Genomic DNA, 72,089 nt, shown 5'->3' with positions numbered 1-72,089 from the left:
CGATTAAATTCTGGCGACTCATCTAGGGTCGACTGATTTCTTTGCAGCCCCTCCCAATGTCATTGAGCTTCCAGATGATGACGAGGACGTGCCGCCGAGGCCCAGGAAGAAGAAGGCAACAGCTGGCAAGACATCCCAGTCGGAGCCGGCCGCGGAGCCGGTAGATCAACAACTCGAAGATGCGAGTAAGGTTTCTGTAACCTTTGCTGACCCCGTGTCGGGTGTGCGCCCCGCATCGTCGACTGCCCAAGTGCACCCACTTGGTGTAGTCATCGAGACCGCAGTCGACTGCTGGTAGTCGGTTGGGGTCTGAGCACTACTTTCTCTATTTTTTTACTCGGTCTGTGCGGACCAGCCGAGTGGAGCCCAAACTAGTGGGGGCACGCTAAGTGCAACCATTGGGTGTAGTCCCCGAGACCATGGTCGACTGCTGGAAGTTGGTTGGGGTCTGAGTACTTCTTCTTCTCTTTTTTTACTCGGTCTGGGCGGACCAGCCAAGTGGAACCCAAATCAGTGGGGGCACGCTAAGTGCACCCACTGGGTGTAGTCTCCGAGACCGCGGTCGACTGCTGGCAGTCGGTTGGGGTCTGAGTATTTCTTCTTTTCTTTTTTACTCGGTCTGGGCGGACCAGCCGAGTGGAACCCCAACCAGTGGGGGCACGATAAGTGCACCCACTGGGTGTAGTCCCCGACACCGCGATCGACTTCTGGCAGTCAGTTGGGGTCTGAGTAGTCTTGAAGTTCTATTCACTCGGAAGTAAATAATCTTTTACTCGCTCTAGAAATCTTGTACGCTTATCTCCAAGTTCGCCGAATTTGAGGAAAAGCAAAGGCAACTCAACCTTGACCTGGAGCTAGCCCAGCATAACTTAAAGAAGGCTCAAGATGAAGTCGTCGGTACGGAAGGTAACGGCATGTCAACTGCTTATCTTGACCATCCTTCAAGTTATCCCTTCATTCTTCTGTTTGATCTAAATGTGTATTTTGCAGAGAAAATGAGGTTGGCCCTGGAGAAGAAGGACTTGGACCTTGCAACTGCGCTGAACGAGCCTCGGGAGAAGACTGCCCTTGCTGACCAGAAACTGGCTTCGGTCGAAGCACTAGAGTAGGAAATCAACAAGTTGAAGTCGTCTCTCACTGAATCCAACCAAGAGGTGACTCGTCTGAAAAAATATTAAGTGGCTTTGAATGATCAGCTAGAAAGCATGACTCGTAGGAGGAACGATTTGGAGGCTTATCTGAAAGCCCTCGCCAAGAAAATCTTTCTTATGCTCGAAGGTACCCCTTTTTACCCGACTGTTTTACTATTTGCAAGTTAGTCCTGACCAGTCGACTCATGAACACCTTGACTCTGCAGAATTCTACCAAAACTTTGAAGAGGAGACTGGACGGGTCGAGACGGGCTTGGATCCTATCCTTTCTCCAGTCGGCGACGAGGCTGCCATGAATGTGCTTCGACTGGAATCTCGTGTCACCAGTGTTACCGGTTATCTTGCTCGTCTGAAGGTGGCGGTGTCACGCATTGACTCATCACTCTGGCCAAGGGCAACGCTTCAGAATGATCTCGAGTCTCTGATGACTAGGCTCAATGAGGTCCCCGGTCGAGTGCAGGAATGGAAGAAGTCCTCTGCCCAATGCGGCGCTGACGTGGCTCTGTCGCTGGTTAGGGTCCACTACAAAGAAGCTCAAGAAGAGAATCTGGCGGCGATCAAGGTCGCCAACACCAAAAGGCACGATTTCCAATCCTTCATGGAGACTTTCATTGCTGCTGCCACTCGGATCGCGGACGGGATCAATTTGGATGAGTTCATCGAGCCTGCAAGCCCTCCTCCTGCTGAGTGAATGAACGTGATACGTAAACTTCCTTCAAATTTTCCTCGAAATGCCGAGTGATTTTTGTAACCATTAAACTCCTTCGTGCCTGATGCCCGAGTACTTTTATCTTCATCCTGAAACTTTTGAGGTTTTATCCGATCTTGGTTTATCTTTTGCATGTGCCTTTGAGTGGAGCTTATCCTTCAATCAGAATATTTCTTGAAATGCAGCTCTGAGGGAGATACCTCAGTCGACCTGCGCCTCTCCATCCTTGCAGACAGGGATGGAGCGCATGTTGTGCTCGTGGCATAACTCTGAGGAGAGAGTTGGAGTCGACCTGCACCTCGTCGTCTTTGCGGATAGGGATGGAGCGCGTGTTGTACTTGTGGCGTAGCTCCAAGGTGAAGGTTGCATTCGACCTGCACCTCATCATCCTTGCAGATAGGGATGGAGCGCACGTTGTACTTGTGGCGTAGCTCTAAGGTGAAGGTTGCATTCGGCCTGCACCTCGTCATACTTGCGGATAGGGATGGAGCGCACGTTGTACTTGTGGCGTAGCTCCGAGGTGAAAGTTGCATTGGGCCTGCATCTCGTCGTCTTAGTAGAGTACTGGACTGCAGCTAAGCCTCCGAGTGTGAGGTTTGCTCATCACTCGGTAGGATTTTTACAACTTAGGCGAGTACTGGACTGCAGCTAAGCCCCCGAGTGTGAGGTTTGCTCATCACTCGGTAGGATTTTTAGTACTTAGGCTAGTACTGGACTACAGCTAAGCCCCCGAGTGCGAGGTTTGCTCATCACTCGATAGGATTTTTAATACTTAGGCTAGTATTGGACTACAGCTAAGCCCCCGAGTGTGAGGTTTGCTCATCACTCGGTAGGATTTTTACAACTTAGGCGAGTACTGGACTGCAGCTAAGCCCTCGAGTGTGAGGTTTGCTCAGCACCCGGTAGGATTTTTACAACTTAGGCAAGTACTGGACTGCAGCTAAGCCCCCGGGTGTGAGGTTTGCTCATCACTCGGTAGGATTTTGAATACTTAGGCTAGTACTGGACTGTAGCTAAGCCCCCGAGTGTGAGGTTTGCTCATAACTCAGTAGGATTATTAATACTTAGGCTAGTACTAGACTGCAGCTAAGCCCTCGAGTGTGAGGTTTGCTCATCACTCGATTGGATTTTTACAACTTAGGCGAGTACTGGACTGCAACTAAGCCCCCGAGTGAGAGACTTGCTCGTCACTCGGTAGGATTTTTAATACTTAGGCGAGTACTGGACTGTAGCTAAGCCTTCGAGTGAGAGACTTGCTCACCACTCGGTAGGATTTCCAATACTTAGGCGAGTACTGGGCTGCAGCTAAGCCCCCGAGTGAGAGACTTGCTCACCACTCGGTAGGATTTTCAATATTAGGCGAGTACTGGACTGCAGCTAAGCCCCCGAGTGAAAGACTTGCTCGCCACTCGGTAGGATTTTTGAACTTAGGCGAACGGATTCGCAGCTAAGCCTCTGAGTGGGAGGCTTGCTCACCACTCGGTAGGATTTTTTTAAAACTTAGGCGAATGGATTCGCAACTAAGCCACCCACTAGGGAATTTTAGACACAAACGTAAGTAATCGACAATCATTTTAGAAGACTGTAAAACTCTTGTCTTTGATAAACAAACTACAAATGTGCTTCTTATTACATCTCAACAGACTGAGTGCTTAAGTATAAAAGGGGCGGAGTAGCTCCACATTCCAAGCGCGCGGCTCGTCTTTCTTGTGGTCGATGTTATAGAGGTTGTACGCTCCTTTGTGGAGCACTCTGGAGACAATGAAGGGGCCTTCCCAGGAAGGCGCAAGCTTGTGTGGTTCCTGCTGATCCACTCGAAGAACCAAGTCTCCCTCTTGAAATGCTCGACCCCTTACATTTCTGGCGTGGAATCAACGCAAATCTTGCTGATAAATGGTCGATCGGATCAAGGCCATCTCCCTTTCTTCCTCCAAGAGATCAACCGCATCCTGTCATGCCTTCTCTGCTTCTTCTTCTGAGAAAAGTTCGACTCGGGGCGCATTGTGGAGCAAGTCACTCGGAAGTACAGCTTCAGCTCCATAAACCAAGAAAAAGGGAGTTCTGCTAGTCGACCGATTGGGAGTTGTCCTTAGTCCCCACAATACTGACGGAAGTTCATCGACCCAGGCTCCTGCTGTGTGTTTGAGATCACGCATCAGTCAGGGTTTCAGTCCTTTGAGAATCAATCCATTTGCTCTTTAAGCTTGCCCATTCGACTGGGGGTGGGCGACTGAGGCATAGTCAACTCGAGTACCTTGAGAAGCACAGAAAGTCCTAAACTCATCAGAATCGAAGATTGACCCATTGTCAGTGATGATGCTGTGTGGAACACCATATCTGAATGTTAGCTCTCTGATGAAGCTGACACCAGTGCTGGCTTCAAGGTTCTTGATAGGCTTGGCTTCAATCCATTTGGTGAACTTGTCGACTGCTACAAGCACATGAGTGAATCCGCTCCTACTAGTCCTTAGAGGTCCAACCATATCCAATCCCCAAACAGCAAAAGGCCAGACGAGTGGAATGGTCTTCAGGGCCGACGCAGGCCTGTGAGACATGTTGGAGTAAAACTGGCAACCTTCACATTTTTCGACTATTTCTTTTGCCATCTCATTTGCTCGTGGCCAGTAAAATCCCGCTCGGTATGCTTTGGCCACAATGGTCCGAGAAGACGCATGGTGACCACAGGTCCCCGAGTGGATGTCATTGAGGATCACTCGACCTTCTTCAGGTGTTATGCATTTCTGGCAGACTCCAGTCGCACTTTCTCTGAACAACTGTCCTCTTATCACTGTAAAGGCTTTAGATCGACAGACGATCTATCAAGCCTATTCTTCGTCCTTTAGGAGTTCTTTTCTAAGAATGTACGTGATATATGGTATTGTCCAGTCGGGAGTGATGACCAAAACCTCCATGATCAAATCGACCACGGCTGGGAACCTCGATGTTAGTCGGATCAGTGGCACTCTTTGGTTGCGGGGGCTCTTCAATGAAAGGATCTGATTGAACTGAAGGTGTATGAATATGTTCCAGGAACACATTGCTCAGAACGGCTTCCCTCTTGGAACCTATCTTTGCTAGATCATCAGCTACTTGATTTTTCAGTCGGGGTATGTGATGGAGCTCCAACCCCTCAAACCTCTTTTCGAACATTCTCACTGCATTGCAATAACCAGTCATAGCTAGGCTTCTGACGTCCCACTCCTTCATCACCTGATTGACCACTAAATCCGAGTCGCCATAGACCATGAGGTGATGGACGCCGAGTGAAATGGCCATACACAACCCATACAGAAGTGCCTCATATTCATCTTCGTTGTTGGAAGAGTCAAAGTGAATCTGGAGAACATAGCTGAGTTTGTCACCGCGGGGGGATACCAGCACCACCCCAGCACCGGATCCATTCAGCATCTTGGAGCCATCGAAGAACATGGTCCAATGCTCCGAGTGAATTTGGGCCGGAAGTTGCTGTTCGATCGACTTGACGAGGAAATCTGCTATTTCTTGGGACTTGATAGCTTTCTTTGCCTCAAACTTGATGTCCTGGCGAAGGAGTTCAATCGCCCAATTCGCCACTCGACCAGTTGCATCTCTGTTGTTCAGAATCTCTGTAGTGGAGCGTAGCTAACGACTGTAATTGTCACACCTTGCATTTTGTAACATGTCATTTGCATTAATAAAGCATGAAAATTTGGACCAACAAAACTTTTGCATTATTTGGCTTTTTATTTGGAGTTCGTTTTCTCTCTGTGATTTCCAAGTGCTCTTTAAAGTCAACTACTCCACTTTATATACTTCATCTCCCTGCCCCGAACTTCTGCCCAATGATCATGCCATGTGTATAGTGCAATATAGTATTTTCTACAAAAATAATTTGGCCAAAAAGTATTTTCAAAAATAAGTTCTCCAAAAACTCCTGAATTGAGGGTTGCACTACAAGTACTTGATTTGGGGTATGAAAAATATTTCAAAGAGTATAATTGAAACCTATTATATATAGGATTCCCATAAACCACAAAAATATATTTTTAAAAGTTATTTTTCCTATTTTATTTAAAAGCTTTTCTTAAGGCCAGAAATGGTCTTTAATAGGGAAAATTATTTTATTATTTCAAAAATATTTGACAAAAATCAGGGAAACTCAGTGGACATATATTTTCCATATATAAGAGTTTCAACACATGGTCTTGTTAAAAATATTGGGCAAAACCCTCCAAAACCATTTATGTACATTTCAAGTATTTGAGGTATTTCTATAAGAAATATTTTCAAATAAATCCAACAAAATTCTAGCAAGTAACATATACTTAATATGGTGACATTGCAAAGTTTCAGCTCAATCGAAACTGTTTTGGTTCACAAAAGTGCCCCAAAACCATCTCTGGCCAGATTCAAATTTGAACAACTTTGTACTACAAACTTTCTCTCCTTGACCCCAACTTTTGTGAGAATGTTCACATGACGAAATGAGGCCAGTACACCAAGTGGTGAATCAAGAGGAAGTGATTTTCTCAACTAGATCTACACAAGTTCATTTCTGCTAATTTCTAGGGTTTACAAAAGTTGCATTGGCAACTTTGCCAAAATGAGCTCAAAATTGGTGGAAGGCCCTAATTATATGTGCCATTTCACCCTGTAGAGTCCCATGCCAAATGGAGTTCATTTTCTCATCGAAACAAGCATCAAACACCTTCTGCCACTTTACTAAAGTTCCAGTTTTGACCTCTTCCACTAATCTCCATGGGCTCAACTTTGTACCACATCTACTCCTGACCATCTTCTACCTCCAGTAACTTTCCCCTGGCCATTTCTCAATGATTAAGGGGAGAAACACCCCCATTTACCTCCCTGGACAACAATTTCTCTCTCTCCCTCAAGCTCCCTCCTCATTCCAGTGGCTCCCCAGGGCATCCAAGGCCATAGCCCACTTCTTTACTCCCCTAGAGCTACCAGACACCTTTGGCCGTGCTCACACTGCTTAGAATATGGCATGCCAAGCCATCTAGCCGCTCTGGAGCGCGCTATAGTGCATCCAGGCACTGTAGCCGCCCCCTGCCAACCACCCCCAGCCACCTCGAGCCTCCCCAGCATGCCCGACGATGTGCCTCGACGTCTGCGACACGCCACGCCTCTGTCTCCCTCCTCCTTCTCCCTCCTCTCGCCCCAGCTCGCACGCGCGACGACCTCTCGAGCGCACCAGTGAGCGCGCTCACATGCGCGGTGCCTTTGGCCCCCTCCTCCTTCTCCCTCCTCTACCCCCTCGCTCTGGACCGAACCCACGAGCAACCCAGACACGCCCCCGCGCGTCCCGTGACCCATAGCAATGGCAAAGACCTCGCCGAGCCTCTCCCGAGCCTCTCCCTCACCACCACTCGCTCCTACCCACTCCAAATCGCCCCCCTGTGCCCTCAGCTCTCCTCCAGGAGCACCCGAGCTCGCGATCGACCTCGAGCTCCACCGCTTCAGCTTGCCGTAGTTCGCGAGGTATAGGCCTCCCCCGCTCCTCCTCTGCCTCTATCTGGAACCCCCGAGCACCATTGATCATTTACCCCCTCTTTCTCGCTCGTTTTGCAGTCGGAAATGGCCGGAGCCATCGACGCCCGACGCACCTCCTTCGCGAACCTCGTCGGCGGCGAACTAGGCTACCCCGGCGACTGCAACCACCTCCACCCGAACGGCGACTCTGCGCTGAGTCCAAACATGTCCTCCTCTCACCTCTCCGTGCCCTACATCGTCGCCGGTGAGCTCGCCGGCCCTCTGGCGCAGGGTTAGGGATGACAGGCGGGCCCCGCCTGTCAACCTCTCCTCTCCATCACCCCTCTCTCTCGCTGACGCCTGGGCCCCGCCCATCAGGTTTAACTCTGGCGCGCGCGCATCGGCTCGACTGGACCGTCTTGCTGGCTGGGCCGCTACCCTATGGCCGTTTTGGCCCAGCAGGCACAATGCCCCTTCTCCTTTTTTTCTTTTTTCTGTCAAACTTGTAAAAATTCCACAGGATTAAATATTAATCCAAATGCAATAATTCCAGTTCCTAAGATCTTAAAAAATCCCATCTATTTAATGGTATAACTTTCATTCATTTCCAACCAACTTTTATGTATTGTTCATACTCAAATTCAAATTTGAATATATTTAAACCCCTCTAAAAATCCATTTCATCTATTCTGCTACTCCAAGTCCAAAACTAGGAATTTTCCCCTTCTTATCTTTCACCCTAGTATTTAATAAAAAGGAGCTGACATTTTTCCTGAGCACTTTGGTTTTTCTGATTTATTATTGCCTTATTTTTCTCATTATTATTTTGCGATGATAGATTGCGTTGCTGACGAAGGAGTTGGACCAGAAGACTTCGAAGACCTTGAAGACCTTGCTGAGCCGGGCAAGCAGCCCTTTGACCATTTCTAAGAAACCCTTTTTATGCATGTCATATGGCACTTTCATTGCTTGCATCGAGGTCATGATAAAATGGTGACCACTTGAGGTGGTTTGACACCGTTACTTCCTCATTGATACTTGCATGGTGCATGACCCTACCTCTTGATGAGGGTTATGCCGGTGGGAGTAGGTAGGATGCTAGAGTAGTTTCTACGCAAAAAGGGACGGGAATATGCATGGTGATGGAGACAAAGTATTTTCAGAAGACTTTTTTTGAAAACCTCGTTGGGTGCCACTTATGCCCGAGGGAGATAATGAGATGGGTAACCACTTGATGACGAAGTGGTGTACCGAGGCAAGTGTGTGTGTTGTTTTCAAAAATGGATAAGATTTAAGATTTGTCGACTGTCCCAACCTTACATGCTTAACCACTCTACCCTTGTATGGTAAAGGGCATTATTGATTACCTAGGCCGATACTAGCTTGGAGCCCGCATTACTAGTGACAGGGGAGAGTTGGTGCTCTCTCTCGGGACGGGGTCGTGCCAGGTAGGGCGGCCATGACTGTTTTTACAAGGCACCGGACACACCATTGGTACCCTGTGCTTGTGGTATGTGAGAAATATGGGAGCGAGGCTCCACAAATTTTAAGATGTGAAATGATGGGCACGGGGGTTACTACCAATCAAGTGGACTCTATGTTAGTGTCGTCAAGGGAAAGATGGTGATCGGGTGCTTACCCCCGCGGGTCGTGGAAGACATGAAAGTTCCCCGGATCTTGTGGGTAAAGTGTGCAACCTCTGCTGAGTGTAAAATTATTCGAATAGCCATGTCCACGGTCAAGGACCGTTGGGCGGTGCTGCTTAAACTACGTCCAGAATTTTACAAACCACGTGTATGTGTTGATGAAGCTAAATGGGTCAAGTCAGATGACTTGACACAACGATCAAGTTGGATTGGTGTCCAACTCTTCTTATGTTGATATCTTTAACTTGTTCATACGGTATCTGTACTCTCAATATGCATACTTTTCAGATTGACAGATCATGTCATTGCACTGAAAACTAGCTTACTGCAAACTACCTACTTAGTGCTATATCATTGCATTGTTGTGCCTTGTTCCAATCATGGGTTGCTTCCGAGTACATTCAAAGTACTCATTGGCTTGCCACTGGTTATTTAATATTCCAGGAATGGAAGAACAGGAGTTCGAAGAAGAGTACTTTGGAGACGAACATACGAACTAGGACGTTTCCTAGTCAGAATGCCTGTAGGGTTAAGGCAGATGGCATGGGTTCTACTTATCGACGAAGATTTCTGTTGCTTAAGTTTATTTGGTATTCATCCCTTGTGGCTTTATCTATGTAAGACTTGACCATAATGGTCATAATTTGTGTAAGACGGTATGTATGGATGTAAGACTCTTGTTATTCAGCTTCTGTGTGTTCAGTGAGCATTTATCTCCGGGATCACTGTACACGTGCATTCGGTAATCACGACTCGAGTCGGGGTCGCCACGGAGCTGGTATCAGAGCCATCCTGACTGGAGGAAGCCTTAGTTAGCATGGTTGTTAGTTAGGGTAAAACTATTTCCAACCTATTACTAGTTTTCAAAACTATCTATACTCCTCTTCCCCTCTGAATTTTTTAAAAAAACTAAGGTACATTTTCCCTATCGATCTCTTCCCCATCAAAACTATTGCAAAAGGTCGCTATCACCCTCAAGCCTGAGACCACGGGATTCCTTGTAATCCTCGAAGGAGTACACCTTGCCAAACACTCACCCACCTCTTCTGAACACAAGATTGGCGACACCACAACAAGACGATGCCAACAGAAGATACATCTTCGAGGAATGAGGACATGAAGACCCAGAGGATGGTGATACCTTTGAATTTACCCTAGGATGATGCAACCTTGTCCTATGGCGATCAGGGTGTAATATATGCAAGATCACGATATACATCGCTAATAGAGCAACCATGTCCTTCCCATTGTTGTATCGGCAACCACCGGTGGATGAGAACCTCGCCATTTGGTCCGCCTCACTATAGTGAGCAGGAAAACGGTTCTCTTCATCCCCCTCTCTTGGTGTTGATGTTGTCATCGACGTAACCGACATGTTGGACCTCTACTATGCCTTGTTAATGTCCTTGCATAAAGGTATACCTACCTCGTACCATCAACGCCTTAGAAGACAAAAAGGGATCGTCATGATTAAGAAGGCAATAGAAGACTGAGTCAATGCCTGCTACGAGGAGCCACCTTCACCCCATCACTTCAACAGGCGAGAAGTTGTTGAAGAATCTTCAGGCCTAACTTGGATCGTTTCATCAAACAACTACAAGAGACATAACAACACCTGAGGAAAACCCAGAAGACTTCACGAGGCACGAGACACGAAGCAAAGCACGACTAATGAGTCCGAGAACCCCTAGGGTAGGATGAGTCGTGTACCCCCTGTGCGAAGTCGAGTCCGTATGATGGTTCGAATAGAACCATGATTGTGTGTTGCTTGTTTTTATTTGTTTGTGTTTTGATATAGGTCACACTTTTGCACTAGGCAACAAGTACGCGACTATATCACCTTCCTTACCTTGTTTCTTTTATTTGGCCTTTTGCACCTGTTTGTTTGCACTTGCACTATAGAACCCCCTTTAGGCACTCCCCTCCTCTATGCTACTTTTCCCTCTCATCTCTCTCCTCAACCGAAGACCGGCAAGACAAGATACACCAAGGATTCTACTTTGGCAACCAACTAGCACTGAAGACTTTTGCTACAGCCTCCTTGACCAAGTGTAACCCCGTCGAATTATGTTTACCCCTCAAGACTGTGAACCCATCCACTGACCCTTCGAGACTTCACAAGACACCCCAGCTCGAATCTTAACCATGTGCTTAACCCACGGAATTGCAAGAGAACCTGTTAAGCCCCCGTAACCTTGCACTACACTGGTTTCATTATGGGACTAATGGAAATAATGAGCGAGCACATTGTCATTCTAATACAGTACAAGAACTACGATGCCATAGGGAAGACCAATTTGAGGATATAGGAATAGAGGAAAAATGACTTGATGAGTTTATATCAGTGACCTTGAGGAATTATCTGAGACTTTGGTGGATTATGAGGCTTTCATGTTGGTAGAGGAACTTGGTAGGATCATTATTATAGAGTAGCATAGCTTTCATTACCCCCGTATTAATTGGATTTAGTGGAACAATTAAGATCGCAAGTTGAATTCTTGGATGTATATGGATTTAACTTAGCCCTGGGATATTAATAGGAGATAGTTGATATTACAATAATGACTTAGGGGAAACATGTAGGGATTATCGTGGGACGTGAGATTTGGATTTAAGTAGGTGATCCTAGTTGAGTATAGATGTTGAGTATGTCTACATGGTTCGGAGTAAGTTGGATTAGACTGATGATCTCGATCATGATACCATGTTTCTCGGTGGACAATAAACTGGGAGATTGGATTAATTGTCGGAGTTGATATAAGCTCGACCTTGGAGTTTACTTGACCATGATAATGGAAATTGGTGGAATGACTATAGCAAGGATAGCCCTTTCAAATATTTGGAGGTTATAGGACATTAGAAGATCATCTGGAACACTGTAAACACTGGATTTGTAGAACTAATGGATTATGTAGTAATCAATGGAAGTTAACGGGTGGTTGGAGTTGATTCATAGGAAGGAAACAAGATTTTGTAGTGGCATACGACGTGTTTCCTTAGGATAGAGATACACTAACATGGACCTTGGAAGAATAGGATGAGCACTTGGATTGTCGTGTTTTATTCCTGCTTGGAAGCTTGTATGTTGTACCCATGGATTTTTAGGGGTAGCCATACATATGAGTTTGGGGATCATAGACATATATGATTTTTGTTAGACCTCCTCTCGGGGGTCACAAGAATATGGATCACATGAGTGATGATTGGATTTGACCTATACGAAATAATGCTTTCAGTGGTATAAGGTTATTTGTTTGAGGGACTAGATAGACTATTGGCATCTCAGAAGCCGTGCTTAAACATAAGATAATAAATGTTCACTTGCACACTAGAACCCTTGAAACCCTTAAGCTCTACCAAGCCACAACATCGTCGGATCATGACCATGGGCCTTGGCTCTAGGTCAAGTAGACACTGACCAACACTCAACCGTGACCACCACCAATCCCCAGCATACTTTATGTACCCCGTGAACAAAGTCTCCATGGAGCACTTAGACAAGATAATTTTCATCATTATTTTGTGACCTATTTGTCTACCCAAATACGGAAAAGAGCCATTCAGCTGGTCAAGGAACATTTGAAGACCGCCATGCCAAGGAGAAAGAACTATACCAACCACCCTCGTCAAGGAGTGTACTTTCTCGTCGAAGACCATGTGTATCTGCAAGCCACTTCTCTCAAAGGAACCAAGCATTTACATGTCAAAGGGAAGCTCACACCAAGATTTATCGGCCCTCTCCAAGCTCACTGCAAGACGAAGATTGGACGGCTACCAGCTAGAGTTACCACCTGAGTCACCCGCTGTGCACAACATTTTTTTTTGCACACAACACCACTCCGAAAATGTTTCTCCAACTTCCTAACTAGCCCGGTCTCTTTAAGGGCATGGATCACCAAGCCATCGACCCCCAGCCCAATATGACCTACGCGAGAGACCCCAATTGCAATCTGGATCAAGCAGTACGTCATACACGAAGCCACACCATCAAATACTTCAAGGTTCAATGGAGGACCACTCGGAAGCAAAAGCAGTATGAGGACGTGAAGACTATCTTAAATCCGAGTTTCCGTATCTCTTTTAAACCTTACAAGAATCTCCAGGACAAGATTCTTGTAAGGGGGGGGGTAGGTCTATCACACCCTGCATTTTGTAACATGTAATTTGCATTAATAAAGCATGAAAATTTGGACCAACAAAAACTTTTACATTATTTGGCTTTTTATTTGGAGTTCGTTTTCTCTCTGTGATTTCCAAGTGCTCTTTAAAGTAAACTACTCCACTTTATATACTTCATTTCCCTGCCCCAAACTTCTTCCCAATGATCATGCCATGTGTATAGTGCAATATAGTATTTTCTTACAAAACTAATTTGGCCAAAAAGCATTTTCAAAAGTTAGTTTTCCAAAAAACCCTGAATTGAGGTTTGCACTACAAGTACTTGATTTGGGGTATGAAAAATATTTCAAAGAGTATAATTGAAACCTATTAGATATAGGATTCCCATAAACCACAAAAATATATTTTTAAAAGTTATTTTTCCTATTTTATTTAAAAGCTTTTCTTAAGGCCAGAAATGGTCTTTAATAGGGAAAAATATTTTATTATTTTAAAAATATTTGACAAAAATCAGGGAAACTCAGTGGACATATATTTTTCATATATAACAGTTTCAACACATGGTCATGTTCAAAATATTGGGCAAAACCCTCCAAAACCATTTCTGTACATTTCAAGAATTTGAGATATTTCTATAAGAAATATTTTCGAATAAATCCAAGAAAATTCTAGCAAGTTACATATACATAATATGGTGACATTGCAAAGTTTCAGCTCAATCCAAACTGTTTTGGTTCACAAAAGTGCCCAAAACCATCTCTGTCCAGATTCAAATTTGAACAACTTTGTACTACCAGCTTCCTCTCCTTGACCCCAACTTTTGTGAGAATGTTCACATGACGAAATGAGGCCAGCACACCAAGTGGTGAATCAAGGGGAAGGGATTTGCTCAACTAGATCTACACAAGTTCATTTCTGCTAATTTCTAGGGTTTACAAAAGTTGCATTGGCAACTTTGCCCAAACGAGCACAAAATTGGTGGAAGGCCCTAATTATATGTGCCATTTGACCCTGTAGAGTCCCATGCCAAATGGAGTTCATTCGCTCACCCAAACAAGCATCAAACACCTTCTGGCACTTTACGAAAATTTCATTTTTGACCTCTTCCACTAATCTCCATGGGCTCAACTTTGTACCATAGCTACTCCTGACCATCTTCTACCCCAGTAACTTTCCCCTGGCCATTTCTCAATGATTAAGGGGTGAAACATCGACATTTACCTCCCTGGACAACAAGTTCTCTCTCTCCCTCAACCTCCCTCCTCACTCCAGTGGCTCCCCGGGGCATCCAAAGCCATAGCCCACTTCTTTACTCCCCCTAGAGCTACCAGACACCTTTGGCCGCGCCCACACTGCTTAGAAAATGGCATGCCAAGCCATTTGGCCACTCTGGAGCACGCTACAGTGCGTCCAGGCACTGTAGCCACCCCTTGCCAACCACCTCCGGCCACCTCGGGTCTCCCTAGCACGCCCGACGATGTGCCTCGACGTTTGTAACACACCACTCCTTTGTCCCCTCCTCCTTCACCCTCCTTTTGCCCCAGCTCGCACGCGCGATGACCGCCCAAGCGCACCAGTGAGCGCGCTCACACGCGCGGTCCCTTTGGCCCCCCTCCTCCCTCTCTCTTCTTTCCCTCGCTCTGGACCGAACCCACGAGCACCCCAGACACGCCCCTGCGCGCCCCCGTGACCCACAGCAACGGCAACGACCTCACCGGCGCACAGGTCTACAGTGAGCCATGGCTCGCCTACTTAAAGGCCTCCCTGAGCCTCTCCCTCACCACCACTCGCTCCTACCCACTCCAAATCGGCCCCCTGTGCCCTCAGCTCTCCTCTAGGAGCACCCGAGCTCGATATCGAGCTCGAGCTCCGCCGCTTTGGCTTGCCGTAGTTCGTGAGGTACAGGCCTCCCCCGCTCCTCATCTGCCTCGATCCGGAACCCCCGAGCACCATTGATCGTTTCCCCCCTCTTTCTCACTCGTTTTGCAGTCAGAAACGGCCAGAGCCATCGACACCTGACACGCCTCCGCCTGTCAGCCTCTCCTCTCCATCACCCCTCTCTCTCTCACTGATGCCTGGGCCCCGCCCGTCGGGTTTAAACCGGGCGCGCGCGCGTCGGCTTGGCTGGACCGCCTCGCTGGCTGGGCCGCTGCACTATGGCCGTTCTGGCCCAGCAGGCATAATGCCCCTTCTCCTTTTTTTTCTTTTTTTGTCAAACTTGTAAAAATTCCACATGATTAAATATTAATCTAAATGCAATAATTACAGTTCCTAAAATCTTGTAAAAATCCCACCTATTTAATGGTATAACTTTCATTCATGTCCAACCAACTTTTATGTACTGTTCATATTGAAATTCAAATTTTAATATATTTAATCCCCTCTAAAAATCCATTTCATCTATTCTGCTACTCCAAGTCCAAAACTAGGAATTTTCCCCTTCTTATCTTTCACCCTAGTATTTAAAAAAATGAGTTGACATTTTTCTGAGCACTTTGGTTTTTCTGATTTATTATTGCCTTATTTTTCTCATTATTATTTTGCGATGATAGATTGCGTTGCTGACGAAGGAGTTGGACCAGAAGACTTTGAAGACCCAGAAGACCTTGCTGAGCCAGGCAAGGAGCCCTTTGACCATGTCTAAGAAACCCTTTTTCTGCATGTCATATGGCACTTTCATTGCTTGCATCGAGGTCATGATAAAATGGTGACCACTTGAGGTGGTTTGCCACCGTTACTTCCTCGTTGATACTCACATGGTGTATGACCCTACCTCCTTATGAGGGTTATGCCGGTGGGAGTAGGTAGGATGCTAGAGTAGTTGCTACGCAAAAAGGGACGACAATATGCATGGTGATGGAGACAAAGTATTTTCAGAAGACTTTTTTTGAAAACCCCGTCGGGTGACACTTATGCCTGAGGGAAATAATGAGATGGGTAACCACTTGATGACGAAGTGGTGTACCGAGGCAAGTGTGTGTGTTGTTTTAAAAAACGGATTAGATTTAAGATTTGTCGACTATCCCAACCTTACATGCGCAACCACTCTACCCTTGTATGGGAAAGGGCATTATTGATTACCTAGGCCGATACTAGCTTGGAGCCCACATTACTAGTGACTGGGAGAGTTGATGCTCTCTCTCGGGATGGGGTCGTGCAGGTAGGGCGGCAATGACTTTTTTACAGGGCACTGGACACACCATTGGTACCCTGTGCTTGTGGTATGTGATAAATATGGGAGCGAGGCTCCACAAATTTTAAGATGTGAAATGTTGGGCACGGGGGTTACTACCAATCGAGTGGACTCTATGTTAGTGTCGTCTAGGGAAAGATGGTGATCGGGTGCTTACCCCGGGTACTTGAGGTATCGCGGGTCGTGGAAGACATGAAAGTTCCATGGATCTTGTGGGTAAAGCGTGCAACCTCTGCAGAGTGTAAAACTATTCAAATAGCCGTGTCCATGGTCAAGGACAGTTGGGCGGTGCTGCTTAAAGTACGTCCAAAATTTTACAAACCACGTGTGTGTGTGTTGATGAAGCTAAATGGGTCAAGTCAGATGACTTGACACGAAGATCAAGTTGGATTGGTGTCCAACTCTTCTTATGTTGATATCTTTAACTTGTTCATACGGATATCTGTACTCTCATGATGCATACTTTACAGGTTGATAGATCATGTCATTGCACTCAAAACTAGCTTTCTGCAAACAACCTACTTAGTGCTATATCATTGCATTGTTGTGCCTTGTTCCAATCATGGGTTGCTTGCGAGTACATTCAAAGTACTCATTGGCTTGCCACTGGTTATTTAATTGGCCAGGCATGGAAGAACAGGAGTTCGAAGAAGAGTACTTTGGAGACGAACATGCGAACTAGGACGTTTCCTAGTAAGAATGCCTGTAGGGTTAAGGTACATAGCATGGGTTCTACTTATCGACGAAGATTTCCGCTGCTTAAGTTTATTTGGTATTCAGCCCTTGTGGCTTTATCTATGTAAGACTTGACCATAATGGTCATAATTTGTGTAAGACGGTATGTATGGATGTAAGACTCTTGTTATTCAGCTTCTGTGTGTTCAGTGAGCATTGGTCTCTGGGATCACTGTACACGTGCATTCGGTGATCACGACTCATGAGTCGGGGACACCATAGTAATGTAATGATTAGAGAAATAGTGCGCAACCTTCTTCGTGGTCACGTAAATCCCATAAACAAGCTTCTGATAGTGCGGATATATTTGCTTCGATGGAGTCAGAACTTCAGAAACATAATATACTGGGCGCTGAACTTTATAGGCTTTTCCTTCTTCTTCCCGCTCGACCGTGAGTACTGTACTGACAACTTGTCCAGTGGCTGCAATATAAAGTAGTAAAGGCTCTTTGCTGACTGGTGCAGCAAGCACCTGCTGGGTGGAAAGCAGGGCTTGAGCTCTGCAAATGTCGCCTCAGCTTCGGGATTCCACTCGAACTTATCAGACTTCTTCATCAGTAGGTAAAGAGGCAATGCCTTTTCACTGAGGTGAGAAATGAATTGTCTCAAGGTGGCCAAGCAACCAGTAAGCTTCTGGACATCGTGCACACACACAGGGCGTTCCATCCAAAGTATAGCACCAACTTTCTCTGGATTAGCATCGATCCCTCATTCGAAAACGAGGAAACCGAGTTAATTTCCGCCAGGGACTCCGAATGTGCACTTTGATGGATTGAGCTTGATATCATATCTTCTGAGGTTGGCAAAGGTTTTAGCAAGGCAGCCAGCAGTTCGGAACCCTTACGTGACTTGACCACGATGTCATCCATGTATGCTCCCACATTCCGACTGATTTGAGTAAGCAGACACTTTTGGATCATGCTCATGAATGTGGCTCCGGCGTTCTTCAGGCCGAACGGCATGGTGACATAACAGAAGCATCCGAATGGAGTGATGAATGTCGTTTTTATCTCATCAGGCCCATACAGTCGGATCTGATGGTACCCGGAATAGGCATCCAGAAAAGACAAACACTCACACCCCGCAGTTGAGTCGATGATTTGGTCGATGCGGGGGAGAGGAAAATGATCTTTCGGGCAGGCCCGATTGATATGCTTGAAGTCAATGCACATGCGAAGTGAATCGTCCTTCTTGGGGACCATGACTACATTGGCGAGCCACTAGGAGTGGTAGATTTCTCGGATGAACTCAGCTGCCAGGAGCCGAGCCACTTCCTCACCAATTGCTTTTCTCTTCTGGACGGCGGACCGTCAGAGATGTTCCTTGACAGGTTTCACTTTCGGGTCGACTTGCAAACGATGCTCAGCCAGTCCCCTGGGTACACCCGGCATGTCAGAAGGTTCCCGGCATGTCAGAAGGTTTCCATGCAAAGATGTCCCAGTTCTCACAGAGGAACTGGATGAATGCTTCTTCCTATTTGCTGTCGAGTGTTGTTGAAATATGAGTCGGAGCAGCATTGGGATCGGTCGGGTGAATATGAATCGGTTTCGTTCCTCTAGACGACTAAAATGTAGAGTCTATGGCAGGCTTCTTAGCTTGCAGCAAATCACTCGGATCTGCATTTTTCTGGTGCTCTTGGAATTCTACTAGTGCCATTTGTGCATCGGCAATTTTTGAGCCCTTCTGGAAGCACTCTTCTGCCTTCTGCCGATTCCCAGTGATAGTGATCACCCCTCTGGGACTAGGCATTTTCAATTTGAGATACACGTAACATGGTCGAGCCATAAAACGTGCATAAGCGGGCCTTCCCAGAGTAGCATGGTAAGCACTCTTGAAGTCCACCACTTCAAATGTCAACTTCTCCTTGCGGTAATTCTTGGAATCGCCAAAAACCACTTTAACACCCCGGATGTAATTTACCTTATCTGTACTCCAACTATTGCCGTTTCCGGCCTAAGTTATTTTATTTACCTCGCGTTCTGGTTTTTGTCTCCGTGTGTTGTTGCCTTTTTTTCATGCATCTCATATCATGTCATCATCTGCATTGCATTTGCATACGTGTTCGTCTCATGCATCCGAGCATTTTCACCGTTGTCCGTTTTGCATTCCGGCGCTCCTATCTCCTCCGGTGCCCCTTTCTACCTCTTTTCATGTGTGGGGGTTAAACATTTCCGGATTGGACCGACACTTGTCAAGCGGCCTTGGTTTACTACCGGTAGACCGCCTGTCAAGTTTCGTACCATTTGGACTTCGTTTGATACTCCAACGGTTAACCGAGGGACCGAGAAGGCCTCGTTTGTGTTGCAGCCCAACACCCCTCCAATTTGGCCCAAAACCACCTAAACCCTCTCCACCATCTCGGTCGTTCGATCATGATCGCGTGGCCGCAAACCGTGCTCCATTTGGAGCATCCTAGCTCCCTCTATGCCTATATACAAATCCCCTTCCAAAAATCTCCGGACGAAACCCTAGTCCCCTCCCTCTCCACGCGCCGCTGGACACTTTTCCGTCCGGCCGGACACGTCCGAATCCGCCGCCGCTGACCCATGGCACGACGTGGTTCGTCCGCCGCCTCCCTGCGCCGCCGGCACGGGAGAGCCCGCGCGCGGCCCGCCGAGCCCATCTCCTCGTGCCGCCCTCCGCTGCCAACGCCTCGCGCCCGCGCCGCCGCAGCGCTCTGCGTCGGCCGCCACTCCTCTCGCCGGCGGGAGCCGCACTCCGGCGAGCTCCCTCGCCGTGCGGCATCGACGTCCGCCGCCCCGCTGCCTCTTCCTCGACCCTGGCTACGCCACCACCTCGCCTCCCCGCCTCTTCCTCGTCTCCGGCCGACGACCTTACTCCGGTAAACAGTAACTCCGGTGCCCACGAACCTCGTAATCTATGCCAGGTCTGGATGTGAGAAGTTTCGGTTGACTTCCCCCCCCCCCCAAAACCTAGATATTTTGCATACTTTGGCATGCTGTAACTCCGCATCCGTAGCTTCGATTTGTGCGTGTAGCATATCAAAATTTTCATCACAACGAGTACATCATTTCATCTCCTTGCATCATTTTCATTTGAGCTCATCTTGATGCCCGAAATGCTGGTGGAAGAGGGCTATGTGATAAATTTTCCAGATCTGTTTTATCAAATAGATATTTGTCATTTTTGCCATGATTAATGTGTGCATTCTATGCTCCTGAGCTCTACATTAGTTTTTTATATGCCATGCCATCTTTACAGAGGTGCTTGCCATGTATTTGTATGATATGTGTGGTGACTAGCACAAGCTTGCAAAGTAGTGCAATCGGAAATGCTGATTTCAGGGACTTAGAATTTCACTAAGTCCTCGTTCTGATTTTGTCGGTATGCCATATGTTCATGTTGTTTCCTAGTGATACGTGCCTCTTTTGGGGATGATCAGTAAGGATGATTTGTTAACATTGTGGTGCTCTATCCATCTATGTCTTTGTTTGCAATTATGGAGCGCCCTAACTTGAGTCAATCAAGCTCTACTTTTGCTATTTCGTGAATCCTAATAGTTTATTGACTTGTTAGCGATTTTGCCGAGGATGTTGCTATTGATCCGTGCATGCTATGTTGTTGTTCTCTCGATGTCTAGCTTCTATGATATGTATTATTGATGGGTGTATGCTTAGTTTGTCATGCCCTGCTCTGTAGTGAGTGCATCGAGCTCGTGAACATGCCTACTCGTTAACTGATTTGCATGCTCCAGTTTTTCACTAAGTCTGAGATCTGTTTATGTTTTTGCCATGTTCACATGCTTGCAATTGTATTTTATGATCACTTTTGGTTCAAGGTCACTAAGGGACTTTTGTTAAGTTCTTTGATTAGCTTCATGCCATGTATTTCTTTGCCATATTAAGTTCCTGTAGCATGTAGTTTTTATGCTCTAAAGTGTGCTTCCTGATGTTAAATTCCAGACTTGTGTTAATATCACTAAGTCTGAAACCTATTATCATTTGCATTTTTGCCATGCTTGTTTGAACCTGTTAGTGGATGAATTAGCCGTAGATCAGTGTTCATATTTTGTCAAGCATCATGAGTGGATCCCTGCCATGTATTTTGTTGTCATGTTTGAGTGCTGTAGCATATTTATCTTGATGCTTTTAGATGGCTACTTGCTGATGATCGCAGACCGGTGCCATATTTGTTTTGCTTGCCACTTCCAAACCGTGCATCCGATTCTGGTGATCTTTATATCGATTTCAACCGAAATCACCTCACCTTTCCAGTGGAACTCTTGAATTTCCAAGTTGAGGCCAGGGTCAATCATTCCTTGTCAAATCTTGCATATGCATGACATACCGCATCCCGCATAGCATACCATGTTTGCATCATGTTGTTTGAGCATTGCACGTGATTGATCGTGTTCCTTTTGCTTGTTTGTCTTGTTTGAGTAGAGCTGGGAGACGAGTTCGCGAATGAGGAGCCCATTGAGTTTGCTTACGAGGATCAAGTCAACTCTGACAACTTTGCAGGCAAGATGATCATACCCTCGAAATCACTTCTATCTTTGCTTGCTAGATGCTCGCTCTTTTGCTATGCCTATGCTATGATACCTACCACTTGCTTATCATGCCTTCCAAATTGCCATGTCAAACCTCTAACCCTCCATGTCCTAGCAAACCGTTGATTGGCTATGTTACCGCTTTTCTCAGCCCCTCTTATAGCATTGCTAGTTGCAGGTGAAGATTGGAGATCGTTCCTTGTTGGAACATTGTTTATTGTTGGGATATCACTATATTATCTTGTTATCTTAATGCACCTATATATTTGGTAAAGGGTGGAAGGCTCGGCCTTTTGCCTAGTGTTTTGTTCCACTCTTGGCGCCCTAGTTTCCGTCATATCGGTGTTATGTTCCCGGATTTTGCGTTCCTTACGCGGTTGGGTTATAATGGGAACCCCTTGACAGTTCGCCATGAATAAAACTCCTCCAGCAATGCCCAACCTTGGTTTTACCATTTCCCACCTAGCCTCTTTTTCCCTTGGGTTTCCGGAGCCCAAGGGTCATCTTATTTAACCCCCCCGGGCCAGTGCTCCTCTAAGTGTTGGTCCAAACAAAGCCACTTGCAGCGCCACCTCAGGAAAAGTTGAGGGTTGGTTTTAGTTGTACGTAGTGTTCATCTGAGTGTGCCCTGAGAACGAGATATGTGCAGCTCCTATCGGGATTTGTCAGCACATTCGGGCGGTGTTGCTGGACTTGTTTTACCATTGTCGAGGATGTCTTGTAAAACCGAGATGCCGAGTCTGATCGGAATTTCTCGGGAGAAGGAATATCCTACGTTGACCATGAGAGCTTGTGATGGGCTAAGTTGGGACTCCCCTGCAGGGATTTGAACTTTTGAAAGCCGTGCCCGCGGTTATGGGCAGATGGGAATTTGTTAATGTCCAGTTGTAGATAACATGAAACTTAACTTAATTAAAATGAATCAACCACGTGTGTAACCGTGATGGTCCCTTCTCGGCGGAGTCCAGGAAGTGAACACGGTGTTGGAGTAATGCTTGACGTAGGTTGTTATAGGATCACTTCTTGATCATAGTTCTTCGTTCGTGCTTTGCCTTCTCTTCTCGCTCTCTTTTGCGAACAGGTTAGCCACCATATATGCTAGTCGCTTGCTGCAGCTCCACATATTACCTTGCCTTACCTATAAGCTTAAATAGTCTTGATCGTGAGGGTGCGAGATTGCTGAGTCCCCATGACTCACAGGTTACTTCCAAACCAGATGCAGGGACCGATGATACCGCTCCAGACGATGCGCTTGAGCTCAAGTGGAAGTTCGATGAAGACTCTCGTCGTTACTATGTGTCTTTCCCAGATGATCAATAGTGGTGCCGTGGCGAGTGGGGGTTGATCTTTTATTTTGGTACCGTAGTCGGACCATGAGTGTATTGGATGATTGTAATGTTATTCATGTATTTGTGTGACGTGGCGAGTGTAAGCCAACTATGTACCTTTCCCCCTATTATCTATTTACATGGGTTGTTGTGAATATTTCCTTACTTGTGACATTGCTTTCAATGCGGTTATGCCTCTAAGTCGTGCTTCGACACATAGGAGATATAGCCGCATCGAGGGCGTTACAATTTGGTAATCAGAGCCTTCGCCGACCTTAGGAGCCCCCTGCTTGATCGAATCATTGGCGTTGTTGAGTCTAGAAAAATGTTTTGAGTCATTTAGGAATTATATATCAGAGAGTTAGTAATTCTTTTTACTTCCCAGTCCCTTCATCACTCTGGTGAGGCATCCTGACGTAGAGTTTGGACTCTTCTCTTCTCAAATTTCACTAAAAAAAATTTAGGATCACGCGGGTATCTTGGAATCATTCCGATCGATTTGTGACGAGAACATTGTTCTTGGTGCCTCCTGTCATTTAGGGGTTGTGGCAGTGTCCCGGGGAGTTGAGCTCCGAGGTGTTGTCGTCACAATTTTATCATTGAGATTCTGGAATACCTGAGTTTCTCCGACATCGAAAATCTCTTTTATGCAGATGTTGGTAAGATAACCTCGACGCCACGCAGTACTGGGGCGGGAGTTCGGGAGTATTGCCATAACTTGTATAACAGATGTTTTTTGAAGGTTGAGGTAGACGATTTTCGAAGTTTTTCTCGGTTATGTGTTGAAGGATGGATACAACTGGATGTAGGATTTGCTAGATTTGGGTGAGACATTATGCTTCCCCTGTATCCCCAACACCTGATTGCATAACCGGAAAGGTTCGGGAGTTTCATAGGTGGGAATTCTTGTAGCTCTAGTTCTTCTTCCGCGGATATTTGGTTTAGGATTGGGTAATCCTCACCAAGTATTTGTTCTTGTTCCGTACCTTGTTGTTGTTATTCTTCTTCCTCAATTCTAAGTGGCTTCTCAATTTATGGATATGTGACCATTTCAATTGGAATGCATTCGTTCATTTTGTTCGGATGTGAAGACTATATGTTGCAACTTCAACCTGTTTGATGCAGCTTCAATATTTGTCTGTCAATGTGCTAATGGATGTCAACCTCTTCAGGATGGCTCCTCCAACATGCACGACTTCGAGTCCTGATCCGCCACCACCACCTCCACCTCCGGAGGCATGGAAAGCTATGACGGCCGCTACCAATGCAAACACGCAGCTGATCATGCAACTTCTTCAAGAGCGCAACCAAGGGAACCGGGGTCATGGCAACAATCAGAATCAGTTTGCTACACTCAACCAGTTCCTTCCTAACCAGCCAAAGACCTTCAGCAATTCTGTTGAGGCAACAGACGCTGATGATGGGCTCATGGACATATGCAAGCATTTCGAGTGCAGTAACGCCAGGCCTGAGGACTTTGTCAAGTTCGCTTCCTTCCAACTCAAAGACCAAGCTGCAGAATGGTTTCAACAATACAAAGATTCCAGAGGAGGCCGTGTGATTACCTGGGATGAATTCTGTCAATACTTCAAAGCACATCATATTCCTTAGAGCGTGGTTGAAAGCAAGCGTGAGGAATTCCGCAACCTGAAGCAAGGCTCTATGTCTGTTTACGAGTACAACAAGATGTTTCAGAAGCTCGCCCATTTTGCTGAGCAAGACGTCCTTGACGAGAAGAGCATGATATACCAGTTCAGGGGTGGTCTCAGAGATGAAATCCAGCTAGCTCTCATTCTCTTTGAGCCCAAGAGGTATGATGAGTTTTACAACATGGCAATGAAGCAAGAGACTGCTCAACTGAAGTGCGATGCTTCCAAGAAGCGAGTCAGAGATGCAACTCCTTCTTCCTCAACTCAAGTGGCTAAGCAGCAGAAGTATTGGCTTCCTCCTCCTCCATTCCGTCAGCCTTATTAGCAGAAGAGCAAAGGTGGCAGTGGATCTTCTGACCCACCCAACTCTGGCTTTCAGAACAAGACTTGGTCTCAAGCTCTAAGATCGAGTGCTCTGTATCACCGTCCGCTCTCGGAGGTCACGTGCAACAAGTGCCAACAAAAGGGTCACTATGCCAACAAATGCTTCAATCAGAGGCGTCTCCCTCCTCCTCCTCCTGTGAGATCGGCAAGTACAGCTGTGGTCAAGCATAACCCCAAGCACGCCAAGGTCAACTTGTTGAATGCAGCTCAGGCAGACGACTCGCCAGATGTCATCATGGGTAACCTTCCTGTTAACAATGTTCCTGCAAAAGTTCTTTTTGACATTGGTGCATCACTTTCTTTTATTTCAAGACCATTTGTTGCCAAGCATTATTTTATGACCGAAAGGATTCCTTTCCCATTGAAGAATGTGTCTCCGGGCAAGCAAATGACTTCTAACAATTGCGTCCCGGATGTCTCTATCACATTGGGCGACTACAAGTTTCTGTCCTCTCCAATGGTTCTTGGTAACTCGGATATCGATCTTATTCTTGGAATGGATTGGCTTTCTAAGCACAAGGCTCATCTTGATTGTGCTGCCAGGCAGATTCAATTGACTCATTCATCTGAGGATGTAATTGTCTTTGCCGCTCGTGATGATACCATCCGTCTGTTTTGTCTCAATGAGAAGGGTGAACTAGATGCCATCTCTCAAATTCCGGTCGTTTGCGAATATCAAGATGTCTTTCCAGAAGAGCTTCCAGGAATGCCTCCGCACCGGCCAGTAGAATTCGTCATCGATCTTGAGCCTGGCACGGAACCTGTTTGCAAATGTCCTTACAAGCTTGGACCTGAAGAGTTGAAGGAGCTGAAGAAGCAACTCGATATTCAAGAGCGAATGGGTCTCATCCGACCTAGTTCTTCTCCGTGGGGTTGTGGAGTTCTTTTGTGAAGAAGAAGGATGGAACGGACCGACTTTGTGTTGACTACCATCCATTGAACAAGAAGACTATAAAGAACAAGTACCCACTTCCCAACATCAACGAGTTGTTTGAACAACTCAAAGGTGCTCAAGTATTCTCCAAGCTTGATCTCCGTATGGGCTATCACCAGCTTCGAATTCGTGAGCAAGATATCCCCAACACGGCGTTCAGAACAAGCTATGGTTCATATGAATACACTGTCATGTCTTTTGGCCTCGTCAACGCTCCGCCGACTTTCTCTCGCATGATGAACTTCATCTTCAACCCTACACAAATGACTTTGTCTTGGTCTACCTCGATGACATTCTGGTCTTTCCGAAGAACAAGGAAGATCATGCCAAGCACTTGCGTTTGGTGCTCGATAAGCTCAGAGAACATTAGTTCTACGCCAAGTTTTCAAAGTGCGAGTTTTGGCTCGATAAGGTTCTCTATCTTGGGCATATCATCTCTGCCAAGGGCATAGCGGTGAATCCTGAGAAGGTGTCTGCAATTGTGAATTGGGAACCACCTCAGAACGTGAAGCAACTCCGCAGCTTCCTTGGTCTCGCAAGCTACTGTCGAAGGTTCGTTGAGAACTTTTCAAAGATCGCGAAGCCTCTTTCAAACCTTCTCCAGAAGCACGTCAAGTACGTTTGGTCTCCTGAATGTGACATCGCTTTCAACACCTTGAAAGAGAAATTAGTCACTGCTCCAGTTCTGACTCCTCCTGATGAATCCAAACCGTTCGAGGTCTTCTGTGATGCCTCTCTTCAAGGTCTTGGTGCAGTGTTGATGCAAGAGAAGAAAGTTGTGGCTATACCTCTCGCCAGTTGAAGCCCAACGAGAAGAACTACCCCACTCATGACCTCGAGTTGGCGGCAGTTGTGCATGCTCTTTTGACTTGGAGACATCTCTTATTGGGAAGAAAAGTGGACATCTTCACTGACCACAAGAGTCTCAAGTACATCTTCACTCAGCCTAATCTCAACCTCAGGCAGACTCGTTGGGTCGAAATGATTCAAGAGTATAATCCGAGCATCGAATATACTCCAGGCAAGGCCAATGTGATTGCTGACGCATTGAGCAGGAAGGCTTACTGCAACAGTTTGATTCTCAAGCCTTACCAACCCGAGCTTTGTGAAGCTTTCCGCAAACTCAATCTACAAGTTGTTCCTCAAGGTTTCCTCGCCAACCTTCAAGTCTCTCCTACTTTGGAAGATCAGATTCGCGAGGCTCAACTTCTTGATGCTATGGTGAAGAAGGTGAAGATTGGGATTGCCAAGAGTCAACCCAAGTACAAGTGCTATCGCCTTGATGACAAGGATACTCTCTTCTTCGAGGATCGCATTGTTGTGCCTAAAGGTGACCTTTGTAAAGTCATTATGAACGAGGCTCACAATTCTCTCCTCTCCATCCACCCTGGGAGTACGAAGATGTACCAGGACCTCAAGCATGCTTATTGGTGGACTCGAATGAAGCGCGAGATTGCTCAGTTCGTGAATGAATGTGATGTCTGCAGAAGAGTGAAGGCAGAACACCAATGACCAGCTTGTCTCCTCCAACCTCTTGCCATTCCAGAATGGAAGTTTGACCACATTGAGATGGACTTCGTGACGGGTTTCCAAAGTCCAAGCGTGGCAATGATGCTATATTTGTTGTCATCGACAAACTCACTAAAGTGGCTCATTTCCTGCCTATCAAAGAGTCTATCACTGGAGCTCAATTGGCGGAGCTGTATACCTCTTGGATTGTTTCTGCACGGTATTCCGCAGCTGATATCTTCAGACCGTGGCAGCATCTTTACCTCCAAGTTTTGGGATTCTTTTCAGAAGGCCATGGGCACCAAAATCGGTTTCAGCACAACTTTTCATCCTCAAACGAGCGGTCAAGTCGAGCGTGTCAATCAGATTCTCGAAGATATGCTCAGGGCTTGCGTTATCTCTTTCGGTATGAAGTGGGAATATTGTCTTCCATATGTCGAGTTCTCCTACAACAACAGCTTTCAAGCGAGTTCTGGCAAGGCCCCATTTGAAATTCTCTATGGCAGGAAGTGTCATACTCCTCTTAACTGGTCAGAGACCGGTGAACGTCAACTTCTTGGAAATGACTTGATCACAGAGGCAAAGGAGATGTGCAAAGTCATTCGTGATAACCTCAAAGCAGCGCAATCGCGCCAGAAGAGCTACTATGATAGTAAGCATCGTGATTTGGCTTTCGAGATCGGAGACCATGTTTACCTCCGCGTCTCTCCAATGAAAGGTACTCGTCGCTTCGGTATCAAAGGGAAGCTTGCCCCTAGATACGTGGGTCCTTTCAAGATCGTCAGCAAGATAGGCAATCTCGCCTATGAACTCGAGCTTCCTTCAAACTTTGCAAATGTGCATGACGTGTTCCATGTCTCTCAGCTCCACAAGTGCTTCAAGACCCCTGACCGCACCGTCAACTTCGAAGACATTGATCTCCAAGAAGACCTTTCTTATCGTGAGCACCCAGTTGCTATTCTTGATGAGACTGAACGCAAGACTCGCAATAAGTCAATCAAATTCCTCAAAGTCAAGTGGTCACACCATTCCGACCGTGAAGCCACCTGGGAACGCGAGGATCACCTCCGTTCTGAGTACCCGGCGTTTTTCCAGTCCTAGATCTCGGGACGAGATCCTTTTGTAGTGGTGGAGTGTTGTAACACCCCGGATGTAATTTACCTTATCTGTACTCCAACTCTTGCCGTTTCCGGCCTAAGTTATTTTATTTTCCTTGGGTTCGGGTTTTTGTCTCCGTGTGTTGTTACCTTTGTCATGCATCTCATATCATGTCATCATGTGCATTGCATTTGCATACGTGTTCGTCTCATGCATCCGAGCATTTTCACCGGTGTCCGTTTTGCATTTCGGCGCTCCTATCTCCTCCGGTGCCCCTTTCTACCTCTTTTCATGTGTGGGGTTTAAACATTTCTGGATTGGACCGAGACTTGTCAAGCGGCCTTGGTTTACTACCGGTAGACCGCCTGTCAAGTTTCGTACCATTTGGACTTCGTTTGATACTCCAACGGTTAACCGAGGGCCGGAGAAGGCCTCGTTTGTGTTGCAGCCCAACACCCTTCCAATTTGGCCCAAAACCCACCTAAACCCTCTCCATTGTCTCGTTCGTTCGATCGATCGCGTGGCCGCAAATCGTGCTCCATTTGGAGCTTCCTAGCTCCCTCCATGCCTATATATAGATCCCCTTCCAAAAATCTCCGGATGAAACCCTAGTCCCCTCCCTCTCCACGCGCCGCCGGACACTTTTCTGTCCGGCCGGACACGTCCGAATCCACCGCCGCTGACGCGTGGCACGACGTGGTTCGTCCGCCGCCTCCCTCCACCGCCGGCAAGGGAGAGCCCGCGCGCGGCCCCCCGAGCCCATCTCCTCGCGCCGCCCTCCGCTGCCCGTGCCTCGCGCCCACGCCGCCGCAGCACTCCGCGTCGGCCGCCACTCCTCTCGCCGGCGGGAGCCGCACTCCCGCGAGCTCCCTCGCCGTCCGACATCGACGTCCGCCGCCCGCCGCCTCTTCCTCGACTCCGACCGCGCCACCACCTCGCCTCCCCGCCTCTACCTCGTCTCCGGCCGGCGACCTTACTCCGGTGAACAGTAACTCCGGCGCTGACGAACCTCGTAATCCGCGCCAGATCTGGATCTGAGAAGTTTTGGTTGACTTTTCCCCCCAAACCCTAGATATTTTGCATAATTTGGCATGCTGTAACTCTGCATCTGTAGCTCCGATTTGTGCGTGTAGTATATGAAAATGTTCGTCTCAACGAGTACATCATTTGATCTCATTGCATCATTTTCATTTGAGCTCATCTTGATGCCCGAAATGCTGGTGGAAGAGGGCTATGTGATAAATTTGCCATATCTGTTTCATCAAATAGATATTTGTCATTTTTGCCATGATTAAAGTGTGCATGCTATGCTCCTGAGCTCTACATGTGTTTTGTTATATGCCATGCCATCTTTACAGAGGTTCTTGCCATGTATTTTTGTGATATGTTTGGTGACAAGCACATGCTTGCAAAGTACTGCAATCGGTAATGCTGATTTCAGGGACTTAGAATTTCACAACTCCTTGTTCTGATTTTGTCCGTATGCCATATGTTCATGTTCTTTCCTAGTGATCCGTGCCTCTTTTGGCGATGATCAGTAAGGATGATTTGTTAACATTGTGGTGCTCTATCCATCCATGTCTTTGTTTGCAATTATGGAGCACCCTAGTTTGAGTCAATCGAGCTCTACTTTTGCTATTTCGTGAATCCTGGCAGTTTATTGACTTCTTAGCGATTTTGCCAAGGATGTTGCTATTGATCCGTGCATGCTATGTTGTTGTTCTTGCCATGTCTAACTTCTATGCTATGTATTCTTGATGGGTGTATGCTTAGTTTTTCATGCCATGCTCTGTAGTGAGTGCATCGAGCTCGTGAACATGCCTACTCGTTAACTGATTTGCATGCTCCAGTTTTTCACTAAGTCTGAGATCTGTTTATGTTTTTGCCATGTTCACATGCTTGCAATTGTATTTTCTGATCCCTTTTGGTTCAAGGTCACTAAGGGACTTTTGTTAAGTGATTTGAGTAGCTTCATGCCATGCCTTGCTTTGCCATGTTAAGTTCCTGTAGCATGTAGTTTTCATGCTCTAAAGTGTGCTTCCTGATGTTAAATTCCAGACTTGTGTTAATTTCACTAAGTCTGAAACCTGTTATCATTTGCACTTTTGCCATGCTTGTTTGAACCTGTTAATGGATGAATTAGCCGTAGCTCAGTGTTCATCTTTTGTCAAGCATCATGAGTGGATCCCTGCCATGTATTTTGTTGTCATGTTTGAGTGTTGTAGCATATTTATCTTGATGCATTTAGATGGTCTACTTGCTGATTATCGCAGACCGGTGCCATATTTGTTTTGCTTGCCATTTCCAAACCGTGCATCCGATTCCGGTGATCTTTATATCGATTTCAACCGAAATCACCTCACCTTTCCAGTGGCACTCTTGGATTTCCAAGTTGAGGCCAGGTTCAATCATTCCTTGTCAAATCTTGCATATGCATCACATATCGCATCCCGCATAGCATACCATGTTTGCATCATGTTGTTTGAGCATTGCACGTGGTTGATTGTGTTCCTTTTGCTTGTTTGTCTTGTTTGGGTAGAGCCGGGAGACGAGTTCGCTGAACGAGGAGCCCGTTGAGTTTGCTTACGAGGATCAAGTCAACTCTGACAACTTTGCAGGCAAGATGATCATACCCTCGAAATCACTTCTATCTTTGCTTGCTAGATGCTCGCTCTTTTGCTATGCCTATGCTACGATGCCTACCACTTGCTTATCATGCCTCCCAAATTTCCATGTCAAACCTCTAACCCACCATGTCCTAGCAAACCGTTGATTGGCTATGTTACCGCTTTGCTCAGCCCCTCTTATAGCGTTGCTAGTTGCAGGTGAAGATTGGAGATCGTTCCTTGTTGGAACATTGTTTATTGTTGGGATATCACTATATTATCTTGTTATCTTAATGCACCTATATACTTGGTAAAGGGTGGAAGGCTCGGCCTTTTGCCTAGTGTTTTGTTCCACTCTTGGCGCCCTAGTTTCCGTCATATCGGTGTTATGTTCCCAGATTTTTGTGTTCCTTACGTGGTTAGGTTATAATGGGAACCCCTTGACAGTTCTCGTTGAATAAAATTCCTCCAGCAATGCCCAACCTTGGTTTTACCATTTGCCACCTAGCCTCTTTTTCCCTTGGGTTTCCGGAGCCCAAGGGTCATCTTTATTTAAACCCCCCGGGCCAGTGCTCCTCTGAGTGTTGGTCCAAACAGAGCCACTTGCAGTGCCACCACGGGGAAACTTGAGGGTTGGTTTTAGTTGTACGTAGCGTTCATCTGAGTGTGCCCTGAGAACGAGATATGTGCAGCTCCTATCGGGATTTGTCGGCACATTCGGGCGGTGTTGCTAGACTTGTTTTACCATTGTCGAGGATGTCTTGTAAACCGGGATGCCGAGTCTGATCGGATGTCTCGGGAGAAGGAATATCCTTCGTTGACCGTGAGAGCTTGTGATGGGCTAAGTTGGGACTCCCCTGCAGGGATTTGAACTTTCGAAAGCCGTGCCCGCGGTTATGGGCAGATGGGAATTTGTTAATGTCCGGTTGTAGATAACATGAAACTTAACTTAATTAAAATGAATCAACCGCGTGTGTAACCGTGATGGTCGCTTCTCGGCGGAGTCCGGGAAGTGACCACGGTGTTGGAGTAATGCTTGACGTAGGTTGTTATAGGATCACTCTTGATCATAGTTCTTCATTCGTGCTTTGCCTTCTCTTCTCGCTCTCTTTTGCGAACAGGATAGCCACCATATATGCTAGTCGCTTGCTGCAGCTCCACATATTACCTTGCCTTTACCTAAAAGCTTAAATAGTCTTGATCGCGAGGGTGCGAGATTGCTGAGTCCCCGTGACTCACAGATTACTTCCAAACCAGATGCATGGACCGATGATACCGCTCCAGACGATGCGCTTGGGGTCAAGTGGGAGTTCCATGAAGACTCTCGTCGTTACTATGTGTCTTTCCCAGATGATCAGTAGTGGTGCCCAGTTGGGGGCGATCGGGGATCGTGTCGCATGTGGGGGTTGATCTTTTATTTTGGTACCGTAGTCGGACCATGAGTGTATTGGATGATTGTAATGTTATTCATGTATTTGTGTGACGTGGTCAGTGTAAGCCAACTATGTACCTTTTCCCCTATTATCTATTTACATGGGTTGTTGTGAAGATTACCTTACTTGTGACATTGCTTTCAATGTGGTTATGCCTCTAAGTCGTGCTTCGACACGTAGGAGTTATAGCCGAATTGAGGGCGTTACAACCACATCAAGGGAGATCTGGCCGAGTGACTGGGCCTTCTTGCCAGGTATGAATCCATGAAAACTCATATTGCTTTCACTAAGCTTGGACATCAGAATGCCCATCCCTTTCAGAGTTTCGGCGTAAAGGATATTTAGACGACTGCCACCATCCATCAGAACCTTAGTCAGTCGAGTGCCTTCAACAACAGGGTCGACTACCTGCACTTGCCTCCCAGGGGTGGCTATATGTGCTGGATGATCCGACTGGTTGAATGTGATGGCAGTCTGGGACCATTTCAGATAGCTGGGTGTTACGGGAGCAACCATGTTCACCTCTGTGTTAATAAATTTCAATCGACTTTTGCTCTCAACATCAGCAAAAATCATCAGGGTGGAATTGACATTGGAAAAACCATCATCATCCTCTTCCCTTTCCTCACTCTTTTCCGACTCCTTCTCCTTCTCCTTGGGTTGTTTCTCTCGGAACTGCTGGATCAGGAGACGACACTGTCGAGGGTTGTGCTTAGGGTAAATGAGATTCCTCTCTTCATCTGTTTTGGTATGAATGTGGCATGGTAAATCCAAGACATCATTCCCATCTTGATCTTTAACTTTCTTGGGAGTCCAGGGCCCTTTGGGCTTCCCCTTGAATTTCCCTTGGGCCACAACTAAAGCTTCACCAGGAGCAGCTGGTTCGGCCTTGCGCTTCTGTTTCCGACAGGAATTCCCTCCTCTGGTTTCTTGGGCGACTGTTTTGTGCTTGCCACTCCGGAGTCGGTCTTCCTCTTCACCATTGGCATACTTGGTGGCAATCTCCAACATTCAGCTCAGGGACATATCTCCTGTCCGACCGAACTTCAGATTCAACTCTGTGTACTTAACACCTTCCTTGAAGGCACAAACTTCTTGGTGATCCAACACATTCTCCACTGTATGGTGCAATGTGATCCATCTCTGGATATAATCTCTCAAGGTTTCATTTGGCTTCTGCACACAGGATTGCAGCTCTGTCAACCCGACCGGCCTTTTGCATGTACCTTCAAAGGTTCTAACAAACACTCGGGCAAGTTCTTCCCAACTATATATGCTGCCAGGTGCTAACTGATTCAACCACGCTCTGGCTGAGCCCTCCAACATTAAAGGAAGCTGCTTCATTGCCACTTCATTATTGCTGCCATCGATCTGCGCAGCCACTCGGTAGTCCTCAAGCCAAGTGTCAGCCTTGGACTCACCAGTGAACTTGCTGACTCCAGTCGCCAACCTGAAGTTGGGAGGAATCACTGTTGCTCTGATGGCTCTGCTGAAACACTCGGGACCTGAAATATGCACCCTGCTTCTAGTCGGATAATCTCTATCATGGCCCTCTCTGTGTGCCCTGTTCTTGTCAACCAAACCTTGAACAAGAATAGATCTCGCATAAAAGGTGGCTCTCTGGGGTCGACTGGAATTCTTCGTTTGCCCCTATGGGGGTGCCTGTCCTCTTGCCGCCGATGCACATATGACCCACTCCTCGGAGGAGGCATGGGCACTCGACGACGGCCATTGTGGCCGAGTCGATGATCATACTGCTCACGGTTCCTGTACTGAGCCTGCGGGTGCCCACGTCCCTCACGCCGCAGTGGCGATCTTGGGCTATGAGCAGATTGGACGGTGCCTACCACCACAGATCTGCTATGAATCATATTCCGCGACTGAGATACTGCTGTATTTTACTCTCCTGCTTCCTGGAGTAAAGCCCGGATCTCCATCAAACCTCGGCCAGCTTCCGACTGGGAAGGCTGAATTGACTCCGCTATTCAGGTTGCTGATAACCCACAAGTATAGGGGATCGCAACAGTTTTCGAGGGTAGAGTATTCAACCCAAATTTATTGATTCGACACAAGGGGAGTCAAAGAATATTCTCAAGTATTAGCAACTCAGTTTTCAATTGAACCACACCTGGAAACTTAATATCTGCAGCAAAGTATTTAGTAGCAAATTAATATGATAGTAGTGGCAACGGTAGCAAAAGGTAACAATAGCAAAAGTAGTGTTTTTGGTATTTTGTAGTGATGATAGCAATAGCAACGGAAAAGTAAATAAGCAAAGAACAATATATAGAAAGCTCATAGGCAATGGATCGGTGAAAGAGAATTATGCCGGATGTTGTTCATCATGGAACAGTCGTAACATAGGGTGATAAAGAACTAGATCCAATTCATCAATGTAATGTAGGCATGTATTCCGAATATAGTCATACGTGCTTATGGAAAAGAACTTGCATGACATCCTTTGTCCTACCCTCCTGTGGCAGCGGGGTCCTAATGGAAACTAAGGGATATTAAGGCCTCCTTTTAATAGAGTACCGGACCAAAGCATTAACACAGAGTGAATACATGAACTCCTCAAACTACGGTCATCACCGGTAAGTATCCCGATTATTGTCACTTCGGGGTTAATGGATCATAACACATAATAGGTGACTATAGACTTGCAAGATAGGATCAAGAACTCTCATATATTGATGAAAACATAACAGGTTCAGATCTGAAATCATGACACTCGGGCCCTAGTGACAAGCATTAAGCATAACAAAGTCATAGCAACATCAATCTCAGAACATAGTGGATACTAGGGATCAAACCCTAACAAAACTAACTCGATTACATGATAAATCTCATCCAACCCATCACCGTCCAGCAAGCCTACGATGGAATTACTCACGCATGGCGGTGAGCATCATGAAATTGGTGATGGAGGAAGGCTGATGATGACGATGGCGACGGATTCCCCTCTCTAGAGCCCCGAACGGACTCCAGATCAGCCCTCCCGAGAGGTTATAGGGCTTGGCGGCGGCTCCGTATTGTAAAACGCGATGAATCCTTCTCTTTGGTTTTTTTCTCCCTAAAGAAAATATATAGAGTTGGGGTTGAGGTCGGAGGAGCTCCAGGGGGCACATCAGGTAGGGGGGCCGGCGCGCTCCCATCCTCGTGGCTAGGGTGTGGGCCCCCTGGTCTTCATCTTTTGCAAGGATTTTTTATTATTTCCAAATAGACTTTCCGTGAAGTTTCAGGTCATTCCGAGAACTTTTGCTTCTGCACATAAATAACACCATGGTAATTCTGCTGAAATCAGCGTCAATCCGGGTTAGTTCCATTCAAATCATGCAAGTTAGATTCCAAAACAAGGGCAAAACTGTTTGGAAAAGTAGATACGACGGAGACGTATCAACTCCCCCAAGCTCAAACCTTTGCTTGTCCTCAAGCAATTCAGTTGACAAACTGAAAGTGATAAAGAAAAACTTTGACAAACTCTATTTGCTCTTGTTGTTGTAAATATGTAAAGCCAGCATTCAAGTTTTCAACAAAGATTATGAACTAACCGCATTCACAATAACCCATAGGTCTCATGTTTACTCATATCAATGGCATAATCAACTAGCGACCAATAATAGTAAATCTCGGTTGAGAACACTTTCTCAAAACAATCATAATATGATATAACAAGATGGTATCTTGCTAGCCCTTTCTGAGACCGCAAAACATAAATGCAGAGCACCTTTAAAGATCAAGGACTGACTAGACATTGTAATTCATGGTAAAAGAGATCCAGTCAAGTCATACTCAATGTAAACTAATAGTAATGAATGCAAATGACAGTGGTGCTCTCCAACAGGTGCTTTTTAATAAGATGATGATGACTCAGCATGAAAGTAAATAAATAGGCCCTTCGCAGAAGGAAGGAGGGATTTGTAGAGGTGCCAGACCTCGGTTTTGAAATAGAGGTGAATAATATTTTGAGCGGTATACTTTCATTGTCAACATAACAACCAAGAGATGGCGATATCTTCCATGCTACACACATTATAGGCGGTTCCGAAACAGAATGGTAAAGTTTATACTCCCCCTCCACCAACAAGCATCAATCCATGGCTTGCTCAAAACAACGAGTGCCTCCAACTAGCAAGAGTTCCAGGGGGAGATTTGTTTGCAATTATTTTGATTTGATTTGCATAAAGCATGGGACTGGGCATCCCGGTGACCAGCCACTTTCTCGTGAGTGAGGAGCGGAGTCCACTCCTCTTGAGAATAACCCACGTAACAAGGAAGATACGGACAACCCTAGTTGATACATGAGCTATTCGAGCATACAAAATAGGATATTTATTTGAAGGTTTAGAGTTTGGCACATACAAATTTACTTGGAACGGCAGGTAGATACCGTATATAGGTAGGTATGGTGGGCTCATATGGCATAACTTTGGGGTTTATGGAGTTGGATGCACAAGCAGTATTCCCGCTTAGTATAGGTGAAGGCTAGAAAAAGACTGGGAAGTGACCAGCTAGGGAGCGACAACAGTCATGAACATGCATTAAAATTAATCAACACCGAATGCAAGCATGAGTAGGATATAATCCACCATGAACATAAATATCGTGAAGGCTATGTTGATTTTGTTTCAACTATATACGTGAACATGTGCCAAGTCAAGTCACTTAAATCATTCAGAGGAGGATACCACCCTATCATACCACATCACAACCATTTTAATAGCATGTTGGCACGCAAGCTAAACCATTATAAGCTCCTAGCTAATCAGGCATGGCAAAAGAAACTATGATCTCTAGTTGTCATTGCAAACATGTTTATTCATAATAGGCTGAATCAGGAACAGTGAACTAATCATATTTACAAAAACAAGAGAGGTCGAGTTCATACCAGCTTTTCTCATCTCAGTCAGTCCATCATATATCGTCATAATTGCCTTTCACTTGCACAACCAAATGATGTGAATAATAGTAATAGTGCACGTGCATCGGACTAAGCTGGAATCTGCAAGCATTCAATAAACATGAGAAGACAAGGCAATATGGGCTCTTTTGTCAGATCAACAATAATGCATATAAGAGCCACTTCAACAATTTAATTATGGTCTTCTCCTATCGACTCCCAAAGAAAAGAAAAGAAATAAAACTATTTACGCGGGAAAGCTCCCAACAAGAAAAAGAAGAATAGGAAATCTTTTTAGGTTTCCTTTTTAATTACTACTACAAGCTTGGAAAGTAAACTAATTAAAAGCTACTACTATTTTTTTGGTTTTTCTTAAGGTTTATCAAACACATAAGAAGAAAGCATAAAAAGAAAAATAAACTGGCATGGATGATACAATGAAAAAGTATGAGCACCGACATCTAGCAATGAGTGTGTGAACATGAATGTAATGTTGGTGGGAAATACATACTCCCCCGAGCTTAGGCTTTTGGCCTAAGTTGGTCTATGGCCACGGTTGGCCTAGCGGATATCCATAGTAATAGTTGGGGTCGTACTGAGAATTACGTGGAGATGAAAATTCAAACCTCCTCACAAAGGAACTAGTGAGATAGTGGTACTGACAATATTTTTCTTCCTCGACGCTCACAAGATCAGTGTTATGCAAATATGCGTTAAATTCTTCCTTAATCCTGAGCTACAGCGTGGCGACGAGCGGGCTCCGCCCTCCTCTCGTACTCATCTGCCTCCTCTCTGGTAATAACATATCTTCCTTTTGCCTGATAATCAAAAAAGGCAGGAGCAGGGAGAGTAATACGGACAGCACGATGTCTGTCAAAGAGGTGATTCATTCCTCTCGACAAACTGGTGGTGAACCATAGCATTAAAGTCTAGGTAAGCAGGAGGTAATTCAATATCATCATTACGTATAGTTACACCAAGAAAATCATCTAAGCGGGTTGCATAAATTCCACCAAAGAAATATCCATTAAATCTATTAAGATGCAACCTACGTGCAACAATGGCCCCCAAATTATAAGATTGATCTCCTAACACAACACTCCTAAGAATACTGAGGTCAGGGACACACATGTGACATGCCTCATCTTTAGCATTAATGCATCTACCTACGAAGAGAGAAAAATAATGTATAGCAAGAAAGTGAATGCTCCCTATGGTAGCTTGTGTTATATCTCTAGATTCCCCCCACAGTTACACTAGCGACAAAATATCTAAATTCAGATTTGCAAGGTTCCGTGATACTACCCCATTGTGGAAGTTTGCAAGCAGTGATAAAATACTCTAAGTCCATAGTGTAAGAATTTTCATAAAGATCAAATAGGATAGTTGGAGAATTACGTGAAGATGAAAATTCAAACCTCCTCACAAAGGAACTAGTGAGATAGTGGTACTGACAATATTTTTCTTCCTCGACGCTCACAAGATCAGCGTTATGCAAATATGCGTTAAATTCTTCCTTAATCCCCGCTCGATCCATGAAGTCCTCTGAAGGCCATTCACAGGGCCGCATTGGAGCGTCCCTTGGTGGCTCAGCATCAGCATCATGCATTGCAAGCCTGGGCTCTTGTTTCCTTGAAGAGCTACCTTGGTACCTTTTCCTAAACATATTTCTTCCTCTGAAACATTTCTGAAATTTTTATTAACTTCAAATAAAAGTGAACCAAACTCAATAATATTGATAGCAACAACTCCTACTAGTGCCTAGAGCCTATATCATGCATTAGAACTACTTGGGACCATATAAATTTGACATGCAAGCTCAAGAACATGGTCACCTAGGAAGCATAAATTTGCAATAAATAAAGCACTAGAACAAAAACTAATTGGACCAATGGAGGAGTCACATACCAAGGAACAATATCCCCAAGCAGTTTCGTGAGAGGTGCTTTGACCAAGGAGATCGAAAATCACAGCAAAATGAGCTAGAACTCGTGCTTGAGCTGGATATTCATGTTTGTGGGAGGAAGAAGAAGTGTGTGGGTGCAGGAATAAGTGGAGGAGGGCCACCGTGGGCCCACGAGGCAGGGGGGCACGCCCTCCACCCTCGTGGCTAGGTGGATGCCCCCGCTGCTGTGTTCTCACTGCCAAATATTCTCAAATGTTCTAGAAAAAATCATATTTAAATTTCAGGGCATTTGTAGAACTTTTATTTTCGGGGTGTTTTTATATTACACGGATGATTCAGATAACAGACAGAAAATACTATTTTATTTTATTTTATATAAATGACAGAAAGTAAAAGGATGGTACAGAAGGTTGTGCCTTCTAGTTTCATCCATCTCATGCTCATCAAAAGGAATCCACTAACAAGGTTGATCAAGTCTTGTTAACGAACTCATTCCGAATAACATGGAACCAGAGAAATTTCGAATAGCACTATGTTACCTCAACGGGGATATGCACATCCCCAATAATAAGAATATCATATTTCTTCTTGACAGTAGGAAGAGGAAATTCAAAACCTCCAATAATAATCGATGGAATTTTTCCAATAGAGTTGATACTATGAACTTGAGATTGTTTCCTCAGAAAGTGTACCGTATGCTCATTACCATTGACATGAAAAGTGACATTTGTCGGATTTCGGGTTCCGGCAAACCCTTGAGATTCGAACACTGGGGTGCGTGCGGAGATCTCTCCCCTACCGATCTATGTCTGATCCTCTCGTCCGAACTAAGATGGAAATGATGAACAACACAAGAGACACGAGGTTTATACTGGTTTGGGCCACCGTTGTGGTGTTATACCCTACTCAAGTGTGTGGTATGGTGGATTGCCTCTGGGGCTGATGATGGATAGTACGAGGGAAGAACAGCCTTGCGAGGGGTGTTCTTGAGCTGATGCGGTGTGTTCTACTTAGTCTCTAGTGTGTTTCTTCTCTCTCTGCTAGGGTTCTACCAGATCTCTCGCCGTCCCTCCACTATGTGGTGGCTAGCTCTATTTATAGAGGCCCTGGGCCTCTCCCCAAATAACGAGCAGGAAGGGCGCCAACGATCGGCCATTTTGAAGGGGAACATCTAGTACAAGTTATCCTGACCACAGGTGGTCTTCGGCTGCCAAAAGTACTGGTGATGACACCATCTTGGGCTCCATGGTGACCTCCGTCCTGCCGCTCTGCTGGTCTTGGTCTCGTTGCACCGGAATGGTAACCTTTACCCGATGCCTTGGCCTATGCTTGCCCCCTTTGCACCAAAGGGGAAACTAGGACACTGCGCAGGCCGGCGCCCACCTGGCGCCCGCCTGGTCTCGATCGTCATGGCTTGCATCACGGGCTCCTCGCGAGGTACCCTTGCCTTCATCTCTCCGCCTCCTCGCGAGCCTGCCTGATGAGGCTGCCTCTGAGGAAGCTTCGGGTCGTGCGCCCCGCGAGGCTTGGCCCCTCGCGAGGGTCTTGAGCTTGAGCTGATGAAGGTGGGCCGCGCTAGGCCCCCACTTGAACCACGCCGCAGGCCGCAGGCAGGCAAGTCTGGGGAACCCCGTTCCCAGAACGCCGACAGTAGCCCCCGGGCTCAAGGCGCGCCCGGGCTTGGCCTAGCAGGAAAGCGAAGGGGCAAGCGCAAAGCGCCGCGGGCCCTAACAGCCTGCGGCCTTGGGCGCCGCGTGGCGATTGATTGGACATGGGCGAGTGCGCTTCCCCACGACGCCTCGACAGCCGCACAACTTGATAAGTCCCTACATGCAGAGAAACCGATCACGATTACCTGCAATCGTGGTGCTCGGCGGTTGGCCTCCTCCGGCTATAAGTACGGGGCCGCGCGAGCCCCTTCAGCCCGTCCCTTCTTGCTGCTCCTTTTCTTCTTCTTGGCTACTCGCCGTCCCCATGGCCCCAAAGAGGTTCTCGGCCGCAGAGAAAGGAAAGGCCCCCCGGGCAGAGCCTGACTTCCCCCCGACCAAGCGCGGCCGAGGCCGCCCTCGCAAGTATACCACGGTTCCCGTGGTGGTCCCCCGCGGCCATGGAGGCGGTTCCCTGCGCGGTGGTGAGCGCCCGGTTGCCGATGGGGGGCACGCCGTGAGTGTGCGCCCCCTAGACCATGCTTTCACTCTGCGGAGGTGCAACCGGAGTTCGTCGTGTGGTCGGCGGACCCATCCAGCACCAGGCTCCAACTCCCTCATTTCTTTGTAGATGAACTGCCGGCCAGCGCTTGGTACAGCTTCTGGCTCCAGGCAGACGGCTGCTGCAACAGGGCCTCCTGGGCTTCGCTGGAGGTCTCCGTTTCTGGGAATGGGGCTCTGACACGCGGCTGGCAAACGTTTGCCCGCACGTGTGGCCTGGGCCGGTGGTGCACCCTGTACTTCAAGTTTGATGGCAATGCCACCCTCCACATGAGGGTGTTCAGGGAAGGTGGTCGCCATGCCGGGTGCTGCCCTAAAGACGACGACCGTGGCCGCCTGGCCGGCCCCGGTAATGACCAGGATGAAGATGGCGACTGGCATATAGGTGGCGGTGCTAGGGGCTCGCCAAGTTTCGGCGACTCTCCCTCAGGCAGCAGCTCCTCCAGCGGTGGCCGCGACCAGCCCCCGCGCCGTTGCGCCCGCCTGGGTGAAGGCACCGGGTCCACCCGTCGCCGCGCCCTGGTGAAGCGAGAGGAAGCGTCCGCCTGAACACCAGGAGCAGCTCGAGCTTTTGCTGTAGGTTGGTGTTGGACAGGTCGTGTCCATTTTGTTTCGTTCCTTTCCTGCATAAGAAGAAGGTAGTACAGGGCCCCGTGGGGGCATGTTAGAACTATTGCTGTCAAGTGTCGCGTTGCTTTTGCCATTTCTGCGCTATGTTTCCGTGCTGCGTGTCCATGTGCGGGAGTCATTTCAGCTTGGTGGAGCTTGACGCGGCCCTCGCCTCCAGAGGCTGAGGCCTCGCCGTGCGCTCCATGCCCTGCAAAGATTAGTTAGAGGGGTAACCTTTGGTCCCGGCAGCGGGGGCGATCAGCCTAGGTCCCGCGTTTGTGTCGCGATGCCCGTGAGGCATGGACTGGGAGGGGTGCTCCCGCAGAGGACTCAGACAGGAAAGCTCCAGACGATCGGGGCAGAAGACGCTCGGGAGGGCGCCCGCGAACATCCCTCGCGAGACTTGTGCAAGAGAAAACGAGGTGAGTGAGCGAGAAAGACAAAGAGTCACAAGCCAGAAATGCCAACAACTCCAATAAGACTTCAAACGGGAATAAACACGGCAACTGCAGAAAGCAAATGAAAAAGCCGCGTCCGGCACCTATTCTAGTCTTCGACGTCTTGTCACCGGCGCAGAGCTAAGTGCTGCCACTGGGCGTGGGCGGGAGCCCCCGAGGCCCAAGGGCGGCACTCCGGCGACTCCGGGGCGTGTACAGCCCCACTCATTATTACGTGAGTGTCACAGGCGGCGAGCTTCACAGGCGTTTTCCTTCTTCACAGGCACCGGGCCTTTCCCAAAATGCGATGGCTTCACAGGCATTGGCCTTCTTCACAGGCACCGGGCCTTTCCCAAAACGCGATAGCTTCATAGGCATTGGCCTTCTTCACAGGCACGGGGCCTTTCCCAAAATGCGATAGCTTCACAGGCATTCGCCTTGTTCACAGGCACCGGGCCTTTCCCAAAACGCGATAGCTTCACAGGCATTCGCCTTCTTCACAGGCACCGGGCCTTTCCTAGGCGCTAGGCCTCGCTCAGGGGTAGAACCTCTAGAGATGTTGAATGTTCCATGCATTCTGTATGGGTACTCCCTCCGGAGTCTCCAAGCGCGTGGAGCCAGGCCTAGAAACATGAACAACCTTGAACGGGCCCTCCCACATGGGAGAGAGCTTGTGCAGCCCCTCCCTGGAGAGAACCCGTATGAGCACGAGATCCCCTACCTCAAAGGTCCTGGGGAGGATGTTGCGGCAGTGGTATCGTTGCAACGCCTGTCGATACCTTGCCGCTCGCAGTGCGGCTTCCCGACGGTGTTTCTCCCCCAGCACGAGATCCGTCCCCCGCATGGCGTCCTACTGAGCCTCGTCGAATGCCAGGATCCGTGTGGAGTGATACCTGACCTCGTGAGGGAGAACAGCCTCTACTCCGTAGACGAGGAAGAACGGGGTCTCGCCAGTCGGCTTGGTCGCTGTCGTGCGGATTGACCACAGCACGGACTGGAGCTCGTCGTACCAGCCCATGCCACAGGCCTCCAGCTTCTTCTTGAAGGTCCTGGCCTTGAGGCCCCTCAGGACCTCGGCGCTGGCTCGTTCAGCCTGGCCATTGCTCCGGGGGTGTGCTACCGAAGCGTAGCATATCTACGTTCCAAGGTAAGCACAGTATGTTATGAAGAGATTACTTGTGAATTGCGAACCGTTGTCAGTGATGATGCGGTTAGGCACCCCAAACTGGCTCATGAGGCCCTTGATGAACTTGACTGCCGAGCCTGCTGGGATTGTGCGGACAGCTTCCACCTCGGCCCACTTGGTGAACTTGTCCACAGCGACGTAGAGGTAGCGATAGCCCCCTGGCGCCCGAGGGAATGGGCCCAGAATGTCCAACCCCCACACTGCGAACAGCCATGAGAGGGGTATGGTATGCAGACCCCCCGCAGGCTGATGGATCTGTTTAGCGTGAAACTGGCAGGCCTCACAAGCCTTCACCAGCTCAACGGCGTCGTTGAGTGCCGTGGGCCAGTAGAACCCGCTGCGGAACGCCTTGCCGATGAGGGTTCGCGATGACGAGTGGTGCCCGCAGTCTCCGCTGTGTATGTCTGCTAGCAGTTCCTTTCCTTGCTCCCTGGAAATGCAATGTAGGGAAACGTCATTTGGCCGCTTCCTGTAGAGCTCGCCATCCTGGATGTAATAAGCTGTGGCCTATCGTGCCACACGCTCCGTCTCCTCCTCGTTCTCTGGCAGAATCCCTTGCATCAGCTAGTCCTTGAGCTCTGGGATCCAACATCCCTCCTAAGGCTCCAACGCCAGGAGCAGGCATGCCCCTGAGGCTGGGCCGTAGACTGGAGCTCCCGAGGCAGGCGGCTGAGGAGGCTCCTCCCTTGGTTGCGCTGTGCCCGATAGCGACAGCTCCGCCGAGGGCTTGAAGAGCCACTCCTCGAAGACGCCAAGTTCCTGCAGCAGCCGTCTAGATGCCCTCTTGGCAATGTGTCGGCCTCCTGATTGGTGCCGTGAGGCACATGCTGCATCTCCAGCCCCCAGAACTGTTTCTCCATCCTACGGACTTCAGCGAGGTAAGCTTCCATGTGCTCGTCCTTTGGCTCGTACATCTTGTTGGAGAAGTTGACGAGGAGCTGTGAATCGCCCTTGATGGTGAGGCGCTTTACCCCTAAGGAGATCGCGGCTTTCAAGCCTACTATCAAGCCTTCGTACTCTGCTATATTGTTGGAGACCTTCTCTCCATGCTGGAAGCAGAGTTGCACGACGTAATAGAGTTTGTCCTGAGTGGGGGATACGAGCACCGCGCCAGCTCCCGCGCCATGTTGGAGAATGTCCCATCGAAGTACATGACCCAGCCATCCGACGTTTCGCTTCCTGGGGAAAGTGACCGGTCTTCGCCTGCCTCGAGACCCGGTGCTTCTGCCCATTCTGCTATGAAATCCGCAAGTGCGGCTCCCTTGATGACCCTGGTCGTACTGAATTCCAGCTGAAATGCTTGTAGTTCGATGTTCCATTCAGTGACCCTTCCAACTGAGTTGGGCCTCCTAAGTACCCTCTCCAAGGGGTATGCCGAGACGACCTTGATGGGGTGGCCTTGGAAGTAGTGTCACAGCTTGCGTGAGGCCACCAATAGCACGAGGAGGAGTTTTTGAGGCATGGGGTACCGCGCCCTCGCTTCCTGTAGCACTGTGCTGACGAAATACACGGGGTGCTCGATGAGGTTGAGGATGCTGACGTAGCTTGCGTCCTCCAGGGTTTGAGGCATCTCCTGAGGCAATGGAGCCCCCAGCTCTTGATCATTTGAAGGGGGCTCCCCTGTTCCGGGTGTGCCCTCCTGCTGTGGCTGCCCCTCTTTGGCCGTGGTCGCTGTCCTCGCGAGGCCCTCCTGGCGTCGCTCTCCTTCAGCCTGGTCAGTCGATGTGGCCTTGGCCGGGCGCTCCTCCCTGAATGCCACCAGAGCTTCGCTAGCGGAGTAGGGCGTGGCCGCAAGGTAGAGCACCAGGGGCTCCTGAGGGCGAGGGGCTACCATCACCGATGGGCTGGTAAGGTACCTCTTGAATTCTTGGAACGCCTTGTCGGCCTCTTCAGTCCATTCGAAGGGGCCTTTCTTCTTCATAATCTTGAAGAAGGGCAGTGCTGACTCCCGTAGCTTGGATATGAAGCGCCCTAGTGCGGTTACACGCCCGGTGAGCATCTGCATCTCCCTGAGGGTCTTCGGCGGGCTCATGTCCTCGACCGCCTTAACCTTCTCCGGTTTGGCCTCTATGCCTCTGTGGGATACTAGGAAGCCCAGGAGCTTGCCCGAGGGGACTCCAAACACACATTTCTCCGGGTTGAGCCGTAGATACATTTCGTTGAGGCTTGCGAAGGTTTCCTCCAGGTCCTGTATCAGGGTTTTTGCCTCCCGAGACTTCACCACGATGTCGTCAATGTAAGCCTAAGCGTTCCTCCTGAGCTGCCGGCCAAAAGCGATGTTCATCAGCCGCTGAAAGGTTGCGCTTGCCTTGCGCAACCCAAATGGCATACACGTATATATAGCAGTACACCCCACACGGGGTTAGGAAAGCAGTCTTCTCCACGTCTTCCACCACCATCTTGATCTGGTGATAGCCCGAGAAGCCATCCAGGAAGCACAATAGGTCACATTCTATGGTAGAGTCGACTATCTGGTCAATGCAGGGGAGCGGAAATGGGTCCTACGGGCAGGCTTTGTTGAGGTTGGTGAAGTCGACACACATGCGCTCCTTCCCCCCTTCTTTGGCACGACAACAGGATTATCCAGCCAATCGGAGTAGCGGACCTCGCGGATAATCCCTGCCGCTTCCAGTTTCCGGGTCTCTTGAATGATGAAAGCCTGTTTCTCAGTAGACTGCCTCCTTGCCTTCTGCTTCACGGGGCGTACGTTGGGGCACACGTTGAGGTGATGCTCGATCACACCTCTCGGGACTCCTGCTAACTGATCAGGTTCCCACGCAAACACCTTCTTGTTCGCGCGTAGGAATCCGATCAGGGCCTTCTCCTGTTCGGGCCCGAGGTTGGCCCCTATGGTGAAGGTGGAGCCGATGGACCCGTCCTCATCGACCAGTACTTGCTTGGTTTCTGCCTTGTCCTGGGTGAACAATTGCTTCTTTTTAGCCGGCGCTGCCCCCTTGGGCCCGAGGGCGTCGGTGCTGGAGGGCTGTGCCACCGCGACCGCCTTGAAGGCGAGTTGGAGCACCTGCAGCGCATCCCTCGCGTCTCCTGGCACGGTGAGCATGCCGCTGCTCCCGGGCATCTTCATGAGGTTGTACGCCGGGTGATTTGCCGCCATGAACCGGGCCAAGGCCGGGTAGCCGAGGATGGCATTGTAGGGGAGGCCAATGGGGGCGATGTCGAAGTCGATCAGCTCTATTCGGAAGTTCTCGTAGGTGCCGAAGGTCACTGGGAGGCGGATCTGCCCCAAGGAGGCAGTGGAACCGACTCTGACGCCTGAGAAGGGCCTGCTGGGCTGGAGCGGCTCCGGTGGCACGTGAAGGAGGCTGAAGGCCTCGACTGAGAGCACATTGAGGCCGGCACCACTGTCGATGAGGTCCTGGTGACGACCACTTGGCAGATGGTGGGGGTGCACAACATCGGGAGTGCGATCGAACCGGAGGGGTTGAAGGGGTGATCATCCGCGCCAAAAGTCAGATCGGCCTCGGGCGCTGCCCAGCCCCGAGGGGCCTCTTGGCGCTTGGATGCAGCGCTGATCTGATGGGTGAATGGCTTGACGTGGTGGCTCGAGGTTGGTGCTTGTGAACCACCCAGGAGAGCCGCGACGACGGGCGGCGCTGGCGCGGCGAAACAGGCGAGGAAGAGGTCGCGTAGCTCCTCCCAAGAGGTCACAGAAGCTATCGGTAGGTGGAGGAGCCACATGCGCGGGACACAGGTGAGGGCCATGGGCAACCTATTGGCCATCACCCGGTTGTCACCCCCTGCCTTGAGGACGGTGTCCTCATACGCCAGCAGGAAAACCAGCGGGTCCGTCGCGCCGCCATAGCGCGGCAGCATCTCAGGCTTGAACTTGTGCGGCCACTACACACGTCGCAAGGTGGGGGCCAAGGCCTGGAGCCCCCTGGCCCTAGCACCGGCGTCTGCTGCCAGAGCGGGCGGCACGTTGTCCACCATGAGGACAGAACACGGTGTTGGTGGAGAGCGGGCTGTCGGGAGGGAACTCCGGTGCACCCCTTCCCGGCGCTCCCAATGTCAGATTTCAGGTTCCGGCAAACCCTTGAGGTTCGAACACTGGGGGTGCGCGCGGAGATCTCTCCCCTAATGATCTACGTCCGATCCTCCCGTGCGAACTAAGATGAAAATGATGAACAACACAAGCGACACGAGGTTTATACTGGTTCGGGCCACCGTTGTGGTTTAATACCCTACTCCAGTGTGTGGTATGGTGGATTACCTCTGGGGCTGATGATGGACAATACAAGGGAAGAACAGCCTCGCGAGGGGTGTTCTTGAGCTGATGCGGTGTGTTCTACTTAGTCTCTACTGGGTTTCTTCTCTGTCTACTAGGGTTGTACCAGATATCTCACCGTCCCTCCACTCTGTGGTGGCTAGCTCTATTTATAGAGGCCCTGGGCCTCTCCCCAAATAACGAGTGGGAAGGGCGCCAACAATCAGCCATTTTGAAGGGGAACATCTAGTACAAGTTATCCTGACCAAAGGTGGTCTTCGTCTGCCAAAAGTACTGGTGATGACGTCGTCTTGGGCTCCACGGTGACCTCCGTCCTGCCACTCTGCTGGTCTTGGTCTCGTTGCACTGGAATGGTAACCTTTGCCCGATGCCTTGGCCTGTGCTTGCCCCCTTTGCACCAAAGGGGAAACTAGGACACTGCGCAGGCCGGTGCCCACCTAGTGCCTGCCTGGTCTCGATCGTCATGGCTTGCGTCACGGGCTCCTCGCGAGGTACCCCTGCCATGATCTCTCGGCCTCCTCGCGAGCCTGCCTGATGAGGCTGCCTCTGAGGAAGCTTCCGGTCGTCCGCCCCGTGAGGCTTAGCCACTCACGAGGGTCTTGAGCTTGAGCTGATGAAGGTGGGCCGCGCTGGGCCCCCACTTGAGCCACGCCGCAGGCCGCAGGCAGGCATGTCTGGGGACCCCCGCTCGCAGAATGCCGCCAACATTGCCTTTAGTGCAATCGATAACAGCCCCTGCAGTATTCAAAAAGGGTCTTCCAAGAATAATAGACATACCATCGTCCTCGGGAATATCAAGAATAACAAAGTCCATTAAAATGGTAACATTTGCAACTATAATAGGCACATCCTCACAAATACCGACAGGTATAGCAGTTGATTTATCAGCCATTTGCAAAGATATTTCAGTAGGTGTCAACTTATTCAAATCAAGTCTACGATATAAAGAGAGAAGCATAACACTAACACCAGCTCCAAGAACATAGAAAGCAGTTTTAACATAATTCCTTTTAATGGAGCATGGTATAGTGGGTACTCCTGGATCTCCAAGTTTCTTTGGTATTCCACCCTTAAAAGTATAATTAGCAAGCATGGTGGAAATTTCAGCTTCTGGTATCTTTCTTTTATTAGTAACATTTCTTTCATGTATTTAGCATAAGGATTCATTTTGAGCATATCAGTTAATCACATACGCAAGAAGATAGGCCTAATCATTTCAGCAAAGCGCTCAAAATCCTGATCATCCTTTTTCTTGGATGGTTTGGGAGGAGAAGGCATGGGTTTTTGAACCCATGGTTCTCTTTCTTTACTATGTTTCCTAGCAACAAAGTCTTTCTTATCATAACATTGATTCTTTGATTGTGGGTTATCAAGATCAACAGCAGGTTCAATTCATATATCATTATATTTGCTAGGTTGAGCATCAACATGAACATTATCACTAGTTTTAGGTTCATTACCAGAATGTGTTTCAGCATCAGAAATAGGAATATCATTTGGATTCTCAGGTGTATCAATAATAGGTTCACTAGAAGCATGCAAAGTCCTATCATTTTTCTGTTTCTTCCTTTTAGAAGGACTAGGTGCATCTATATTATTTCTCTGAGAATCTTGCTCAATTCTCTCTGGGTGGCCTTCAGGATACAGAGCTTCCTAAGTCATTCTACCAGCTGTAGTGGCCACTCTAACAGCATAATCATTATTCTTACTATTCATTTCATTGAGCAAATCATTTTGAGACTTAAGTACTTGTTCTACTTGAGTGGTAACCATAGAAGCATGTTTACTAATAAGTTTAAGTTCACCTTTGACATTAGCCATATAATCACCCAAGTGTTCAAGCATATTTGAATTGTATTTCAATTGTCTACCAAGATAAGCATTGAAGTCTTCTTGCTTAACCATAAATTTATCAAACTCATCTAAGCATGGGCTAGCAATCATAGTAAATGGAATTTCAGGTTTATCATATCTATAGAGAGAATTTACCTTTACTACCTATGTCGGGTTATCAAGACCATGTATTTCTTCAATAGGTAATGGATTAAGATCATATGTTTCTTCAACAGGCGGTAAATTAAGACCGTGCATTTCTTCAATAAGAGGTAAATTCTGAACATCTTCAGCTTTAATACCTTTTTTTCATAGATTTCTTGGCCTCTTGCATATCTTCAGGACTGAGAAATAGAATACCCCTTTTTCGGAGTTGGTTTAGGAATAGGCTCAGGAGCTGGCTCAGGAAATGTCCAATTATTTTCATTTGTCAACTTATTATTTAATAGAATTTCAGCTTCATCCGGTGTTCTTTCCCTGAAAACAGAACCAGCACAACTATCCAGGTAATCTCTGGAAGCATCGGTTAGTCCATTATAAAAGATATCAAGTATTTCATTTTTCTTGAGAAGTTGATCAGGAAAAGCATTAAGTAACTTGAGAAGTGTCACATCCTAGTTAGCCATGCATTAGAGTGTTGCATCATGTTTACTCTTTCATCAGAAACTTGAAATGGGGATCTGTGAAACCCTCAGAATCATTTTGAAAATGACCCAAATAAAAATTTCTCCAAAAGGATCCAAGAAAATGCTCATGTTGCTCTCTGAAAATATTGGACAGAGATAAAAACCAAACCAATATTTTTAGTGGCTCATGGACATTTATTTTGGGCATTTGGAATTAATGCATAAGTATTTGCATTGGAAATATATTAATTATATATATTAATATATGCCCAAATATTATGCCATTTATAAAAGAGCTCTGGAATAATATATATAGCTCCTGCAAAAATTGGCATAAGTTGAATAAATGATTTAATATATTTTTTAAATCAAAACAAATGTCAGAAATTAGAAAACAGAAAAATATATAACAGGAGGAGCTTACCTGGGCTCCTCCACTGTGCGGCCCAGCCAGCTGGCCGGCCCAGCCAGCAGCCGGCCCAGCCCACCACTGCAGCCCTCCGTCGTCTTCCTCCCCTCGCCCCGAAGCTGCTGCGTGCTCGCACGCGCACGGCCGCGCGGCCACCTCCTGCTTGCCGACGAGCTCCTGGCCGCGTGGACGACTCCCGCAGGCCGTCCCGATCCCCCCTGCTCTCTCTCACTCTCCCCCGGCTCTTCCCTCCTCTTCCTCGCTCTCTCTCTCACACGGCCGAGCACCACCGTCGCCGCCGTTCGCCGTAGCAGCCATCTCCGGCCACCCCTCGCTCCCCGACTAGCTCAGAAGCTCCGCCACGACCCCCTCTTCCTCCCCACCGCTCCACAGCTCCCCGGAAGCCCTGCATCGCCGCCACGTCGCCGTTCCCCTCTTCGGGCTCCGACCATCGTCGCCGTCGAATTCGTCGTCTCCGGCGCGTCCCCGAGCCCGCTTCGACGCCCACTGCAACCGCGGTGAGCTACGCCACCGTTTCCCCCTCTCCTCCCCCTCGTTCCCCCACCGTAGCCTCCTCCCCACCACGGCCGAACCTCCGCCGTCGCCGAGCTCGCCGTCGACGCACTCCGGTGACCATTTGGTCACCCCGGCGAGTCCAACGAGTTCGCAAGACCCCGTAGAGCATCCCTAGCGCTTCGCTTCGCTCGACTTCGAGCTCCAACCCTGTTCCCGTGCACGACCGAACCCCGGCGGCCGTAGCCGAGCTCGCCGCCGTCGACTCCGGCCACCCCGACCCCAACGGACTCCGCCAAGAGCTGCGGTTTGTCCTCAGCTCCACTCCGGTGGTCTCCGCGGCCCCTTTGGTGGCCGAAATGGCCAAAACCACTCCCGCCGCCGCGTCTGGCTCGCCGGCGGCTAAACGCCGGCGTCGCTGGTTTTGACTTTGACCCCGGGTGGGCCCTGGTTGACTCCCCTGAGTCAATGACAGGTGGGGCCCAGCCCTGCTAATTATACAGGATTAGTTTTAATTAAATCTTAATTAAAATAATCACCCCGACATGCGGGACCCACTGTCAGGTTTGACCCAGACCTGTTCAGTTGATCACTGACGTCACACTGACGTCAGGCTGACGCAGTAATTGATTTTCTGGATTTAAATTAAATCAGGAAATTCCAGAATATTATTTAAACTTCAAAAATTCATAACTTTTATTCTGTAACTCCAAATTGGACAAATTATATATGAAAAATGATCAGAAAAATCCAATCTATCCATCTGTACTATTTTCATGCATGATCAAACAAGTTAAATTGATGTTTTAAGCAGAACAAGGAAAAGCACTTTAAAAGGCCATGTTTGGAGTTTGAAATTTGAATCTTTGATTCAAATTTGTTCAAACCCTTCTGGTTTTAGTTGCATTAGCCCAACACACTCATATTGCCATGTTTTATGCATGCATCATATTGTTGCACATTGTTTGGTGATGCTTGTGTATCGATGTCCTTTGCGACAGGTTCTGCCTCCGAGGAGTACCGTGATTACCCTAACGAAGAACCATATCAGTGCATCGAACCATCAGGCAAGCAACCAACCATTTGATCATATCGATACAATCCCATGTTCTCGCTCCTGCTCTCTTTTACTGCATTAAGACAACGCGATTCAAACTGCTGTGTGCTACGGTAGTTGAACCCATTTCCTCTGCATGACCTGTCATTGCCACAGTAACTAGATGAAACCCACTAGCATGTGTAGGAGTTGATTGAGCCCTATGTATGTGTTGTTCCTACCTTGCTATGCCTGCTATGCTTAGAGTCGTGTCAGGTCTGGTTCATCTGGGTGATGGGCTAGAGTGAAATGATTATGTCGGTAATGAGAATGGTGTGGTGAACACGATTTGGTAAAGGTATCGATGAGAGGCCATGTAGGAGTACATGGTGGGTTGTTTCATTGAAGCCGACCTTAAGCACTGAGATCTGTATATGTGATTTAAGATACAGCTACTACCATGCATTGGGCCCTGAAATATGACCCCGCTCGACTTCTTATTCACCCTAGCTCTCTGTCCAGGAGTTGCAAGTAGTTTCTGGTGTTTGTAGCCTACTGGAGGCCGTGGACAGCGCTGACCGTAGGGGTGGGCTGTGATGCGGTAGGTACGTGGCACGGTGTACCGAATACCCGTTAGGTATCTCGGGAACCCTGTTCACATCGTTCGGGGCCGTATGGGAAACCTCGGCCGGACTCCCTGCGGATGGAACCTGAATAGGCGATAAACCTGGACTAGAGGCTTAAGTGTTTAGGTAGGTCGTGGTCTACACCCACGTCGGCTTTCGCTTGAAGTCTGCCGAGCACATGTCGTGTGCAGACGCTAAGTGGTGGAAACATGTATGAAGAAGTACACCCCTGCAGGGTTAACATGATCTATTCGAATAGCCGCGTCCGCGGTAAAGGACTACTTGGTTGCCTATACAGTTCATAGACAAGTAAATGGAAACTACTAAAAGCCTCAAGATAAGTGTGAGTGCCGAGGATGGCTCTTCCGTAGGAAGACGGAGGTGGATCCTCGGTAGTGTATTGAAGTGGTGAGTAGTGGACTCGTGTGCGCAAAACCATTTCAAGTTGGAGTATCGTAGGATAGCCTAGCCAAGAGTCAGAGCTGGCTTGCTGCAATAACTCCACCAACCCTTCTTGATACTATGCATGTATGTAGGATCTGATGTAAGTCTTGCTGAGTACCTTTGTACTCATGTTGCTATAATCTACATTTTTACAGAAGACGCTGCAACCCCTTCTGATGGGTTCTATGTAGACGTTGACATCAACGAGTAGGCTAAAGACCCAGGTGGTGACCCTGAGCTTGTGAAGGACCACGTAGTATAGCTAGGCTTTCCAAGCCTCTTTTATTTTACTAGTTGTCTGTACTCAGACAAGTTACTTCCGCTGCTGGTTTGTATGACTGTATGACTTGTATGTTGGGTCGTGAGACCCGTACCTTTGTGTATGATATGTATGGCTCCCTGAGCCTTAAATAAAGTACTTGTGTCGTAGAGTCATGTTGTGATGCTTCGTTGTATTTGCGCATATCGAGCATATTGTGTGTATGATTGAAATGCTTGGTATGTGTGGGATCTGACTATCTAGTTGTTTATCTTTAGTAGCCTCTCTTACCGGGAAATGTCTCCTAGTGTTACCGCTGAGCCATGGTAGCTTGCTACTGCTCTGGAACACTTAGGCTGGCCGGCATGTGTCCTTCTTCGTTCCTGTGTCTGTCCCTTCGGGGAAATGTCACGCTTTGAGTACCGGAGTCCTGTTAGCCCGCTACAGCCCGGTTTACCGGAGTCCTGCTAGCCCAGTGCTACAGCCCGGACCCACTTGCTGATGACCGACACGTTCGAAGCTGGGTCATGGATGCCTGTCCCTGTAAGTCTGTGCCACTTTGGGTTTACGACTAGTCATGTCAGCCCGGGCTCCTTATCATATGGATGCTAGCGACACTATCATATACGTGAGCCAAAAGGCGCAAACGGTCCCGGGAAAAGGTAAGACGACACCCGTGGGGATACCGTGCGTGAGGCCGCAAAGTGATATGAGGTGTTACCAGCTAGATCGATGTGACATCGAGTCGGGGTCCTGACAGCGTTGGCATCAGAGCCGGACTGCCTGTAGGTTCTCCAAGCCAAACTGGTCGATGTTGAGTCTAGAAATTCTTTAGTTATATGTAGGGGAATTGTTTGTGGGTTGGAACGTAAGGCTCTTTTTACTCCTTATACCTTATGACTTTCTGATCTGAGTCAGTCCATTCTTCCACCGGGGGTTAAGGAATTAGGATCTATTCTCTCTATCAGGATCACGTGTTACTAATCAGTAGTACCTTATAAGTTTGATGGTTACAAGCCTAGTTCAGTTCTACTACCACATTATGTTGCCAGAATGGTTTCAGAACTTTGATATGGTGATGTTGAGTGTGTACGAAATCCTTTGTCAAATGTCTCAAAATCCTTTTTGAGCATTTACAGCTGTTATGCTGCCGAAATTTTGCTAGAAATTCTAATGCCTTTGCATTATGATTGTGCTTTCAGATGGCCACTCGCGACCTCAATCAAGTGGTTCGCCTGACTCGATGCCTAGATGTACCCGGCCATACTGCTAAGTTGGTCAGGGTAATGACTGAGGCTGGATACCGCTGGTATCCCGAGTACACGGTCGAAGAGCAATTCCGAGATTTTAATCAAAGCCAGTATCTCTGCACTGTCAGGATATTTCCATCTTATCCTGGATCCACCGAGCCTCTTCACTGCTCCTATGGACTCGGGGTTACTATTGAGATGGCTGTGCAGGACGCCGCCTACTCTATGATGACCATTATGCGAGTCAGATCTGGTTTATTTCGGGACTCTGATTTCCGGTATATGCCAGGATCACTTCCGGGAGCACAAGGATATCTCCAGGCTATCTATGCTGACCCCACTCAGGAGGATTCACGGACTCGCACCACTGCTGAGATGCTCGAGGATAAGGACCGTGAAAATCGGGCCTTAAGGTTAGAGCTCTTCAATACCCGTGCTGACCACTGGGCCACTTTGACTCGGTTCGCACCGGCGGTGCAAGCTGGATATTCAGATATGCGCGATCTCTATCCTGTGAGATCTGCTCTGCCGGACGTAATGGTTTGGCGTGATGTAGGAGGCATCACCCCACCTCGCGGCCCCCGCAGGCCACCGTTTGTTGGTCCAAGGCCTCATCCTAGCCCCTATGGTCCACAAGCTCCGCGAGATCGTCTGTTTCCGGATGATCATGTTGAACTTCCAGGCTATGGAGGCGACTTCTACGAGGACTACTACGGATCGGTCTGAGTTAGTGGTAGTATCACTAGTTCGCACTAGCCGTGTCGTCTATCGTCCTGCGTGACTCGTGGGATATGACCTAGTTTGTACTCTTTCCGGAGGTGTAGAAAAATAATGTATAGGAGCTTGGAATGCCTTCGATGAGATGTAATCCTCTTTTCACCGTAATAGTACTTGTTTGGTCTTGTACTAAACCCTGTATGGTGTGTATGACGATGGAATAAAAGAAGCAGTTTCTGTATCTACCATGTCATACGGATGATCATCTTGCATTCCGAGTTATTCCTTACATTATGTATCCTATGTCGGAATTTTACCATCCTGACTAAATCATTGTCTTGTTTACCTAGGATGGTCAACACGCGCGCTAACCCTGCTTCCCAAGAGCAGGCCGAAGGCAGTGAAGCCAGGGATGCAAATCTGCCTCATCCTCCTTCACTAGCCGAGGTTATGATGGAAGCTGAGAGAAACAAGCGGGAGACAAACCGTTTGTTGGAGCGTATTGAACAGAATACAGCACACCATCAGAGGGCTAACGTGGTGTCACTCAGTGATTTTATCAAATTGCATCCACCCACGTTCCACCACTCCGTCGAGCCTCTCGACGCTGATGACTGGCTTCGCAGTATCTCTCACAAACTGCGTTCCGCGCTGGTAGCGGAGGCTGACAAGGTCACCTTTGCTGCATATCATCTTGAAGGCCCCGCCAGTCTATGGTGGGAGAATTATGGAGCTATGCGCCCAGCGGGCCATGTCACTACTTGGGCTGAGTTCAGCGAGGCTTTCCGTGAACATCACATTCCGGAGGGTCTCATGGACCGTAAACGTGAAGAATTTTGCAGTTTCACCCAAGGCCGACTTTCTGTGGATGTCTATAGCAGGGAGTTTGGTAATCTCGCCCGATATGCAACTGAGGAAGTGTCTACTGACGCCAAGAAGCAAGCAAGGTTCCGTAAGGGCCTTAGTCCTGAGCTTCGCCGCGACCTCCGTCTGCATGAGTGCACATCCTTTCAGAAACTTGTTAACAAGGCCATCAGTGCTGAAACTGGTCAGACTGATTATGATGCAACACGCAAGCATGGCCGTGACATGGGTTCCTCATCCGGTGCTGGTCCTCAGAAGCGCCGCGTGTGGGTGCCCAACACCGCCCTGCCACCCAGGTTCACACCGAGGCCATCTTTCCAGGCGCCTCGCCCTGTTCAACAGTCTGCACCGACCAAACCCTATGGGGGTCCAACCAATAATGCTCCTCCACGTACCAGTTCCGTGACTTGTTTCAAATGTGGGGAATCTGGTCACTATATGCGTGAGTGTCCCCAGACCAACCCCAACCAGTCTGCTAAAGCTGTTGGCCGTGGCAAGCCGACAGGAAAAATATTCCACGCCAAGCCGGTCACCGCTTCACGTGGCCATGTCAACTGTATCTCTGCCGAAGAAGCTCAAGAGGATCCCAACGTCGTTCTCGGTACGCTTCTTGTTAATTGCCACCCGGCATCTGTTCTTTTCGATACAGGAGCCTCTCATTCTTTTATATCTGAAAACTATGCTCGCTTGCATAACGTCGCATTCGGTGATATGCCAACCTCTATGGTAATTCAAACTCCGGGATCCAAATGGCAAACCTCTAGAGTAAGCCATGGAAATGAAATCCAAGTCGACAGACTTGTTTTTCTCGCATCTTTGATAGCCCTTAAATCTTCAGATATTAATATCATTTTGGGTATGGACTGGATGTCAGCTCATCAAGCCAAATTGATTGCTTCTCTAGGACTGTTCAACTCACCCATCCTTCGGGGAAGATAGTCAATGTCTTGACCCGAATAGCCAAGCGACAATTATATTCTCTTAACGCCAGCCCTTTGCCAGACCTTGAGGACGTGCCGGTAGTCTGTGACTTCCCGGATGTCTTTCCAGAGGAATTGCCAGGTGTTCCACCTGACAGGGATGTTGAGTTCGTAATCGACCTCATCCCCGGAACCGTTCCGATTGCTAGAAGACCCTATAAGATGGCACCACTAGAACTAGCCGAGCTTAAGAAACAACTCGATGAATCCTTGAAAAAGGGTTTCATCCGCCCTAGTTCATCTCCGTGGGCTTGCCCCGTCCTATTCGTCAAGAAGAAGGATGGTACGGACCGGATGGTTGTAGATTACCGACCTGTCAATTTGGTCACAATCAAGAACAAATATCCACTTCCCAGGATCAACGATCTGTATGATCAGCTCGCTGGATCCTCAGTCTTCTCCAAGATGGATTTGAGGTTGGGCTACCATCAAATCAAAATCAGAAACGGGGACATTCCTAAAACGGCCTTTGTTACTCGTTATGGCCAATACGAGTACACCGTCATGTCCTTCGGTTTAACCAACGCTCCAGCCACCTTTTCTCGGTTAATGAACTCAATCTTCATGGAGTATTTGGATAAATTCGTCGTAGTTTATCTCGATGATATACTCATCTACTCCAAGAACGAGGAAGAACATGCCGAACATTTAAGGCTAGTGTTGAAGAAACTTCGAGAGCATCGCCTTTATGCCAAATTTTCAAAATGTGAATTCTGGTTGTCAGAAGTGACCTATCTGGGTCATGTAATATCTGGTAAAGGTATTGCTGTTAACCCTGAGCGAGTTCAAGCCGTCCTTAATTGGACTCCGCCTGAATCGGTCAAGCAAGTTCGGAGTTTTCTAGGCTTAGCGAGCTATTGTCGTCGCTTTGTCGAGAACTTCTCCAAGGTTGCTAAACCTCTAACCGAACTTCTCAAGAAAGATAAGAAGTTCGAGTGGACTCCACAATGTGAGCACAGCTTTCAGGAACTGAAAAGACGCCTGACCTCTGCTCCCGTGCTGGTACCGCCAGACTTCTCCAAGGACTTTGTTATCTACTGCGACGCCTCGCGACAAGGACTAGGTTGCATTCTTATGCAAGATCGACACGTAATTGCTTACGCTTCACGGCAATTGCACCCACATGAGGAGAATTATCCTACCCATGATCTAGAGCTTGCAGCCGTAGTCTATGCACTTAAGACCTGGCGACATTACCTCCTCGGTAATCGTTGCGAAATATTCACTGATCACCAAAGTCTGAAGTATATTTTCACCCAACCGGATTTGAATCTCAGGCAGAGACGTTGGGTTGAATTGATCACAGACTTCGACTTAGGAATAACCTACACCCCAGGGAAAGCCAACGTCATGGCTGATGCGCTAAGTCGTAAATCTTATTGTAACAACCTGATGTTACAACAAAGTCAACCGCTTCTCCATGAGGAATTTCGGAAGCTTAACCTTCACATTGTACCTCAAGGTTTTCTTTCCACCTTGGTAGCAAAACCTACTCTTACGGATCAAATCATCGCTGCCCAAAAGCGAGATAAGGGAATATCTAAAATCAAAGAGAACATTGCTAGCGGAGGTGCTAGTTGTTTCTCCACAAATGATCATGGTGTTGTGTACTTTGAGAACCGTCTAGTGGTTCCCAAGAACCAGCATCTGCGGCAGTTGATCCTTAAGGAAGCTCATGAATCTCCTCTCACCATTCATCCCGGTAGCACTAAAATGTATCAGGACCTACGCCAGAGGTTCTGGTGGACTAGGATGAAGAGAGAAATTGCTCAGTATATTGCAAATTGCGACGTCTGTCGTCGTGTAAAAGCAGAGCATCAACGGCCTGCTGGCACCCTTCAACCCTTAGCTATTCCTGAATGGAAATGGGATAAAATTGGTATGGATTTCATTACCGGGTTTCCCAGGACCAAGAGAGGGAATAATGCTATTTTCGTCGTGGTCGATCGTCTTTCCAAAGTAGCTCATTTCTTACCTGTTCGTGAGAGCATAACCGCTAGTCAGCTGGCAGATTTGTACATCTCCCGAATAGTGTCTCTCCATGGTGTTCCTTTGGAAATTAACTCGGATCGAGGAAGTCTTTTCACCTCTCGATTTTGGGAAAGTTTCCAAAATGCTATGGGAACTCGTCTCTCTTTTAGCACCGCTTTCCACCCTCAGTCAAGTGGTCAAGTGGAACGCGTCAATCAGATTCTAGAAGACATGCTTCGAGCCTCTGTTATCTCATTCGGAATGGACTGGGAGAAGTGCCTTCCATTTGCCGAATTCGCTTACAACAACAGCTATCAATCTAGCTTGGGTAAAGCCCCTTTTGAAGTTCTCTATGGACGACGGTGTCGAACACCCCTTAACTGGTCAGAGACCGGGGAAAGACAATTCTTTGGCCCGGATATGATTCAGGAAGCAGAAGAACAAGTTCGTATCGTTCGTGAAAAGTTGAAAACAGCCCAATCTCGTCAAAAGAGTCAATATGACCGAAAACATAAGGCTATGACTTTCGAGGTTGACGAGAAGGCTTATCTTCGGGTCACCCCTCTGAAGGGAACCCATCGTTTCGGTATCAAAGGCAAATTGGCTCCTCGTTACATTGGACCTTTTCGCATTCTTGCCAAACGAGGAGAAGTTGCCTACCAGTTGGAACTACCTCCGCACCTCTCCAGAGTTCACGATGTCTTCCACGTTTCTCAACTCAGGCGTTGCTTCTCGGATCCTATCCGTGGAGTGGACCACGAAACGCTTGATCTCCAAGATGATCTTACATATCGAGAGTACCCCATTCGTATCCTCGATCAAGCCGAACGTACCACGCGACGTCATAATATCAAGTTTCTCAAGGTTCAATGGTCGCACCATTCTGAGGATGAAGCAACTTGGGAAAGGGAGGATCGTCTTCGACTCGAGTATCCCGCCTTCTTCCCGGAGGAACCCAAATCTCGGGACGAGATTCTTTTGAGTGGGGGTGAGTTGTCACATCCTAGTTAGCCATGCATTAGAGTGTTGCATCATGTTTACTCCTTCATCAGAAACTTGAAATGGGGATCTGTGAAACCCTCAGAATCATTTTGAAAATGACCCAAATAAAAATTTCTCCAAAAGGATCCAAGAAAATGCTCATGTTGCTCTCTGAAAATATTGGACAGAGATAAAAATCAAACCAATATTTTTAGTGGCTCATGGACATTTATTTTGGGCATTTGGAATTAATGCATAAGTATTTGCATTGGAAATATATTAATTATATATATTAATATATGCCCAAATATTATGCCATTTATAAAAGAGCTCTGGAATAATATATATAGCTCCTGCAAAAATTGGCATAAGTTAAATAAATGATTTAATATATTTTTTAAATCAAAACAAATGTCAGAAATTAGAAAACAGAAAAATATATAACAGGAGGAGCTTACCTGGGCTCCTCCACTGTGCGGCCCAGCCAGCTGGCCGGCCCAGCCAGCAGCCGGCCCAGCCCACCACTGCAGCCCTCCGTCGTCTTCCTCCCCTCGCCCCGAAGCTGCTGCGTGCTCGCACGCGCACGGCCGCGCGGCCACCTCCTGCTTGCCGACGAGCTCCTGGCCGCGTGGACGACTCCCGCAGGCCGTCCCGATCCCCCCTGCTCTCTCTCACTCTCTCCCGGCTCTTCCCTCCTCTTCCTCGCTCTCTCTCTCACACGGCCGAACACCACCGTCGCCGCCGTTCGCCGTAGCAGCCATCTCCGGCCACCCCTCGCTCCCCCGACTAGCTCAGAAGCTCCGCCACGACCCCCTCTTCCTCCCCACCGCTCCACAGCTCCCCGGAAGCCCTGCATCGCCGCCACGTCGCCGTTCCCCTCTTCGGGCTCCGACCATCGTCGCCGTCGAATTCGTCGTCTCCGGCGCGTCCCCGAGCCCGCTTCGACGCCCACTGCAACCGCGGTGAGCTACGCCACCGTTTCCCCCTCTCCTCCCCCTCGTTCCCCCACCGTAGCCTCCTCCCCACCACGGCCGAACCTCCGCCGTCGCCGAGCTCGCCGTCGACGCACTCCGGTGACCATTTGGTCACCCCGGCGAGTCCAACGAGTTCGCAAGACCCCGTAGAGCATCCCTAGCGCCTCGCTTCGCTCGACTTCGAGCTCCAACCCTGTTCCCGTGCACGACCGAACCCCGGCGGCCGCAGCCGAGCTCGCCGCCGTCGACTCCGGCCACCCCGACCCCAACGGACTCCGCCAAGAGCTGCGGTTTGTCCTCAGCTCCACTCCGGTGGTCTCCGCGGCCCCTTTGGTGGCCGAAATGGCCAAAACCACTCCCGCCGCCGCGTCTGGCTCGCCGGCGGCTAACCGCCGGCGTCGCTGGCTTTGACTTTGACCCCGGGTGGGCCCTGGTTGACTCCCCTGAGTCAATGACAGGTGGGGCCCAGCCCTGCTAATTATACAGGATTAGTTTTAATTAAATCTTAATTAAAATAATCACCCTGACATGCGGGACCCACTGTCAGGTTTGACCCAGACCTGTTCAGTTGACCACTGACGTCACACTGACGTCAGGCTGACGCAGTAATTGATTTTCTGGATTTAAATTAAATCAGGAAATTCCAGAATATTATTTAAACTTCAAAAATTCATAACTTTTATTCTGTAACTCCAAATTGGACAAATTATATATGAAAAATGATCAGAAAAATCCAATCTATCCATCTGTACTATTTTCATGCATGATCAAACAAGTTAAATTGATGTTTTAAGCAGAACAAGGAAAAGCACTTTAAAAGGCCATGTTTGGAGTTTGAAATTTGAATCTTTGATTCAAATTTGTTCAAACCCTTCTGGTTTTAGTTGCATTAGCCCAACACACTCATATTGCCATGTTTTATGCATGCATCATATTGTTGCACATTGTTTGGTGATGCTTGTGTATCGATGTCCTTTGCGACAGGTTCTGCCTCCGAGGAGTACCGTGATTACCCTAACGAAGAACCATATCAGTGCATCGAACCATCAGGCAAGCAACCAACCATTTGATCATATCGATACAATCCCATGTTCTCGCTCCTGCTCTCTTTTACTGCATTAAGACAACGCGATTCAAACTGCTGTGTGCTACGGTAGTTGAACCCATTTCCTCTGCATGACCTGTCATTGCCACAGTAACTAGATGAAACCCACTAGCATGTGTAGGAGTTGATTGAGCCCTATGTATGTGTTGTTCCTACCTTGCTATGCCTGCTATGCTTAGAGTCGTGTCAGGTCTGGTTCATCTGGGTGATGGGCTAGAGTGAAATGATTATGTCGGTAATGAGAATGGTGTGGTGAACACGATTTGGTAAAGGTATCGATGAGAGGCCATGTAGGAGTACATGGTGGGTTGTTTCATTGAAGCCGACCTTAAGCACTGAGATCTGTATATGTGATTTAAGATACAGCTACTACCATGCATTGGGCCCTGAAATATGACCCCGCTCGACTTCTTATTCACCCTAGCTCTCTGTCCAGGAGTTGCAAGTAGTTTCTGGTGTTTGTAGCCTACTGGAGGCCGTGGACAGCGCTGACCGTAGGGGTGGGCTGTGATGCGGTAGGTACGTGGCACGGTGTACCGAATACCCGTTAGGTATCTCGGGAACCCTGTTCACATCGTTCGGGGCCGTATGGGAAACCTCGGCCGGACTCCCTGCGGATGGAACCTGAATAGGCGATAAACCTGGACTAGAGGCTTAAGTGTTTAGGTAGGTCGTGGTCTACACCCACGTCGGCTTTCGCTTGAAGTCTGCCGAGCACATGTCGTGTGCAGACGCTAAGTGGTGGAAACATGTATGAAGAAGTACACCCCTGCAGGGTTAACATGATCTATTCGAATAGCCGCGTCCGCGGTAAAGGACTACTTGGTTGCCTATACAGTTCATAGACAAGTAAATGGAAACTACTAAAAGCCTCAAGATAAGTGTGAGTGCCGAGGATGGCTCTTCCGTAGGAAGACGGAGGTGGATCCTCGGTAGTGTATTGAAGTGGTGAGTAGTGGACTCGTGTGCGCAAAACCATTTCAAGTTGGAGTATCGTAGGATAGCCTAGCCAAGAGTCAGAGCTGGCTTGCTGCAATAACTCCACCAACCCTTCTTGATACTATGCATGTATGTAGGATCTGATGTAAGTCTTGCTGAGTACCTTTGTACTCATGTTGCTATAATCTACATTTTTACAGAAGACGCTGCAACCCCTTCTGATGGGTTCTATGTAGACGTTGACATCAACGAGTAGGCTAAAGACCCAGGTGGTGACCCTGAGCTTGTGAAGGACCACGTAGTATAGCTAGGCTTTCCAAGCCTCTTTTATTTTACTAGTTGTCTGTACTCAGACAAGTTACTTCCGCTGCTGGTTTGTATGACTGTATGACTTGTATGTTGGGTCGTGAGACCCGTACCTTTGTGTATGATATGTATGGCTCCCTGAGCCTTAAATAAAGTACTTGTGTCGTAGAGTCATGTTGTGATGCTTCGTTGTATTTGCGCATATCGAGCATATTGTGTGTATGATTGAAATGCTTGGTATGTGTGGGATCTGACTATCTAGTTGTTTATCTTTAGTAGCCTCTCTTACCGGGAAATGTCTCCTAGTGTTACCGCTGAGCCATGGTAGCTTGCTACTGCTCTGGAACACTTAGGCTGGCCGGCATGTGTCCTTCTTCGTTCCTGTGTCTGTCCCTTCGGGGAAATGTCACGCTTTGAGTACCGGAGTCCTGTTAGCCCGCTACAGCCCGGTTTACCGGAGTCCTGCTAGCCCAGTGCTACAGCCCGGACCCACTTGCTGATGACCGACACGTTCGAAGCTGGGTCATGGATGCCTGTCCCTGTAAGTCTGTGCCACTTTGGGTTTACGACTAGTCATGTCAGCCCGGGCTCCTTATCATATGGATGCTAGCGACACTATCATATACGTGAGCCAAAAGGCGCAAACGGTCCCGGGAAAAGGTAAGACGACACCCGTGGGGATACCGTGCGTGAGGCCGCAAAGTGATATGAGGTGTTACCAGCTAGATCGATGTGACATCGAGTCGGGGTCCTGACAAGAAGCCTCCCCCAAGCTTGTGGGAGACTCTCTTCTTCAATTTGCACAAAATTATATATATATATCCCTCAAAGCAGCTTGTTTCTTATGAGCAGGGAAATATTTAGCAGAGAAGTAATAAATCATATCCTGCGGACTACGCACACAACCAGGATCAAGATAATTAAACCATATCTTAGCATCACCCTTTAATGAGAATGGAAATATTTTAAGGATATAAAAGTAGAGAGTTCTCTCATCATTAGTGAACAAGGTGGCTATATCATTTAATTTAGTAAGATGTGCCACAACAGTTTCAGATTCATAGCCATGAAAAGGATCAGATTCAACCAAAGTAACTATATCAGGATCAACAAAGAATTCATAATCCTTATCAGTAACACGGATAGGTGAAGTAGCAAAAGCAGGGTTAGGTTTCATTCTAGCATTAAGAGATTGCTGTTTCCATTTAGCTAATAACCTCTTGTGCTCGTATCTATCTTTACAAGATAAAATAGCTGAAGCAGCTTCTTTTTCAAAAACATAACCCTCGGGAATAACAGGTGATTCATATTTATTAGGGGGAGAGTCTTCATCATAACTTTCATCAATATTATCAGTTTCAATATTTTCATTCTCTCTAACCCTAGCAAGTAGTTCATCAAGAAATTCACCAAGTGGCACAAGAGTATCAAGCCTAGAAGTAGTTTCATCATAAGTATCATGCATAGCAGAAGTGGCATCATCAATAACATGCGACATATCAGAACGAATAGCAGAAGCAGGTTTAGGTGTCGCAAGCCTACTCAAAACAGAAGGTGAATCAAGTGCAGAGCTAGATGGCAGTTCCTTACCTCCCCTTGTAGTTGAGGGATAAATCTTGGTTTTTGGATCTCTCAAGTTCTTCATAATGATAAGCAGATATAAATCCCAAGTGACTCAACGAATAGAGCTATGCTCCCCGGCAACAGCGCCAGAAAATAGTCTTGATAACCCACAAGTATAGGGGATCACAACAGTTTTCGAGGGTAGAGTATTCAACCCAAATTTATTGACTCGACACAAGGGGAGTCAAAGAATATTCTCAAGTATTAGCAGCTAAGTTGTCAATTCAACCACACCTGGAAACATAATATCTGCAGCAAAGTATTTAGTAGAAAAGTAATATGATAGTAGTGGCAACGGTAGCAAAAGGTAACAGTAGCAAAAGTAGTGTTTTTGGTATTTTGTAGTGATGATAGCAATAGAGCCGGAAAAGTAAATAAGCGAAGAACAGTATATAGAAAGCACGTAGGCAATGGATCATTGATAGAGAATTATGCTGGATGTGGTTCATCATGTAACAGTCATAACATAGGGTGACAAAGAACTAGCTCCAATTCATCAATGTAATGTAGGCATGTATTTCGAATATAGTCATACGTGCTTATGGAAAAGAACTTGCATGCCATATTTTGTCCTACCCTCCCGTGGCAGCGGGGTCCTAGCGGAAACTAAGGGATGTCGGCGTTCTGGGAACGGGGGTCCCCGGACTTGCCTACCTGTGGCCTGCGGTGTGGTGCAATGGGGGCCCAGCGCGGCCCATCTTCACCAACACAAGACTCAAGACCCTCGCGAGGGGACAAGCCTCGCGAGGCGGACGACACAGCGCCTTCTCAGGCGAAGCCTCATCAGGCTGGCTCACGAGGAGGCGGAGAGTTCAATGCGGGGTACCTCGCGATGTGCCCTTGACGTAAGCCGTGACGACTCAGGATGCCAGGCGGGCGCCACCGCGTGCAGCATCCTTCTTTCCCCTTTGGTGCAAAGGGGGCAAGTGCAGCCGCGGAGTACCGAGGCATCAGGCAAAGGTTGCCACTTCGGTGCAACGAGACCATGACCAGGAGGACTACGAGAAGGAGGTCACCATGGAGCCCAACACGGCGTCATTGCCAGAGCCTTTGGCAGGCGAAGGCTGCTTTTGTCAGGATATGTGTACTCGCTGTCCCCCTTCAAATTAGCCCGCCATTGTTGGATCCCTTCCCGCTCAATATTTGGGAAGAGGACCAGGGCCTCTATAAATAGGACTAGCCACCCACATAGCAAGGGGTTGGGTTCGATCAGTTGGAGATTGGTAGGAAGCAGAGTGAGAGAGTGAGAGAGAGAAAGGGTGGCTGAGCTCCCCCTAGCAGTTCATCACCCCAGTCAAGAACAGACCCTCGCGAGGTTGTTCTTCCCTGTATTGTTCATCATCACCAGACCCAGGAGGCAATCCACAAACCACACACTTGAGTAGGGTATTACACCACATCGGTGGCCCGAACCAGTATAAATCTTGTGTTTCTTGCGCGGTTCTTTTAGTAGTTTAGTTCCTTGCGATACGGAGAGGTTGAAGATGTAATCTCCGGAACCCACGAATCCGACATTTGGCGCACCAGGTAGGGGTGCGCCGGAATTCGTCTTCCACCACTCCGCTCTCCTCCGACCGCCGCATCCATGTCTGACGCTCGTCGGGCCCGCGCCGAGCGCCCGGCCGCCATCGCTTCTCGCGTCGCCCGGACGGCCCCCGCCGTCAACACCGCCACCGGCCCGGCGGGAAATGAGCGGCGGGCACCAACCCAGCATCCGCCCGCGCGACGGAGTGACTGCACCGCAACATCGACGCCTCCGGTCGTTGTGGCCCTCCGGGGCGGCTCGCGGGCACCGCCCACAAGTCGCCACGTCAAGCCTTTTGCCTGCCGGGTTTACACCGTTTTCGCATGGCAGGGGGCTCCCCCGGAACGGGCGGCGCACGAGGTCAGCCTGACCTTCAGCTCGGAGGACCACCCCACCAACCCGGTCGGCTCAGGCGCACTCCCCCTATTGTGCACCCCCACTATCTGCCAGGTGGCCGTCACTAGGACCCTCGTTGACGGTGGCGCGGGCCTCAGCGTGCTCTCGGTCAAGACTTTCAGCCTCCTCTGCATACCTCGGGAGCGGCTGCAACCCAGTCGATCCTTCTCGGGTGTCGGGGGCGGATCATCCGACTCCCTGGGACAGATCCGGCTCCCGGTAACCTTCGGCACCTACGACAACTTCTGCACGGAGATGGTCGACTTCGACATCGCCCCAATCGGCCTCCCTTACAACGCCATCCTAGGCTACCCAGCATTGGCTCAGTTCATGGCCGCCACGCACCCGGCGTACAACCTCATGAAGATGCCTGGGAGCAGTGGTACCCTCGCCGTGCACGGGGACACCGGGGACGCCTTGCAAGTACTCAAGCTCGCCTTCAAGACGGCGGCACCGGCATGACCCATCGACGCGGAGACCCCTGAGCCCAAGTGGGCTGCGCCCGCCAAGAAGAAGCAGTTGTTCACCCAGGACAAGGTAGAAACCAGGCAGATACCCGTCGACGAGGACAGGTCCTCTAGTGCCACTTTCACTATAGGCGCCAACCTAGAGCCTGAGCAGGAGGAGGCCCTGGTCAAGTTCCTGCGTGCGAATAAGAAGTTATTTGCTTGGGAGCCCGATCAGCTGGCGGGGATCCCGAGAAGTGTCATCGAGCATCACCTCAACGTATGCCCAAATGTGCGCCCCGTGAAGCAGAAGGCCAGGCGGCAGTCCACGGAGAAGCAGGCTTTCATTGCCCAAGAGACCCGCAAGCTAGAGGCCGCCGGGGTCATTCACGAGGTCCGATACCCGGATTGGTTGGCCAACCCTGTCGTTGTGCCCAAGAAGGGGGGGGGGAGGAACGAATGTGTGTTGACTTCACCAACCTCAACAAGGCATGCCCGCAAGATTCGTTTCCGCTCCCCCGCATCGACCAGATCATCGATTCCACTGCGGAGTGTGACCTGCTATGCTTCCTGGACACCTTCTCCGGGTATCATCAGATCAAGATGGCGGTGGAAGACGTTGAGAAGACCGCTTTTTTGACACCGTGTGGGGTATACTGCTATACATGCATGCCGTTCGGACTGCGTAACGGGGGGGCAACCTTTCAGCGGCTGATGCACATCACCTTGGGCCTACAGCTCGGAAAGAACGTTGAAGCCTACGTTGATGACATTGTAGTAAAATCTCGGGAGGCAAAGAGCCTGATAAAAGACCTGGAGGAGACCTTCGGGAGCCTCGATGCAGTAAACCTGCGGCTCAACCCAGAGAAATGTGTGTTTGGCGTCCCCTCGGGCAAGCTTTTGGGACTCCTCGTGTCCCATCATGGCATCGAGGCCAACCCCGAGAAGGTCAAGGTGGTCGAGGACATGAGTCCACCAAAGACCCTCAGAGAAATGCAAAAGCTCACTGGGCGTGTGACCGCGCTAGGGCGCTTCATCTCCAAATTGGGAGAGCGAGCGCTGCCTTTCTTCCAGCCGATGAAGAAAAAGGGGCCCTTTGAATGGACTGAAGAGGCAGATAAGGCGTTTCAAGATCTCAAGAGGTACCTGACCAGTCCCCCAGTCATGGTGGCTTCACGCCCTCAAGAGCCCCTGCTGCTGTACCTCGCTGCCACACCCTACTCCGCCAGCGCAGCCCTGGTGGCGGTTAGGGAGGAGCGCCAAGTCAAGACCGCAGCGGCAGCCTGAGGCAAGACAAAACGGGAACAAGGAAAGCCTACAGAAGCCACAACCGCAGTTGAGGAGGGTCAGCTGCCGAAGAATGCACAGGAGGTAGGAGAGGCCACACGACCGGATGGTCCACCTCCCGAGGCCACGTCACCTCGTGAGGCGCCCTTACCTCCCGAGGGCGCGGCAACCCCAGACGCTCTCAGCCTTGTTGAGCACCCAGTTTACTTTGTTAGCACGGTGCTACGGGATGCGAGGGCACGGTACCCAATGGCTCAGAAGCTCCTCCTCGCGCTACTGGTGGCCTCTCGCAAGCTGCATCACTACTTCCAGGCTCATCCCATCAAAGTCGTCTCATCATACCCCCTGGAGAGAGTGCTCAGGAGCCCTAACTCAGCCGAAAGGGTCGCCGAGTGGAACATAGAGCTGTAGGCGTTTCAGCTCGAGTTCAGCACGACCAGGGTCATCAAAGGAGCAGCGTTGGCGGATTTTGTGGCAGAATGGACGGAGGCACCAGGCCTCAAGGCCGACGAGGATTGGTCCCTCTCCCCGGGAAGCGAGGCGCCAGAAGGCTGGGTCATGCACTTCGACAGGGCGTTCTCCAGGCATGGCGCTGGGGCTGGGGCGGTGCTTATATCGCTCACTCAGGACAAACTCTACTACGCTGTACAGCTCTGTTTCCAGCAAGGTGAAAAGGTCTCCAACAACATAGCGGAGTATGAAGGTTTAATAGCGGGCTCGAAGGCCGCAGCCGCCCTGGGGGTGAAACGCCTCATCATCAAGGGCGATTCGCAGCTCCTTGTCAATTTCTCCAACAAGGTATACGAGCCGAAAGATGAGCACATGGAAGCCTACCTTGCGGAGGTCCGCAGGATGGAGAAGCAGATCTGGGGGTTGGAGTTGCAGCATGTGCCCCGTGGCACCAATCAGGAGGCCGACGACATCGCCAAACGGGCGTCCAGGCGGTTACCTCAGGAGCCTGGCGTCTTCGACGAGCGGCTCTTCAAGTCCTCAGCCCTGCCATCATTGTCAAACACGGCTCAGCCTTGGGAGGAGCTCCCCCAGCCACCTGCCTTAGGAGCCCCGGTCTGCGGCCCGGCCTCGAGAGCACGCCTGCTCCTGACGATGGAACCTCAGGAGGGATGCTGGATCACGGAGCTCCGAAGTTACTTAACACAAGGGACCCTACCGGAGAAGGAGGAGGAAGCGGAGCGTGTGGCGCGGCAGGCCACGGCATACTGCATCAAGGATGGAGAGCTCTATCGGAAGCGACCAAATGATGTATCCCTGCGCTGCATCTCCAGGGAGCAAGGGAAGGCACCGCTGGAAGATATACACGGCGGAGACTGTGGACATCATTCATCATCACGGACCCTCGTCGGCAAGGCATTCCGCAATGGGTTTTATTGGCCCACCGCACTGAATGACGCCGTCGAACTGGTAAAAGCTTGTGAGGCCTACCAGTTCCACGCCAAGCAAATCCATCAGCCGGAAGGGGGCCTGCAGACTATACCCCTTTCGTGGCCATTCGCAGTCTGGGGGCTGGACATCCTGGGCCCGTTTCCTCGGGCGCCAGGGGGCTACCGCTACCTCTACGTCGCCGTGGACAAGTTCACCAAGTGGGCTGAAGTAGAGGCCGTCCGCACTATCCCCGCGGGCTTCGCGGTCAAGTTCATCAGGGGCATCGTGAGCCGGTTCGGGGTGCCGAACCGCATCATCACGGACAATGGTTCACAGTTCACCAGTAACCTCTTCAAAACATACTGTGCTAACCTTGGAACGCAGATATGCTACGCTTCGGTGGTGCACCCCCGAAGCAACGGCCAGGCCGAACGAGCCAACGTAGAGGTCCTGAGGGGCCTCAAGACCAGGACGTTCAAGAAGAAGCTAGAGGCCTATGGCAGAGGTTGGTACGACGAGCTTCAGTCCGTGCTGTGGTCCATCCGCACCACCGCGACCAAACCGACTGGGGAGACCCCATTCTTCCTGGTCTACGGAGCGGAAGCAGTCCTCCCTCACGAGGTCAGACGTCGCTCCGCGCGGGTCCTGGCGTTTGACGAGGCACATCAGGACGCCATGCGGGGGATGGACCTCGTGTTGGGGGAGGAACATCGCCGGGAGGCCGTGCTGCGAGCGGTGAGGTATCAGCAAGCGCTGCGGTGATATCACTGCCGCAACATCCGCCCCAGGACTCTTGAGGTAGGAGACCTCGTGCTCAGGCGGGTCCTCTCCAGGGAGGGATTGCACAAGCTCTCTCCCATGTGGGAGGGCCCGTTCAAGGTTGTTCATGTTTCCAGGCCCGGCTCTGCGCGCTTGGAGACTCAAGAGGGAGTGCCGGTCCAGAATGCGTGGAACATCTAGCACCTCCGGAGGTTCTACCCCTGAAAAGGCCCAGAGCCTGTGAAGCAAGGCGAGTGCATGTGAAGATCATCGCTTTCGGAAAGGCCCAGAGCCTGTGAAGCAAGGCGAGTGCCTGTGAAGATCATCGCTTTTGGAAAGGCCCCGAGCCTGTGAAGCAGGGCGAGTGCCTGTGAAGATCATCGCTTTTGGAAAGGCCCAGAGCCTGTGAAGCAAGGCGAGTGCCTATGAAGATCATCGCTTTTGGAAAGGCCCAGAGCCTGTGAAGCAAGGCGAGTGCCTGTGAAGATCATCGCTTTCGGAAAGGCCCAGAGCCTGTGAAGCAAGGCGAGTGCCTGTGAAGATCATCACTTTTGAAAAGGCCCAGAGCCTGTGAAGCAAGGCGAGTGCTTGTGAAGCTATCGCGCTTTGGAAAAAGGCCCTGAGCCTGTGAAGCAAGGCCAATGCCTGTGAAGCTCGCCGCCCCGTGACACTCTCACGTAATAATGAGTGGGGCTGTACACGCCCCGGAGTCCCAGGAGCGCCGTCCTCAGGCCCTGGGGCTCCCTCCCACGCCCAGTGGCAGCACTTAGCTCCGCGCTGGCGAGAAGACGTCGAAGACTAGATTAGGTGCCGGACGCGGCTTTTTCATTTGCTTTCCGCAGTTGACGTGTTTGTTTGCATTTGAAGTCTTAT

Source organism: Triticum aestivum, chromosome 2A, assembly GCF_018294505.1.
Source record: "Triticum aestivum cultivar Chinese Spring chromosome 2A, IWGSC CS RefSeq v2.1, whole genome shotgun sequence".
Lineage (NCBI taxonomy): Eukaryota > Viridiplantae > Streptophyta > Magnoliopsida > Poales > Poaceae > Triticum > Triticum aestivum.
The sequence above is the reverse complement of the archived record's forward strand: the minus strand, read 5'-3'. Positions refer to the sequence as shown.